Here is a 56,268-nt window from a genome sequence, read left to right on the forward strand (position 1 = left end):
CCGACTCAGGAGGTGCGTACATCACCCACCGTTTCCGAGTATATTACTCTTTAATGTTCAGTCTCTGGATAATAAAGTTGACGAGCTCAGGGCAATGATTTCTTTCCAGAGAGACATCAGGGATTGTAACATACTCTGTTTCACGGAAACATGGCTCTCTCGGGATATACTGTAGCCAGCAGCATACAACCCTGCATTCCACTGCTGGCTTGCTTCTGAAGTTAAGCAGGGTTGGTCCTGGTCAGTCCCTGGATGGGAGACCAGATGCTGCTGGAAGTGGTGTTGGAGGGCCAGTAGGAGGCACTCTTTCCTCTGGTCTAAAAAAGATCCCAATGCCCCAGGGCAGTGATTGGGGACATTGCCCTGTGTAGGGTGCTGTCTTTCGGATGGGATGTTAAACGGGTGTCCTGACTCTCTGAGATCATTATAGATCCCATGGCACTTATCGTAAGAGTAGGGGTGTTAACCCCGGTGTCCTGGCTAAATTCCCAATCCGGCCCTCAAACCATCCCATTCACCTAATAATCCCCAGTTTACAATTGGCTCATTCATCCCCCTCCTCTCCCCTGTAACTATTCCCCAGGTTGTTGCTGTAAATGAGTTCATCATGCAGACAGGAATAAATATCTCTCCTGGAAGAAAGGCGGGGGTGTATGTTTCATGATTAACTACTCATGGTGTGATTGTGATAACATCCTGGAAGTCAAGTCCTTTGTTCACCTGACCTAGAATACCTCATAATCAAATGCCTACCGTATTACCTCCCAAGAGAATTCTCTTTGGTTATAGTCACAGCCGTGTATATTCCCCCTCAAGCCGCTACCATGACTGCCCTCAAAGAACTTCACTGGACTTGATGCAAACTGGAAACCTACAAGGCCCTCCCCTGCCCTCCCTTTGGCAAATCTGATCACGACTCCATTTTTCTCCTCCCTTCCTAAAGGCAGAAACTCAAACAGGAAGTACCCGTGCTAAGGTCTATTCAATGCTGGTCTGACCAATCGGAATCCACACTTCAAGATTTCTTTTGATCACACGGACTGGGATATGTTCCAGGTAGCCTCCAAGCACAACATAGACGAATACACTGATACGGTGACTGAGTTTATCAGGAAGTGTGAGTGAGTTTATAAAGAAGTGCATTGGAGATGTTGTACCCACTGTGACTATTAACACCTATCCTAACCAGAAACTGTGGATAGATGGCAGCATTCACGCAGGCAAAACGTCAGTACAGAGATAAAGTGGAGTTGCAATTCAACAGCTCAGACAAGAGACGTATGTGGCAGGGTCTACAGACAATCACGGACTACAAAGGGAAGACCAGCCACGTAGTCTTGCTTCCGGACAGGCTAAACACCTTCTTCGCCCTCTTTGAGGATAACACAGTGTCACTGACACGGCCCGCTACCATGTACTGTGGGCTCTCCTTCTCCGTGGCCAACATGAGTAAGACATTTAAGCGTGTTAACCCTCGCAAGGCTGCCAGCCCAGACGACATCCCTAGTCATGTCCTCAGAGCATGCACAGACCAGCTGGCTAGAGTGTTTACGGACATATTCAATCTCTCCCTATCCCAGTCTGCTGTCCCCACATGCTTCAAGATGCCCGCCATTTCTTCCTGTACCCAAGAAAGCAAAGGCAACTGAACTAAATGACTATCGCCCCGTAGCACTCACTTCTGTCATCATGAAGTGCATTGAGAGACTAGTCAATGATCATATCACATCTACATTACCTGACACCCTAGACCCACTTCAATTTGCTTACCGCCCCAATAGATCCACAGCCGGTCAAACCGCCATCACACTGCACACTGCCCTATCCCATCAGGACAAGAGGAATACCTACAGTATAATGCTGTTCATTGACTATAGCTCAGCGTTCAACACCATAGTACCCTCCAAGCTCATCATTAAGCTCGGGGCCCTGGATCTGAACCCCGCCCTGTGCAACTGGGTCCTGGACTTCCAACCCAGGTGGTGAAGGTAGGAAACAACACCTCCGCTAATCCTCAACACTGGGGCCCCACAAGGATGCGTGCTCAGCCCCCTCCTGTACTCTCTGTTCACCCATGACTGCGTGGTCATGCACGCCTCCAACTCAATCATCAAGTTTGCAGACGACACAACAGTAGTAGGCCTGATAACCAACAATAACGAGACAGCCTACAGAGAGGAGGTGAGGGCCCTGGGAGAGTGGTGCCAGGTAAATAACCTCTCACCCAACATCAGCAAAACAAAGGAGCTGATCGTGGACTTCAGGAAACAGCAGAAGGAGCACCCCCCCATCCACATCGACGGGACCGCAGTGGAGAAGGTGTAAAGCATCAAGGTCCTCAGCATACACATCACTGACAAACTGAAATGGTCCAGCCACACAGACAGTGTGTTGAAGAAGGCGTAACAGCGCTGAGCGTAACCTCAGGAGGCTGAAGAAGTTTGGCTTGGCACCTAAAACCCTCACAAACTTTTACAGATGCACAATTGAGAGCATCCTGTCCAGCTGTATTGCCCGCAACCGCAAGGCTCTCCAGAGGGTGGTGCGGTCTGCACAACGCATCACCGGGGCCAAACTACCTGCCCTCCAGGACACATACAGCACCCGATGTCACAGGAAGGCCTAAAAGATCATCAAGGACAACAACCACCCGAGCCACTGCCTGTTCACCCTGCTATCATCCAGAAGGCGAGGTCAATACAGGTGCAACAAAGCTGGGACTGAGAGACTGAAAAACAGCTTCTATCTCAAGGCCATCAGACTGTTAAATAGATTCTATCCTATTCTACAGTATCTTAGTCTATGCTGCTCTGACATTGCTCGTCCAAATATTGATATATTCTTAATTCCATTCCTTTACTTTAGAATTGTGTGTATTGTTGTGAAATTGTTAGATATTACTTGTTAGATATGACTGCACTGTTGGAGCTAGAAACAAAAGCATTTCGCTACACTCGCAAAAACATCTGCTAAACACGTGTATGTGACAAATAAAATTTGATTTGGATGTTCCGGCTTGGTACATTTCAGATCAGAGGATGTGTACTTGCTCAGGAGAGAGGTGAGGGTGAGTTGTCAGTGGGCCTTTCTCCCACTCTGTCTCTCTCTCTCTATCTCTCTCCCTGTCTCTCCCTGTCTCTCTCTGTCTCTCTCTCTCTCTCTGTCTCTCCCTGTCTCCCTCTCTATCTCTCTCTCTCTCTCTCCCTGTCTCTCTCTCTCTATCTCTCTCTCTCTCCCTGTCTCTCTCCCTGTCTCTCTCTGTCTCTGTCTCCCTATCTCTCCCTGTCTCTCCCTCTCTCTCTCTCTCCCTGTCTCTCTATCTCTGTCTCTCTCTCTATCTCTGTCTCTCTCTCTCTCTCTCTCTCCCTGTCTCTCTCTCTCCTGTTGTCTGCCTGGTCTCTGAGCTCTGTTAGGTCTCCCTGCACTGCTCCACTGCTCCATTTTCCCATTGTGGGGAGGGAGTTCCAGGCCAGGGCCTGTCAACTGTGATTTCCCTGTACGAGCGTTGCATATACCCCCCGGGCGGAGGCGGATGAACGGACGGGGCGGCTGGGGCTTAACACCCTGTCAGATCTGGCTTCCCCCTCCAGTATGAAAGCAGGGCCTGGTTCTCTGGCCACTACAGGCCTAATTAGTCCTGACATTAATTAAACACAAGTGTACAGTAGCACATTCTAGTAGGAGCTACTGCAGTAGCAGAGGTGGACTACTGGCCCCGGCCTCTGGGCTGACAGGCAGGCAGGCCAAGCACAGCTCTGTGTTGTCTTGTTTGGTTGGCTGTCCACTGTTCTGTCTCCTGTGGTTGTCTGTTATTGGCTGCCATCTCTCTCTCTTTCTCTCCTTAGTCACAGAGTAAATGTTTAAGAAACTCTAAACTGACTGTAATGTGCACAAATATTTTCCCCACCGTTTAGCCCGCTGGGACTGTGGGGACCTTGGACTCTCTCTCTTTCTGTCTCTCTCCTGTCTCTCTCGCTCTAGGCTGAGGGAGCAGGGGTGAGAGGTCCAAGGGTGAGAGGGTGAGAGGTCCAGCGGTGAGAGGGTGAGAGGTCCAGGGGTGAGAGGGTGAGAGGTCCAGGGGTGAGGGTTGGGTGCAGGGTGAGGAGCAGTCAGCAGCAGTTTATGATTGATTGTCCATGAAAGCGAGAAGGAAAACAGTGGAAATGAAAATAAATGCTTTGATAATCTTTCCCATGTGTGAAAGAGAGAGAAATAGTCCTCAGAGAGAGAGAGAGAGGGATGAGGGAGAGAGAGAGATGAGGGAGAGAGAGAGAGAGATGAGGGAGAGAGAGATGAGAGAGATTAGAGAGAGAGAGGGAGAGGAAGAGAGAGAGAGATGAGAGATGAGAGAGAGAGAGAGAGAGATAGAGAGAGAGAGAGAGAGAGAGAGAGAGAGAGAGAGAGAGAGAGAGAGAGAGAGAGAGAGAGAGAGAGAGAGAGAGAGAGAGGGAGAGAGAGAGAGAAGGAGAGAGAGAGAGAGAGAGAGAGAGGAATAGAGAGGGAGAGATGAGAGAGAGAGGAAGAGAGGGAGAGAGAGAAATGTGAAGCGACAGGAGAGATATAAAGAAAGAGGGATGGAGACAGATCTATGTGTCAATGAGAAATAAAGTCCAAAGAACAATTTTCAAATTTGCAGTTTCCAATGTCAAATAGTTTTGTTTTTTTACATGTAGAGTTTAAATTTGACATTACATTTAGAGTTCACATGTTAACTCCACCTTGTCACTTGTGAAATGAAAATGTCACATTCACATGTGAAAATCGCATGTGCAGTTTCATATGTGAAAAACTTCCACTCTGGATTGTTTTTCACATGTGAACTTGCAATTCCACATTTGAAAATCAAATTTGCAGTTTCACATGTGAGGTTGAAATGATTCTCCTCGCACGTAAAAAGATGGTGTTAACATGTTGCAGTAGTAATGTTTCCATCGGTGGAATTATCTAAAAAGCACAAATACGGGACAAGGGAATGATTTTGCTGGACACTCGCAGAACAGTGGACAGACTGGTGTATGAAGGGCTATGGCAATGCCGGTTAAAAGGGCAATCCTTAGTTGCTACGTACATTTTGGGACTTATAAATTAATGATATGCCTCATGAGCTTAGTTGAACTGTCATACCCCATCAGAACCCAAAATATAAGCTTGTTTTACTACAATATTTGTAAACAAAGTAATTGTAAGCAACCACTATATTGCCTAAAAACATGGTTAAAACTATAATTTAGATAACATGGATGGTCTGTCCTTGCATCCATAGCATAGTCTGTGGGTTTGAGAGTGGTTTCATTTCTCCAGCCCCATCCCTCAGCCTTTTTACACAAACTGTGTCGGGTAAAACTCTTTGAAAATGTTTCAATTCTGGATTGTTGCTTTAAACACCTTTAATAGAGTCATCGTGTTATTACATGGTGCTGTGAGTTACTGTTGTCATTAATATCAAGAAAAAGTAGAGCACAAAATTCTTAATATTGCAAACAAACATAATGAAAGCATAACCTGTACCCAATAGTATAAGTTTTAATAAATGTCAACTTCACACAAAACCACATGTCTGACATATGAAAATGTCAACTTCACACATGACCAAAAACCACATGTCTGACATATGAAAATGTCAACTTCACACATGTCCAAAAACCACATGTCTGACATATGAAAATGTCAACTTCACACATGACCAAAAACCACATGTCTGACATATGAAAATGTCAACTTCACACATGACCAAAAACCACATGTCTGACATATGAAAATGTCAACTTCACACATGACCAAAAACCACATGTCTGACATATGAAAATGTCAACAACAAAAAAAACATTCACGAGGTTTGTTAACCATGTGAATTTGTTATTACATGTCATTTTATCATGTGCTTTTTTAGTACGGGAGGGGGACAGTGACAGCTATAATGACAAAGAGAGATTGTTGCCTGAAAGCCTGTTGCCAGATCAGGTGAAACGTCTCTGTCAGCACTGCTATGATATCATATAGGAACATTGAATCCATCACACTCAATGTAATCAACACTGTGTCCTGCTGTGTCGCTTTTGGTTTGGAAAATGTAACCTAATATTTTGAATTCTGTTTTATGGTTTACTCTGTACGAGGGGTTACTGTTGAAATACAACAGCAAAATCCATCCCGGCGTGGACACCTATGTGGACACCCATGTGGACACCCATGTGGACAGAGGGCTGTCAGTTTAACTCATTGGATGTGCTGTTGGCGAGTGGCACAGACATCTCTCTTTTTCCACAGTGAAAATGTCCAGTAATTGACGACCCGTCTAATATTTCGGCCCCTTAAGCGTGGTGGCCTACTGTGACCATAGTCACGTCTCAGGTTGGAACTCTCACCATCCCCATTCCTGAATTCTAAGGCACATACTGTATCTGAGTCTTGGGTACTCATGGAGTTTTTGAAATGAGTAGAGTACTGTATAGTCTATTAGATCAACTCTCACATGAACAGTGGGAAATGTGTTGTATTCAGCAAATCTCTCTCGCCCATCAACAAGCATTACGTTCTCATTTTTCATTGCTGTGTTACTCTCTTTTACTACATTTTTCTGCCTCTGAATTACATGACTAGTGAGAAAACTCCCCATAGAACAGAAAATAAAACCAATGTGGTCTTAACTCCTCAGATTACATGTAACTGGGAGTCGGGAAGCAAGTTCGGGGAGTGCATAATTTAATAAACAAATGAACAGACCAAGAAAAACAAACAACGCACAGACAGGAAACTGAAACAGAAACAATGATGCCTGGGAAATGAACCAAAGGGAGTGACATATATAGGGCAGGTAATCAAGGAGGTGATGGAGTCCAGGTGAGTCTGATGACACGCAAGTGCAGGTAACGATGGTCATAGGTGTGCGTCATAACGAGCAGCCTGGTGACCTAGAGGTCGGAGAGGGAACACGCGTGACATTACCAGTACAAATGACTACCATGCTGAGACAATTACACAACAGTTCTAATTTCCCAGCCTCCTCCCTTCCTTGCCAGTACAGTCCCACAGGCATCTAACAGGAAGAGGTTTAGAATAGTTTAATATGTTTGTAGTTGGATCTATTAAAGTTATGAGATAAATGTAAAGCAGAAAAAGGAAATGCAACAAGGACAAACAGATTAACTATCATAGACATGCATAACAACAAATGTTGATGGCTGTGACATTAGGGAACTAGGCCCTGACAAGGAGTCTAGGCTGTGACATTAGGGAACTAGGCCCTGACACAAGGAGTCTAGGCTGTGACATTAGGGAACTAGGCCCTGACACAAGGAGTCTAGGCTGCGACATTAGGGAACTAGGCCCTGACTCAAGGAGTCTAGGCTGTGACATTAGGGAACTAGGCCCTGACTCAAGGAGTCTAGGCTGTGACATTAGGGAACTAGGCCCTGACACAATGAGTCTAGGCTGTGACATTAGGGAACTAGGCCCTGACTCAAGGAGTCTAGGCTGTGACATTAGGGAACTAGGCCCTGACACAAGGAGTCTAGGCTGTGACATTAGGGAACTAGGTCCTGACACAAGGAGTCTAGGCTGTGACATTAGGGAACTAGGCCCTGACACAAGGAGTCTAGGCTGTGACATTAGGGAACTAGGCCCTGACACAAGGAGTCTAGGCTGTGACATTAGGGAACTAGGCCCTGACACAAGGAGTCTAGGCTGTGACATTAGGGAACTAGGCCCTGACTCAAGGAGTCTAGGCTGTGACATTAGGGAACTAGGCCCTGACACAAGGAGTCTAGGCTGTGACATTAGGGAACTAGGCCCTGACTCAAGGAGTCTAGGCTGTGACATTAGGGAACTAGGTCCTGACACAAGGATAGGCTGTGACATTAGGGAACTAGGCCCTGACACAAGGAGTCTAGGCTGTGACATTAGGGAACTAGGCCCTGACTCAAGGAGTCTAGGCTGTGACATTAGGGAACTAGGCCCTGACACAAGGAGTCTAGGCTGTGACATTAGGGAACTAGGCCCTGACACAAGGAGTCTAGGCTGTGACATTAGGGAACTAGGCCCTGACACAAGGAGTCTAGGCTGTGACATTAGGGAACTAGGCCCTGACACAAGGAGTCTAGGCTGTGACATTAGGGAACTAGGCCATGACTCAAGGAGTCTAGGCTGTGACATTAGGGAACTAGCCCCTGACACAAGGAGTCTAGGCTGTGACATTAGGGAACTAGGCCCTGACACAAGGAGTCTAGGCTGTGACATTAGGGAACTAGGCCCTGACACAAGGAGTCTAGGCTGTGACATTAGGGAACTAGGCCCTGACACAAGGAGTCTAGGCTGTGACATTAGGGAACTAGGCCCTGACTCAAGGAGTCTAGGCTGTGACATTAGGGAACTAGGCCCTGACACAAGGAGTCTAGGCTGTGACATTAGGGAACTAGGCCCTGACACAAGGAGTCTAGGCTGTGACATTAGGGAACTAGGCCCTGACACAAGGAGTCTTGTGAGAGTAGTTGGAACTTGTTGAAAGCTGTTTCCCTTCTGATTTTCGGTCTTATTGACTAAGAGCAACTACTGATGACGACAACTAGTGAGAATTATGAAATATAACAGCGTGCAGTGGTGTAAAGTATTTAAGTAAAAATACTTTAAAATACTACTTAAGTAGCTTTTTGCGGTATCTGTACTTTACAATATATATTTTTGACAACTTTTACTTCACTACATTCCTAAAGAAAATAATGTACTTTTTACTCCACACATTTTCCCTGACAACCAAATGTACTCATTACATTTCGAATGCTTAGCAGGACATTAAAATAGTCAAATTCACATCATTATCAAGAGAACATCCCTGGTCATCCCTACCGCCTCTGATCTGGTGGACTCACTAAACACAAATGCTTTGTTTGTAAATGATGTCTGAGTGTTGGAGTGTTCCCCTGGCTATCTGTAAATGATGTCTGAGTGTTGGAGTGTTCCCCTGGCTATCTGTAAATGATGTCTGAGTGTTGGAGTGTTCCCCTGGCGATCTGTAAATTATGTCTGAGTGTTGGAGTGTTCCCCTGGCGATCTGTAAATGATGTCTGAGTGTTGGAGTGTTCCCCTGGGAATCTGTAAATAATGTCTGAGTGTTGGAGTGTTCCCCTGGTGATCTGTAAATGATGTCTGAGTGTTGGAGTGTTCCCCTGACTGTCTGTAAATTATGTCTGAGTGTTGGAATGTGCCCCTGGCTATCTATAAATGATGTCTGAGTGTTGGAGTGTTCCCCTGGCTATCTGTAAATGATGTCTGAGTGTTGGAGTGTTCCCCTGGCGATCTGTAAATTATGTCTGAGTGTTGGAGTGTTCCCCTGGCGATCTGTAAATTATGTCTGAGTGTTGGAGTGTGCCCCTGGCTATCTGTAAATTATGTCTGAGTGTTGGAGTGTTCCCCTGGCTATCTGTAAATGATGTCTGAGTGTTGGAGTGTTCCCCTGGCGATCTGTAAATGATGTCTGAGTGTTGGAGTGTTCCCCTGGCGATCTGTAAATGATGTCTGAGTGTTGGAGTGTTCCCCTGGCGATCTGTAAATGATGTCTGAGTGTTGGAGTGTTCCCCTGGCGATCTGTAAATGATGTCTGAGTGTTGGAGTGTTCCCCTGGCTATCTGTAAATGATGTCTGAGTGTTGGAGTGTTCCCCTGACTATCTGTAAATGATGTCTGAGTGTTGGAGTGTGCCCCTGGCGATCTGTAAATGATGTCTGAGTGTTGGAGTGTTCCCCTGGCGATCTGTAAATGATGTCTGAGTGTTGGAGTGTTCCCCTGGCGATCTGTAAATGATGTCTGAGTGTTGGAGTGTGCCCCTGGCTATCTGTAAATGATGTCTGAGTGTTGGAGTGTTCCCCTGGCGATCTGTAAATTATGTCTGAGTGTTGGAGTGTTCCCCTGGCGATCTGTAAATTATGTCTGAGTGTTGGAGTGTTCCCCTGGCGATCTGTAAATGATGTCTGAGTGTTGGAGTGTTCCCCTGGCGATCTGTAAATGATGTCTGAGTGTTGGAGTGTTCCCCTGGCGATCTGTAAATTATGTCTGAGTGTTGGAGTGTTCCCCTGGCGATCTGTAAATGATGTCTGAGTGTTGGAGTGTTCCCCTGGCGATCTGTAAATTATGTCTGAGTGTTGGAGTGTTCCCCTGGCGATCTGTAAATGATGTCTGAGTGTTGGAGTGTTCCCCTGACTGTCTGTAAATTATGTCTGAGTGTTGGAGTGTTCCCCTGGCTAAGAAACAAGAAAATGGTGCCGTATGGTTTGCTTAATATAAGGAATTTGAAATTATTTAAACTTTTACTTTTGATACTTAAGTATATTTTAGTAGAGACATTTACTTTTGATACATAAGTATATTTAAAACCAAATACTTTTATACTTTTACTCAAGTTGTATTTTACTGGGTGACTTTCCCTTTTTCTTGAGTCATTTTCAATTAAGATTTGTTTACTTTTAATCAAGTTTGACAATTGGGTACTTTTTCCACCACTGACAGCTTGTGATGAGTGATCGGCTTTAAGATGGACTATGATATATCTACCCATTCAGCTTCCTCTCTGCATTCTCAATTACGCTTCTCTTCTTTCACTTTACTCCCCTCTTCATGCTTATAATGACTCTCTCTCTCTCCTCTCCTCTCTCTTTCCTGTCCTTAGTTTCTGTTTTGGCTATGGTCAAATGAAACGGAAGCCCCTGGCGTCTCAGAAGCTCTCTCTGGCTAATCCCCTTGACTAAGAGGACACATTTCGGTAAACAGAATTGGGTCACAAGACATAAAGAGGCAAATGTTCACCAATTACATCATAGCATTTCCTGTAAGAGAGTGAAAGAGAGAGAGGGGGTGGTGTGTGTGCTTGACAGTGGGGGTGTAGGGGAGAGGGAGTTGTTGTGCCCCTGCTCCCGTTTCTGTGGAGATTTCTTTGACGATTTCGTGAGAAAAAGACATGTTGGAACAGAATGAAGTATTTCACATGGTTCTCTCTTCACCCCCTCGCCCTCTTCCTCTTTCCCAATCCCCCCTCCACTATCTTCCCCTTTCTCTCTTTTCTCGTGTATCTCTCTCTCGTCTCTCTCCCCGATCCCTCTCCCTCATCTCTCCATTTCAAACTGATTAACAGGGTAACGTGTATCTCTCTCCCTCATCTCTCCATTTCAAACTGATTAACAGGGTAACGTGTATCTCTCTCTCTCCATTTCAAACTGATTAACAGGGTAACGTGTATCTCTCATCTCTCCATTTCAGACTGATTAACAGGGTAACGTGTATCTCTCATCTCTCCATTTCAAACTGATTAACAGGGTAACGTGTATCTCTCATCTCTCCATGTCAAACTGATTAAAAGGGTAACGTGTATCTCTCTCTCTCTCCATTTCAAACTGATTAACAGGGTAACGTGTATCTCTCATCTCTCCATTTCAAACTGATTAACAGGGTAACGTGTATCTCTCATCTCTCCTCTCTCCATTTCAAACTGATTAACAGGGTAACGTGTATCTCTCATCTCTCCATTTCAAACTGATTAACAGGGTAACGTGTATCTCTCATCTCTCCTCTCTCCATTTCAAACTGATTAACAGGGTAACGTGTATCTCTCATCTCTCCATTTCAAACTGATTAACAGGGTAACGTGTATCTCTCATCTCTCCATTTCAAACTGATTAACAGGGTAACGTGTATCTCTCTCTCTCTCCATTTCAAACTGATTAACAGGGTAACGTGTATCTCTCATCTCTCCATTTCAAACTGATTAACAGGGTAACGTGTATCTCTCATCTCTCCATTTCAAACTGATTAACAGGGTAACGTGTATCTCTCATCTCTCCATTTCAAACTGATTAACAGGGTAACATGTATCTCTCTCCCTCTCCATTTCAAACTGATTAACAGGGTAACGTGTATCTCTCATCTCTCCATTTCAAACTGATTAACAGGGTAACGTGTATCTCTCATCTCTCCATTTCAAACTGATTAACAGGGTAACGTGTATCTCTCATCTCTCCATTTCAAACTGATTAACAGGGTAACATGTATCTCTCTCCCTCTCCATTTCAAACTGATTAACAGGGTAACGTGTATCTCTCTCCCTCATCTCTCCATTTCAAACTGATTAACAGGGTAACGTGTATCTCTCTCTCTCCATTTCAAACTGATTAACAGGGTAACGTGTATCTCTCATCTCTCCTCTCTCCATTTCAAACTGATTAACAGGGTAACGTGTATCTCTCATCTCTCCATTTCAAACTGATTAACAGGGTAACGTGTATCTCTCATCTCTCCATTTCAAACTGATTAACAGGGTAACGTGTATCTCTCATCTCTCCATTTGAAACTGATTAACAGGGTAACATGTATCTCTCTCCCTCATCTCTCCATTTCAAACTGATTAACAGGGTAACGTGTATCTCTCTCCCTCTCCATTTCAAACTGATTAACAGGGTAACGTGTATCTCTCTCCCTCATCTCTCCATTTCAAACTGATTAACAGGGTAACATGTATCTCTCATCTCTCCATTTCAAACTGATTAACAGGGTAACATGTATCTCTCTCCCTCTCCATTTCAAACTGATTAACAGGGTAACGTGTATCTCTCTCCCTCATCTCTCCATTTCAAACTGATTAACAGGGTAACGTGTATCTCTCGTCTCTCCATTTCAAACTGATTAACAGGGTAACGTGTATCCATCTCCCTCATCTAACAGGGTAACATGTATCTCTCTCCCTCTCCATTTCAAACTGATTAACAGGGTAACGTGTATCTCTCTCCCTCATCTCTCCATTTCAAACTGATTAACAGGGTAACGTGTATCTCTCTCATCTCTCCATGTCAAACTGATTAACAGGGTAACGTGTATCTCTCTCCCTCATCTCTCCATTTCAAACTGATTAACAGGGTAACGTGTATCTCTCATCTCTCCTCTCTCCATTTCAAACTGATTAACAGGGTACGTGTATCTCTCATCTCTCCATTTCAAACTGATTAACAGGGTACGTGTATCTCTCATCTCTCCATTTCAAACTGATTAACAGGGTACGTGTATCTCTCATCTCTCCATTTCAAACTGATTAACAGGGTTACGTGTATCTCTCTCTCTCTCCATTTCAAACTGATTAACAGGGTAACGTGTATCTCTCTCTCTCCATTTCAAACTGATTAACAGGGTAACGTGTATCTCTCATCTCTCCATTTCAAACTGATTAACAGGGTAACGTGTATCTCTCATCTCTCCATTTCAAACTGATTAACAGGGTAACGTGTATCTCTCTCTCTCCATTTCAAACTGATTAACAGGGTAACGTGTATCTCTCATCTCTCCATTTCAAACTGATTAACAGGGTAAAGTGTATCTCTCATCTCTCCATTTCAAACTGATTAACAGGGTAACGTGTATCTCTCATCTCTCCATTTCAAACTGATTAACAGGGTAAAGTGTATCTCTCTCTCTCCATTTCAAACTGATTAACAGGGTAACGTGTATCTTTCATCTCTCCATTTCAAACTGATTAACAGGGTAACGTGTATCTTTCATCTCTCCATTTCAAACTGATTAACAGGGTAACGTGTATCTCTCATCTCTCCATTTCAAACTGATTAACAAGGTAACGTGTATCTCTGATCTCTCCATTTCAAACTGATTAACAGGGTAACGTGTATCTTTCATCTCTCCATTTCAAACTGATTAACAGGGTAACGTGTATCTTTCATCTCTCCATTTCAAACTGATTAACAGGGTAACGTGTATCTCTCATCTCTCCATTTCAAACTGATTAACAAGGTAACGTGTATCTTTCATCTCTCCATTTCAAACTGATTAACAGGGTAACGTGTATCTCTCTCTCTCCATTTCAAACTGATTAACAGGGTAACGTGTATCTCTCATCTCTCCATTTCAAACTGATTAACAGGGTAACGTGTATCTCTCATCTCTCCATTTCAAACTGATTAACAGGGTAACGTGTATCTCTCTCTCTCCATTTCAAACTGATTAACAGGGTAACGTGTATCTCTCTCTCTCCATTTCAAACTGATTAACAGGGTAACGTGTATCTCTCTCCCTCATCTCTCCATTTCAAACTGATTAACAGGGTAACGTGTATCTCTCTCCCTCATCTCTCCATTTCAAACTGATTAACAGGGTAACGTGTATCTCTCATCTCTCCATTTCAAACTGATTAACAGGGTAACGTGTATCTCTCTCCCTCATCTCTCCATTTCAGACTGATTAACAGGGTAACGTGTATCTCTCCTCTCTCCATTTCAAACTGATTAACAGGGTAACGTGTATCTCTCATCTCTCCATTTCAAACTGATTAACAGGGTAACGTGTATCTCTCATCTCTCCATTTCAAACTGATTAACAGGGTAACGTGTATCTCTCATCTCTCCATTTCAAACTGATTAACAGGGTAACGTGTATCTCTCATCTCTCCATTTCAAACTGATTAACAGGGTAACGTGTATCTCTCATCTCTCCATTTCAAACTGATTAACAGGGTAACGTGTATCTCTCATCTCTCCTCTCTCCATTTCAAACTGATTAACAGGGTAACGTGTATCTCTCTCATCTCTCCATTTCAAACTGATTAACAGGGTAACGTGTATCTCTCATCTCTCCATTTCAAACTGATTAACAGGGTAACGTGTATCTCTCATCTCTCCATTTCAAACTGATTAACAGGGTAACGTGTATCTCTCTCCCTCATCTCTCCATTTCAAACTGATTAACAGGGTAACATGTATCTCTCATCTCTCCATTTCAAACTGATTAACAGGGTAACGTGTATCTCTCTCCCTCTCCATTTCAAACTGATTAACAGGGTAACGTGTATCTCTCTCCCTCATCTCTCCATTTCAAACTGATTAACAGGGTAACGTGTATCTCTCCCTCATCTCTCCATTTCAAACTGATTAACAGGGTAACATGTATCTCTCTCCCTCTCCATTTCAAACTGATTAACAGGGTAACGTGTATCTCTCTCTCTCCATTTCAAACTGATTAACAGGGTAACATGTATCTCTCTCCCTCTCCATTTCAAACTGATTAACAGGGTAACGTGTATCTCTCTCCCTCTCCATTTCAAACTGATTAACAGGGTAACATGTATCTCTCTCCCTCTCCATTTCAAACTGATTAACAGGGTAACATGTATCTCTCTCCCTCTCCATTTCAAACTGATTAACAGGGTAACATGTATCTCTCTCCCTCATCTCTCCATTTCAAACTGATTAACAGGGTAACATGTATCTCTCTCCCTCATCTCTCCATTTCAAACTGATTAACAGGGTAACGTGTATCTCTCTCCCTCATCTCTCCATTTCAAACTGATTAACAGGGTAACATGTATCTCTCTCCCTCTCCATTTCAAACTGATTAACAGGGTAACATGTATCTCTCATCTCTCCATTTCAAACTGATTAACAGTGTAACATGTATCTCTCTCCCTCTCCATTTCAAACTGATTAACAGGGTACGTGTATCTCTCATCTCTCCATTTCAAACTGATTAACAGGGTAACGTGTATCTCTCATCTCTCCATTTCAAACTGATTAACAGGGTAACGTGTATCTCTCATCTCTCCATTTCAAACTGATTAACAGGGTAACGTGTATCTCTCATCTCTCCATTTCAAACTGATTAACAGGGTAACGTGTATCTCTCATCTCTCCATTTCAAACTGATTAACAGGGTAACGTGTATCTCTCATCTCTCCATTTCAAACTGATTAACAGGGTAACGTGTATCTCTCATCTCTCCATTTCAAACTGATTAACAGGGTAACGTGTATCTCTCATCTCTCCTCTCTCCATTTCAAACTGATTAACAGGGTAACGTGTATCTCTCATCTCTCCATTTCAAACTGATTAACAGGGTAACGTGTATCTCTCTCTCTCCATTTCAAACTGATTAACAGGGTAACGTGTATCTCTCATCTCTCCATTTCAAACTGATTAACAGGGTAACATGTATCTCTCTCCCTCTCCATTTCAAACTGATTAACAGGGTAACGTGTATCTCTCATCTCTCCATTTCAAACTGATTAACAGGGTAACGTGTATCTCTCATCTCTCCATTTCAAACTGATTAACAGGGTAACGTGTATCTCTCATCTCTCCATTTCAAACTGATTAACAGGGTAACGTGTATCTCTCTCCCTCTCCATTTCAAACTGATTAACAGGGTAACGTGTATCTCTCATCTCTCCATTTCAAACTGATTAACAGGGTAACATGTATCTCTCCCTCTCCATTTCAAACTGATTAACAGGGTAACGTGTATCTCTCTCTCTCCATTTCAAACTGATTAACAGGGTAACGTGTATCTCTCATCTCTCCATTTCAAACTGATTAACAGGGTAATGTGTATCTCTCATCTCTCCATTTCAAACTGATTAACAGGGTAACGTGTATCTCTCTCTCTCCATTTCAAACTGATTAACAGGGTAACGTGTATCTCTCATCTCTCCATTTCAGACTGATTAACAGGGTAACGTGTATCTCTCATCTCTCCATTTCAAACTGATTAACAGGGTAACGTGTATCTCTCATCTCTCCATTTCAAACTGATTAACAGGGTAACGTGTATCTCTCATCTCTCCATTTCAAACTGATTAACAGGGTAATGTGTATCTCTCATCTCTCCATTTCAAACTGATTAACAGGGTAACGTGTATCTCTCTCCCTCATCTCTCCATTTCAAACTGATTAACAGGGTAACGTGTATCTCTCCCTCATCTCTCCATTTCAAACTGATTAACAGGGTAACGTGTATCTCTCATCTCTCCATTTCAAACTGATTAACAGGGTAACGTGTATCTCTCATCTCTCCATTTCAAACTGATTAACAGGGTAACGTGTATCTCTCTCTCTCCATTTCAAACTGATTAACAGGGTAACATGTATCTCTCTCCCTCTCCATTTCAAACTGATTAACAGGGTAACGTGTATCTCTCTCATCTCTCCATTTGAAACTGATTAACAGGGTAACGTGTATCCATCTCCCTCATCTCTCCATTTCAAACTGATTAACAGGGTAACGTGTATCTCTCTCCCTCATCTCTCCATTTCAAACTGATTAACAGGGTAACGTGTATCTCTCTCATCTCTCCATTTCAAACTGATTAACAGGGTAACGTGTATCTCTCTCCCTCATCTCTCCATTTCAAACTGATTAACAGGGTAACGTGTATCTCTCTCCCACATCTCACCATTTCAAACTGATTAACAGGGTAACGTGATCTCTCATCTCTCCATTTCAAACTGATTAACAGGGCAACGTGTATCTCTCTCCCTCATCTCTCCATTTCAAACTGATTAACAGGGTAACGTGTATCTCTCATCTCTCCATTTCAAACTGATTAACAGGGTAACGTGTATCTCTCATCTCTCCCTTTCAAACTGATTAACAGGGCAACTTGTTTCTCTCTCTCCTGGCTGGAGGAGATTCCACAGGAAGCCATGATGTGACCCAGCAGTGGGCCATGAGCCTGTTCTGGCCTGACCTGTTCTGGCCATGAGCCTGTTCTGGCCTGACCTTTTCTGGCCTGACCTGTTCTGGCCATGAGCCTGTTCTGGCCTGACCTGTTCTGGCCTGACCTTTTCTGGCCTAGCCTGTTCTGGCCTGACCTATTCTGGCCATGAGCCTGTTCTGGCCTGACCTGTTCTGGCCATGAGCCTGTTCTGGCCTGACCTGTTCTGGCCATGAGCCTGTTCTGGCCTGACCTGTTCTGGCCTGACCTGTTCTGGCCATGAGCCTGTTCTGGCCTGACCTGTTCTGGCCTGACCTGTTCTGGCCTGACCTGTTCTGGCCATGAGCCTGTTCTGGCCATGAGCCTGTTCTGGCCTGACCTGTTCTGGCCTGACCTGTTCTGGCCATGAGCCTGTTCTGGCCTGACCTGTTCTGGCCATGAGCCTGTTCTGGCCATGAGCCTGTTCTGCCCTGACCTGTTCTGGCCTGACCTGTTCTGGCCTGACCTGTTCTGGCCATGAGCCTGTTCTGGCCTGACCTGTTCTGGCCATGAGCCTGTTCTGGCCATGAGCCTGTTCTGCCCTGACCTGTTCTGGCCATGAGCCTGTTCTGGCCTGACCTGTTCTGGCCATGAGCCTGTTCTGGCTTGACCTGTTCTGGCCTGACCTGTTCTGGCCATGAGCCTGTTCTGGCCTGACCTGTTCTGGCCTGGTTGAACCTCCTCCTCCAACTTGTTGGAGGAACACTGTGACCCGTCGCACAGACAGGAGATTAGTTTCCAGGCCTGAATCTGGGGCTGGTCTGCTCCAAGCCAGGAGACTGCATTAGGCCATGTCTGGGAGGATGTCAGCTGACACATGGACCCTGTATCTGTCACTGTCGTTAGCCACCAGTCCTGAAGAGTGAGCAACGTGACATGGTGCTATCTGGAGGATCTTGACACTGATGTAAGTTCAAAATGTCTTCCCCACACACACACGTTTCAGTAGCAGCTGGTTTTGATAATGATAATAAAGTGGTTGTAAAGATGACATAAATATGACATGCTAATGGCAATGTCAAGCTGCTCTGTGCATACATAAGTCATCAGAGAGAGGTGGATCTGACGTTTTGTTTTTCCTTATCAATCATACAAGGCTCACTCCAATCCACCAGCTGGGAAAACTAAGCACACACTGTTCAAAATAATTGTATAAGTTTGTTCTTTTTTCTTAGTGAACCCACCAGCTGTAGAACTATAAATCAAGAGTTTAAAAACACCAATTATTATTTTTCTGCAAAGGATGACTGTTGAACTGTTGAACATAGCCAGTAACTGTAAATTAAAATGTTGACCAAAAATAGAACAGTGCGGCATGAATATTGACTATGGCTTTACCACTTGACTGGTTAATAGACCTCCCCTGTGTGACCTATGACCACCCCTACTCTCAGTGGTCAGCTAGGGGCAGGGGGTTGAGGGTGGGCCGGTGGGGGTGGTGAGGGATCAGAATAGATCAAAATGAGGTTACCAAGAGAGAGAGAGAGACCAAGTCACTAGGCAACACCCTGACGACGCGCTGGGGCTAATACATGCCATTTTTTTAGGGGGCATGACACGGCCCGAGAGTAGGGTCCCTCTCCCTCCCAGTGGGCCCCATCAGAAGCACACCTGCATCGGGAGTGGGGGTCTCAGCACAAAGACAGCCTGGAACATAGAGCAGCTCCACTACAGAGCCCCTAAGAGGAGAAGATACAGCAACAGACAGCGAAAAGGAAGAAAGTTCTAGCTTTGAAACCTGACCCCTGACCCCTCCACACACACACACGCGGTGTAGTGCATTGTTGCTGCGGCCTTACTACAGCACCATAGTCATAACAGCTGTCTCGTGTTGTATTCCTCTCTAAGTGTGTGTGTGTAGGTGTGTGTTCTTAGATCATGTTTCCCCGGCCACAACGTTCAGGCCTCTCTGTAGTGGCTTCAGTCTCACCACACAGGCCCGGGGACATGGTTTGCCTGTTGTCATGACACTGGGACTTGGTGCAGAGTGAATGCTGGGAACTGGTTTGCATCTCGGGACTCAGCAAACACAGCGGGGCAGAGACCCGTGACCACCAGAGGAAGTCCACCCAACCCCCCCACCCACATACATACATACACGTCAGATATTAACTGAAGGAATACAATTTGACATTTGAATCATTTAGCAGATGGTCTTATCCAGAACAACTTAGAGTTGGTGCATTCATCTTAAAGTACATTTTCCACAATAAATCAGCATGGGCAAGTCTGATAATACCTTTTTACTGTATCAGTGAGACTAGCCTATATAATGTACATCTCAAGCCTGAGGTGTGGTAAAGAGGGTATCAAGTATGTATTATGTCCTCAATGATGATAATACATCCTCATTTCCTATCTACAGGTAATATCTTCAGCTTCCTGTCTGTCCACAGAGATCACTGTGATTCATAATGTACTTCCCCCTCACAGACACTGACGTGATCAATTCCAGATGTAGCTGGCATGTTTTATTAGCGGCTGGACGGCAGACAATAGGTCATTACCTCGGACTCTTCTCTTCTCTCTCAAACAGCTGGACGGCAGACAATAGGTCATTACCTCAGACTCTTCTCTTCTCTCTCAAACAGCTGGACAGCAGACAATAGGTCATTACCTCAGACTCTTCTCTTCTCTCTCAAACAGCTGGACAGCAGACAATAGGTCTTTACCTCAGACTCTTCTCTTCTCTCTCAAACAGCTGAACGGCAGACAATAGGTCAATACCTCAGACTCTTTTCTCTCTCAAACAGCTGGACGGCAGACAATAGGTCTTAACCTCAGACTCTTCTCTTTTCTCTCTCAAACAGCTGGACGGCAGACAATAGGTCATTACCTCAGACTATTCTCTTCTCTCTCAAACAGCTGGACGGTAGACAATAGGTCATTACCTCAGACTCTTCTCTTCTCTCTCAAACAGCTGAACGGTAGACAATAGGTCATTACCTCAGACTCTTCTCTTCTCTCTCAAACAGCTGGACGGCAGACAATAGGTCATTACCTCGGACTCTTCTCTGCTCTCTCAAACAGCTGGACGGCAGACAATAGGTCATTACCTCAGACTCTTCTCTTCTCTCTCAAACAGCTGGACGGCAGACAATAGGTCATTACCTCAGACTCTTCTCTTCTCTCTCAAACAGCTGGACAGCAGACAATAGGTCTTTACCTCAGACTCTTCTCTTCTCTCTCAAACAGCTGGACAGCAGACAATAGGTCTTTACCTCAGACTCTTCTCTTCTCTCTCAAACAGCTGGACGGCAGACAATAGGTCATTACCTCAGACTCTTCTCTTCTCTCTCAAACAGCTGGACAGCAGACAATAGGTCTTTACCTCAGACTCTTCTCTTCTCTCTCAAACAGCTGGACGGCAGACAATAGGTCTTTACCTCAGACTCTTCTCTTCTCTCTCAAACAGCTGGACGGCAGACAATAGGTCATTACCTCAGACTCTTCTCTCTCAAACAGCTGGACAGCAGACAATAGGTCATTACCTCAGACTCTTCTCTTCTCTCTCAAACAGCTGGACGGCAGACAATAGGTCATTACCTCAAGACTTCTCTTCTCTCTCAGTATCCCCTAGCTACCAGACTGTCTCCACTCAGTAGCCCCTCACCACCAGATTGACTGGAAGGGGGTGTTTGACTGTATAATCAGAATCACTTTTAGTCAACAAGGACATTTACATATACCCAGAATTAGATTTGGCGAAATGGTGCTGCTACAGTCAATAGAATCAACAAAGAATATAGACAATAAACAGAACACACAATAGATACTCATCGTTATCACCCTTAGTAACAGCAGAACTAGCAGCAGTCAACTGATGTGACAAGAGTCACAAAGACCGGTTACACAACAACTTCATATTAGTTTCCTTCTAATCTGAACTATTAGGAGTCCTGGGCAACATTCCTAGAGTTTCTCTCAAATGTTAACAGTGTAATGAATCTATCTAGAGGATGGGAGTGTGACTAACACAATGAAACAGAAGGATGAATCTGGGCTCCTGCAGAGACATTTCCTCCTCTGTCTCCTCTTCTGTACTCTTATCTCACGGCTCAGTTGTAGAGTGAACCACTACACCCCCTTGTGGCATCTTTTTAATCTACAACCACTTATAAATTCCTACAACCCTTGAGACAATTTATCCTTTAACACTTTGCTTTAGGAGGGGCATCACAGTAATTCCTTCACACCTCACTATCCAAGACACCAGATGTGTGGTTTCATAAATTCTCTCTAAGGTTGTTTGTCTGTCTGCATGTCTGTTTATCAGTCTGTCTGGGCGGCAGGCATGGGGCCAGTAACCAAAAGGCTGGTGGTTTTGAATCCCGAGCCATAATGTGAAAAATCCGTTGTGTCCTTGACCGTCGTGTCGTCAAACAGGGAGTATAGAAGGGTGCTAAGCACACATCCATGTGGGATGGAGGGGTCAGCGTGGTGGAGGTGTTGTTGCCTACTCTCACCACCAGGGGTCGGCCCATCAGGAATTCCCCCGTCCAGCGGTGTAGTGAACAGACTGAGGCGCTTGCAAGCACAGCTGCAGCTGGAGTTTTTTTTTTAGAAGCAACACTACAGCGCCTTTGGAAAGTATTCAGACCCCTTGACTTTTTCCACATTTTGTTAAGTTACACCCTTCTTTCTAAAATTGAAGTCCTCTTCAATCTACACACAAAACCCCATGACAAAGTGAACACAATACCCCATGACAAAGTGAACACAAAACCCCATGACAAAGTGAACACAATACCCAATGACAAAGTGAACACAAAACCCCATCACAAAGTGAACACAATACCCAATGACAAAGTGAAAACAGCTTCTGACATTTTAGCAAATGTATATTAAAAACACCTTTTTTTTTACATAAGTATTCAGAACCTTTTCTATGAGACTCAAAATTGAGCTCAGGTGCTTAACATACTGCTTGATTAGTTGGGCTCAAGCTTGCTGTACAACATTAAAACCCATTCAGTCGGTCTACAAACTGCCTGATAGGAAGCCCAATAGCCATCATCACTGTTACATCCTCAGAAAGAATGAGCTCCTGAGTTGGAAAAATCTTGTGCAATACACCAACGCATGTCTTGTATTCAAGATCCTAAATGGCCAGTCTCCTCACCTTCCACTCAGTACTTTTGTTAAACAGAAAACCCAAACATATGGCAGCAGATCCACAAGGTCTGCCATGAGAGGTGACTGTACAGTTCCCTTAAGGAAAAGCACCTTAAGTCAATCTGCTTTCTCTGTGAGAGCTTCCCATAATGTGTGTCTGATGGCAGTGTATTCCAGACATAACTGCACCACCTATCACACCTTCACAAAAAACACGAAGACATGGCTGAAGGCCAATCAGATGTGAACATAATCCCTAGTTGTGTATTGCTGCTTTCCATGTTGTCTGTAGCTCATGAGGTGTGGAAACGCTCTTGCTTTTATGGATTTTGTCTTGTTGCTTTTTGTGCTATGTTGCTCGTCTGTATGCTACATCTTGCTTGTCCTATGTTGCTCTGCGTGTGCTCACTGATCGTGTGTATTGTTATTGTAATTGTTTTTAATAACCTGCCCAGGGACTGCGGTTGAAAATTAGTCGGCTGGCTAAAACCGTCACTTTACTTAAACGTTGATTAATGTGCACTGTCCCTGTAAAAATAAAAACTCAAACTCAGGTGCATCCTGTTTCCATCGATCAGCCTTGAGATGTTTCAACAACATGATTGTACATGATTTGGAACGGCACACACCTGTCTATATAAAGGTCCCACAGTTGACAGTGCATGTCAGAGTAAAAACCAAGCCATGAGGTCAAAGGAATTGTCCGTAGAGCTTCGAGACAGGATTGTGTCAAGGCACAGCAAACAGAAATCGGGGCCATGGTCAGGGAGGTGACAAAGAGCCCGATGGTCACACAGAGCTCCTCTGTGGAGAGATGGGAGAACCTTCCAGAAGGACAACTATCTCTGCAGCACTCCACCAATCAGGCCTTTATGGTAGAGTGGCCAGACAGAAGCCACTCCTCAGTAAAAAAGCACAACAGCCCACTTGGAGTTTGCCAAAAGGCAAACCATGAGAAACAAGATTCTCTGGCCTGATGAAACCCAGATTGAACTATTTGGCCTGACTGCCAAGCATCACATCTGGAGGAAACCTGGCACCATCCCTACAGTGAAGCATGGTGGTGACAGCATCATGCTGTGGGGATGTTTTTCAGCGGTAGGGAATGGGAGACTAGTCAGGATTGAGGCAAAGATGAACAGAGCAAAGTACAGAGATCCTTGATGAAAACCTGCTCTGGAGTGCTCAAGAACTAAGACGGAGGCGAAGGTTCACCTTCCAAGACAACGCAGGAATAGCTTCGGACAAGTCTCTGTCCTTGAGTGGCCCAGCCAGAGCCCGGACTTGAACCCGATTAAACATCTCGAGAGACCTGAAAATAGCTGTGCAGCAACGCTCCCCATCCGACCTGACAGAACTTGATGTGCAGAGAAGGTAAGCTTGTAGTGTCATACCCAAGACTCGATGCTGCAACCACTGCCAAAGGTCCTTCAACAAAGTACTGAGTAAAGGGTCTGAATACTTATGTAAATGTGACATCAGTTATTTATAAAATTAGCAAACATTTCTTTTAAAAAATGTCATTATGGGGCATTATGTAGATATATTTTTTTAAAATAAGTCTGTAACCTAAAATGTAGAAAAAGTCAACCCTCCTACAGCCCAGAATGCACTTAACTGTAGAATTTATTCTAAATAACCAGAAAAACCCATGTGTGGGTGTCTACTTCAGTACAAAACTAAAGACCTACACATTGGTTATGCTTCTCTACGGTGATATACACCAACATTTATTGAAAATAAAAATAGATATCAGCTCATAAACAAAGGCTCATAATAAACTTTGAATTACACAAGTAGAATAGGAGAAAAAAAAAGTATATTTATTGGAAACGATAGCAGGGTTACTGAACTTCACCAGGCAGAGCATGATCTTCACCTAAACACATTACTACAGAATTGCTCAATCTTAAATCCCTAACATGAAAAAGCCCCCCCCCCCCCCCCCCTTCTATCTGGGCCTGAAACACACTGCTCCATTCTGCAAAAGGACAGAACTTATACATAATCAAAGCCGCACAATCCCAACCTAAAGCAAGAGGAATCATTTGATCCCCTGGGTCTCCTCTCTCCTAGGAGATATGGTTCTGTCGACACGGTCTCCGTCTGCAGGTACCTCTCAGTCACTGCACAGGACATAACCCACTTCTATACTAATACATTATTTCCATACAACAGACTCATCTGATTAGATATGACTGAGTATGGCGGAGTATGACTCTCAGAAATCTCATTGTGTCATAGCAAATGTCCATACAAATATCAAAATGTGATATCATGATTGCACAGTTTAGTTACTTCCTGAAATAAGCTGATCTGAATTCTAAGCTATTATTACCGTTACACTGGTCAACAAGTCAGGCGGCATGTAATTACATGCACTACCAAATTGGCACAATTATACCTTGAGAATGGTAGGTATTTAGGCCTACTTCCAGGCCAGAGGACAGTAGCAAAGGTGAAGTTCCTTCTAAAGCATGTGTATGACAATCGTAGACTCATCTCCAGCCTCCTTCACATCGTCCAATGATGTTTCATTCTCGATGAGGAAGGGATTCCTATAGCAAACCAAGACTGGACAGAAACCAAACTAAACCACCGTTATCTGAGACTCCGAGAGCAATTTCTAAAATGTTCAGCTTCCTGTGATCTCAGATTTACCCAAAAAGAAAATAGTAAAGCATATGAGTTTAAAATACTGGCGAATCAAATGAAATAGAAACAAGAAATATCATATGAGAATGCAAAAGGGAAAGGAATACAAAACAAGGAAAACATAGGCACCAAAAAGCTGTTTTACAAAACACTTAAACTACAACATTTCCCAATGTTATAACAGATATTTAATACAAATGATCCACTTCCATGTACAGCACAGAACTCCTGGGAAACATGAACACCCTTCTAGGATGTGTATAGAGAGGAGGGCTGCTGTGAACGTGGTGCCAGAGAGTGATGGACGACCTTGTAGGACCTTTGTCGTCATTTGTCTTTTTTCTCAACCTGTGTAGTCTCTTCTTTAGCAGCAGCAGCAGCATCTTCAGCAGACACTTCCTCATACCTGTCAGAGGGGCAGAAAATAAAAAATGTTTTTACAGACACTTCCTCATACCTGTCAGAGGGGTGGAAAATAAAACATGTTTTTACAGAGACCAGGAAAGACAGGATGAACAAAACGTTGATTTCACTAAGGCACAATGCACGGCACAATTTATTCCAAATTAACATGCTACGTGCTGATACCAAAAAACAACCAATGGGAGAGGAGTGATGATTCCAATGCTGGCCCGGGACTCCGACAAATAGATAAGACACGTCTTAGCGGCAGCCCTTGAGATGACTTAAGGGGTATCTGAATCAGACTCAACCAAAGAAACGCACAATACTTGAGAAGATAAAAAGGGTTGGGTTTAAATGTCTGGACCAGACAGGGCCTGGTTAACTAAAAGGGTTGGGTATAAATGTCTGGACCAGACAGGGCCTGGTTAACTAAAAAGGGTTGGGTTTAAATGTCTGGACCAGACAGGGCCTGGTTAACTAAAAAGGGTTGGGTTTAAATGTCTGGACCAGACAGGGCCTGGTTTACTAAAAGGGTTGGGTTTAAATGTCTGGACCAGACAGGGCCTGGTTAACTAAAAGGGTTGGGTTTAAATGTCTGGACCAGACAGGGCCTGGTTTACTAAAAGGAGACAGAGGGAGACTGAAAGCCAGGGTTGATGACAGGGGTGGCAGGACAGGAGAGTGGGAAAGGGAGACGTGGGGAGTACCTGCCTGGGAGAGAGGTGGTGGGTGCTCTGCCCAGCCAGACTGAACACAGAGGAGAAGTAAACAGAGAATGAGTGAATATAAAGTTTGTCTAGTCCGAGACACAAGCAGTGAGAGACAGGAACCAGTCAAAAGTACACTGACAAGGCAGGTTGTCAGTTGGTACGAAGCCTTGGCACTGTCACCTTTGACACCCAGGTCTCTTAGCCTCTATCCACATATTGTGCCACCCCAAGGTCACATGTTACCATGGTGATTATCAAGCAAGGACACATTGCTGGCGGGAGAGGTTTGGGGAATGTTTCTTCTCCTTCACCAGCCCAGTCCCAGCACAGGTGGTTGCCCCAGCTGAGTGTCTAAGCACTATTATTTTGGCTAGCAGGCAGCAGTCACCCCTCCACAGCCACAGGGCTGAGAGTAGGGGCTAGCAGGTAGCATTTACCCCTCCACAGCCACAGGACAGAGTAGGGACTAGCGAGCAGCAGTCACCCCTCCACAGCCACAGGACTGAGAGTAGGGGCTAGCAGGCAGCAGTCACCCCTCCACAGCCACAGGGCTGAGAGTAGGGGCTAGCAGGCAGCAGTCACCCCTCCACAGCCACAGGGCTGAGAGTAGGGGCTAGCGAGCAGCAGTCACCCCTCCACAGCCACAGGACTGAGAGTAGGGGCTAGCAGGGAGCAGTCACCCCTCCACAGCCACAGGGCTGAGAGTAGGGGCTAGCAGGCAGCAGTCACCCCTCCACAGCCACAGGGTTGAGAGTAGGGGCTAGCAGGTAGCAGTCACCCCTCCACAGCCACAGGGTTGAGAGTAGGGGCTAGCAGGCAGCAGTCACCCCTCCACAGCCACAGGGATGAGAGTAGGGGCTAGCAGGCAGCAGTCACCCCTCCACAGCCACAGGGCTGAGAGTAGGGGCTAGCAGGCAGCAGTCACCCCTCCACAGCCACAGGGTTCAGAGTAGGGGCTAGCAGGCAGCAGTCACCCCTCCACAGCCACAGGGATAAGAGTAGGGGCTAACAGGCCAAGGCCCTGAACCAGTAGGAGCATTTACATAAACACACAATACTCCAAGCAGCACTGGGTGAGAAGAATGATATCAAATCAAATTGTATTTGTCACATGCGCCGAATACCACAGGTGTAGACCTTACAGTGTACTGCTTACTTACAAGCCCTTAACCAAAAAGGCTTTAAGAAATGAAAAAATAAAAGTGTGCAGTAAGAAATTTAAAATAAAATATATCGTTGTAATCATGTAAATGATCTTTGAGTCTGGAGGAACAGTTGTATGATGAGTGAAGATAGTATCTCCGTCTCCATGCTAAATGATCTTGGAGAGACAGATCATTTGTCAAGCTAAGAGACAGGCAACCAATAGCGCCATCTGGTGCTGCATGGTGAATGACTTGATTTGAAACAGACTAAATGTTCACTAGCACTGGTGATGAGGCTGACGCGTGAGCTTGGCTGGTTAAAGAAATGCCAGGATGGAAACAGGGAAGGTGCTATTACCTGAACATCTCAGTCAGTTCTCCTTTCAACAGAGCTACAACCACTGGGAATCCAATACAGACTGGGACCAGGTACAGCAAGGCAGGCTGGGAAGGAAGAGAGAGACAAGACAACCAGTTGGTACCAGCCAAGTCGACATAAAGGTGACCCTTTGACCTGCATGTCATTAGTGTGACCTGGGAATCAGTGCCTCTCACCTGGGCGTGTTTGAAGGTATGCATGACCCAGATGGTCAGGCCCAGGCCAAAGATGTAGGCCAGGAAGCTGGTGTGGAAGTAGGTCCTGGTGTTCTTCTTCAGACTGGAGGGAGCAGAGACAGAACATTACACATGACAGGTAGGGAGAGGGAGGATATGGGCCATGATAGAAAAGAGTTAGAGCTCACCTGACATCAAAGCGGAGAAGTAAAGCAATGAAGATACCTGAAAAATAACATGTTATATTAACATTAACAGAGTGGTCAGAGCTATCAGAATAAAATAAGGTGTACTGGAGGTGGATCTAATACTGAAGAACTACCATTACCTAGTGGATGTGACAAGCCAATTTGTATGTAAAATTAGACGCTACTATTGAGGGAAGAGAATGTTTACTTGCCTGGAATGACAATATCTCCCAGGCCCAGCATTGCAAATTGACTGGCGCCCAGACCCTTCTCCAGCAGGTCCTGGGGAAACACCACTGAGATGGACAGAAGAGAAGGGGGAGAGAGAGGAAGAAATCGCTGTCACCGTGTCGTCAGATGTGATCTGATTAGAGACCAATAGAGCACACACACAGTACCTGGCATGAGTATTAAAATGGCGCTGAATGTACAGCAGATGTTTTAAGGGCTCCTGACCAATTCGACCATTTTGTCTGCTTTTCCCCGCTGATTTTAGCTTTATTTGGACCTAATGTTTCAGCCAGTGTTGCCTCACAAAAAAAGAGCTTCTGGACTTCACCAACTTTGAATTTGGATGAAGATTTCTACTTCAACGAGTCGAAGGCACAGGACATACGGTTCACCCCGGACCAGGCTCTAATCCCGACACTCGGAAGAGAAAGAAGGCAATATAAAGGCAGATGTAAGCACAAGAGAGGTGGTGTGCATGTCTGTTAACAGCTGGTGCGCAATCGCTAATATTAAGGATGCCTCAAGGTTCTGCCGTCCCGAGTTAGAATACCTCATGATAAGCTGTAGACCATACTAAGACCATACTATTTACCAAGAGAGTTATCTATATATTTTCATAGCCGTCTATTAACCGCCACAAATAGATGCGGTCACTGAGAGCACACTCAAGAAAACGCTCATCCAGAGGCGGCGCTCCTAGAGGCCAGTACGGTAATTTAATGCAAAACAACTGAAATCCGTCTGACCTAAATTCTACCAGCAAAAAATGACTCTCGATCACCTTTGCTTCACACAGAGACGCATACAAAGCTCTCCCTCGATTTGGCCAATCTGATCATAACTCCATCCTCCTGATTCCTGCATACAAACAAAATCTTAAACAGGAAGTACCAGTGATGCGCCCAATACGGAAGTGTTCCAAAGAAACGGATGCTAAGATACAGGACTGTTTCCCTAACACAGACTAGAATATTATTCTAAGGACTCATCCGATGGCATTGAGTTTACCACATCAGTCACCGGCTTCTTTAGTCTGTCGACGACATCATCCCCACAGTGACCGTACATACAGATTACCTCGTACCCCTGCACATTAACTTGGGACTGGTACCCCTTGTATATATACAGCCAAGTTATCGCTACTCATCGTGTATCTATTATTACACGTAACATTTTTTTCTGTTACTTCCCTTCTCTCTGCATTGCTGGGAAGGGCCCGTAAGTAAGCATTTCACTTAGTCCACACCTTTGGTTTGATAGATGCAGCTTTTCACAGGCAGTCTAACTAAAAGTGAAGTGTATGGCTTCAGACATTTACATAACATCCGTTAAAGTTAAACATTAAATACTGTCTATAAAATACTGACTGCAATGACTTTACAAAAAATAAAAAAATAAAGTCCCTTTACTCACACTTAATGGGTGCCTCGAACGACTTGGCCACAGTAACCATGACATTGGTGCCAAATACCTACAGGGATAACGGTTGTGTTTATTCAAGTGAGTCAATACACCCAGCTTAACGCTTTGACAGGCCCGAGAGGTTTACTACAAAGCAGAATCAATGAGTTAGCCATCTACCTTGTTTCAACATTTGGATATCTATCAATCGAAATATTTAAGATAAACTTGAAATTGGCATGGTCTAATTGACTCAACCAAAAACACATACCAAAGTTCAGCTTTCTTAATGACCCTGAACATCAATAGTTGTTTATCAAAGTAGCTGGATAACTCATTGATCCTGCTTTGTAGTAAACCCCGCTGGGCTATAACCTGGTAGTACAGTATTGGGGTGATGTGGTAGACTTACCCAGAAGACATCATAAACAAACAGCCCCCCCAGCAGGATGCAGCCAGTACTGATGTTGTTCAGGTGCAGAAGCTCCACCCCATTCAGGGCGAACGCCAGGCCAAAGAGGTTGTTGGCAATCCAGTGCTGGGAAGAACCAAAGAACACATGTTCAAAGAAGAACCAAAGAACACATGTTCAAAGAAGAACCAAAGAACACATGTTCAAAGAAGAACCAAAGAACACATGTTCAAAGAAGAACCAAAGAACACATGTTCAAAGAAGAACCAAAGAACACATGTTCAAAGAAGAACCAAAGAACACATGTTCAAAGAAGAACATGTTCAAAGAACAACCAAAGAACACATGTTCAAAGAAGAACCAAAGAACACATGTTCAAAGAAGAACCAAAGAACACATGTTCAAAGAAGAATATACACAACACCCACACAGACAGAAGACTAGGAACCATATGTGAAATGTATGCACACATGACTAGGTCGCTTTGGATACAATAGTTTGCTAAATGGCATATAGAAATAATATACGAAGACAAACTCAGATGAACACAACCACAAGAGTATTAAACTGGAGGGAATTTTCTAGGACTAACTATAGGCTTACACCATTACCCTCAAAAAGGCTAAAAACACACACATCCTTAATATACTGTCATTTTAACTGACCTTCTTGAGGATGTACCAGACCCCAACCACAGTGCTGATGACCAGACAGATCATGTCCTTGGTGTCAAACTCATAGTTGACAATCTCTGTTGGAGGGAGGGTAATCAGTGACATATTAAAACACACGTGCTTTTACAGTGTATTAACCATATTACTGCTTCTAGCGCTCATTCCGTTTCCGCCTCACCTTCTTTGGTCTCTCCCGAGCCCTGAGTGAAGAGCAGCTGGTACTGCTTGATGGGAATGTTAGCAGGGAAGATCCTGTTCATGAAGGGACTAATGGACAGATGGGGGGGGCAGAAATGATGTTGAGACTTTCAGGCTATATCCAATGTCATAAAGTGAAAGGAGAAGCTAATAAAGTGATGAAACAAAGCTCTCACCTCATTGTATGAGACAGTGCCAAAATCCCCAGGACAAAGAAATACATTGACAGCAGCAAGTTGATGTACTCTTGAGAGAAAACCTATGATTGAAACAAAACCAATTTAGGACTACTCCACTTACACAGCACTAGTCTCGCTCACTTTAAAATCAGAGAGCTGAAAAAGGGAACACAGTAAAAGGGAAAAAGGGAGTACAGTAAAGCAGAGGTACAGCGTATGTGGGAGATTGTTGGAGTGAATAGCAGTAGATTACTACACTGTAATACTGCAGGAAATGATTCAGGACAAAAACAAGTGATGCAGGGAGGAGGGGGGGGGGGGGGGGTGATGATGCTCACTTTGAAGAAAAGATAGAGGCCGAAAAGGGTGCAGCTGGCAATGATGGGGAACCGTGCAGCATCTCTGCCTGTGATGGTCTCTGGCATGTCTGAGGAGTTCTGAGGAGAGAGAAACAAAGGTTGATTTGAGTGGACAAGCATAAGCAGCAGGCTTCCTAAGTTCCTTCAAAACACACTAAATAATCAATATGCAAAGGGTTTTTTGGGGGGGACACTTTTTTTGGGGTCGCCTATGTCCAATGTGTAGAAAAGCCGTAACTTAGCTTTAAAAACAGCTAAATGGTGTCTCTGCGGCGGCCAACAGGAGGGCCTACCACCCATGAGCCCCATTTTGAATCCGGAAAAAAATGCACATTGCTAAAGTTCCACTTCAAAAGAGAAAGCACTAGAATTGATTGTTTAAAGAGACCATCTTTGTTTCATCACATCACAGACTAATTCATCACAAAATAAGTAGTTAGGTGACTGACAAACTCAGGCAGGTCATATGTTCGTGTCCCACTAGAGATAGGCCTAACTGAATGAAATGAGCAAATCTGCACAGGGAATATAATTAAAGCAAGGAACAAGACAGGACTGCAACGGGCGAGCGATTAATCCCATCCAACTCTAAAGACCTCATCTCCAGTAAAATACTAGAGGCCTTTAACTTATCACCATCTGTGCCAGTTTCTTCTTGAGCACAGTCATTGACCCTTATCAGCGTACACCCACCCCGTTCAGTGGGATTCTGGTCCAGGGGCCTTAACCTGTACACCAAACAGACCCACATGCTCATTGATTATGGGCAAAGCAGGACAATGAGGCCCACACCTTGACACTCGGTGCCTAATAACCAGAATGATTTCACACACACAGATGGGAAACATACACGCATAGCGACACTGTCATGACGCATCTTCCAGATTGCCACGAACAATGTGTCAGAATAATAAAAATATCTGACTGTTCTGATCATCAGTTCTAATACTCACTCTGTACTCATAATCGCAACCATTTTCTCCAGCAACCTAAGGACGAAATAAGTGCACAGAAAGTCATTAGCGGAGTATATTTAAAGGGTATAGTAAGTAATCTATAGTAAGCGCAAGGCGAGATTCTGGATGAGGCAGCAACCAACCACAATTCAACACCACACATGAAACGCTCTTTAGCAGAGTGCAAGTTAGTTAACCACACCACCAGAAAAGTAGCTAGTTTAGTTTCACGCCACTCAAGAAGCCTGTCCTCTCTAATCGGTCATGTCATCAGACAACCAGGTCGTGCATCATCGGTTTCCGTCCACCCACCGACTGAAAGACCAGAAGTGATGGCAGTAAGGACACGTGTAGTTAAGAGAATCAAACTAGGATTAGCATATTCCTACTATACATTGAGCACAGGGGCCTTAGAGAATTTTTTAAAAGACTAGCTAGAATTTAACTTTGAAACAATGTTAGCAGACTTCATGTTATCTAAACCTATCCCGATTATACACACGCCAAAACAAAATGCTCTGAACCTTGTACACATCTCAATCACCTGCTACAAGACTTGTCAGTAACACCCTCCTGGCTGAAATGATTCGAAAACATCTCGCGAACTAGCTCAATGTCATGATAAAAAAAAATATATTGGCTACTATCAACAATAAACTAATCTAGTTAGCTAGGTGAGTAAACTACCAGGCAAATAAGATGAACATATGGTGCACTGATAGCCCCAGTCAAGGCATGCCAGTCATTCACTGTAGTTACCTAGCCATGATTAGATAACTGGCTGGCTAGTTACATCATACTGGTCTGGATACACAAACACTGATTGTGGAATGTGAGTGACAGCTGGCTAGTGTTTCACGATACGTGTGCACTGGACAGACTGACAGGGGAATGAGGATCATTGCCTCTGTTTATGGCCCAACAGTTAGCTAACAGTGGGAACCTAGCTAGCTGAGTAAACTACCTAGGTACTTACTTGTAAAATTGCATTCATGTTAACATTACCTTGCTTTTGCCGCAGCTGACGGACCGCAGTGCACCGAAGAAGATGGGCAACAGGGCCATGAACACAAGGCTGCCATATGCCAGTGCTGTTCCCTCCGGTGTCGCCACAAACTTGGCCACTGTCGCGTTGACAGCGTCGGTACCATTTGAGTCGGTTACATTCAGTCCGTCCAGAGCGGGAGGTGAAGTTTCGCTAGGTAAGACCGATCCTTGATTAACATCGGCCATGTTTGCAAGTTGTCCACCAACCCAACGGAGTCGTGTACGCTATTTGCCTGCTATCAAGACAGCTCGTTTCTACTAATGTTGGATTCTCCTTTGCTAAGGCCACGTTTCCTAACTCTGGCAATCGACAAGCCTCTTCCTTGTTTGTTCACTTGTCAATATCGTTTCAAACCCGTACTTACTGCCGCCCAGTGGTCTGGGTGGTTTGTTTGGGTAGACAGATCCTCAAACAACAAAATGTAGCCTACTTTGTTTTAAAATCAATTTCGTTTTATTCAAATACTGGTGTACAATACATGCATTGAACATTTACAGTGACAATGTAAAAACCACATCACATAATAGAATGTTTTAAAAACCTAACTGAATTTGAAATATTACAACCATTAATTTACAAAATAGATGTTACTAAATGCAGAAGTGGTGGCTTCTGGAATCTGTAGCCTTCCATTCAAGATATTATACGTCAAATAACTGAAACCGCATTTCAGAGCAGAGCAAAATTGGGATCAGCAATCCAACACCAGAGCAAATCCATAGATATGTCCCTCAACTCCTTTCAATTCATTATGCCATCAATTTGTGTTGTGATAAATGTTGCTGTCTCTAAAATGTCTGCAATCTCATGGGGACCAGTCAGACAGAATCACTGTTTATTAGAGCAGTGGTTCTCAAACCTCTCCTCAGGGACAGTTCCATGCCAGCACACCCGATTAAACGTAGCAACTAATCATCAACATCTTAATTAGATGAATCAGGTGAGCAAGTTCAGGGCTACAGCAAAATAGTGAAGCATCTAGGGGTACCTGGGGATAGGTTTGACAAAACCTTGCATGAGTGAACCAGCTGCTCATTGAAGTTGTAGATGTCCATACTATTGAATTAGAATGAATTATACATTTCTATGATCCATACTCTGGAGAAGACCATCAGTCCTCCTCACACCATACTGGTTGAAGGTAAGATGTGCAGGGCGGAGGTGATGACAGAGAGAGCAATTAGCAGGAGAGGCTGAACCGGAGCTTGAAGCTGCCCTGACGATTTAGTCTTCAGCTCCACCTCAATAGGGAAGTGGTCACTCACTTCCAGAACCTGAAATTTGGAGATCAGTTTATTCTGTGTCATGACATCTACGACACAGGAAACAGACATAAAACAGGTGACTTTAGCATGTCTGGGATGTTACATCTTCTCCTGGGGCTTTGTTGAAGATGGATAGGAGTTTGAAAGGCTAAATGAAAACGTTGTTTGTAAAGAGGAAAAGGAAGTATTACCCTTTCCTTTGAGAGTTTATACTCATTGGCAATGTTGAAGACCTGAGCTGAATAAGGTTTGATGGCCTTCAGGAAGCGCTCTCCGTGTACCACAATCCTAAGAAAAAAAAAGTGTCAAATAGAGCTGAAGAGTAATATGTTATTGGATCCATCAATACAGATTGCTTATAAATCAAAATGCCTTCATTTCAAAGAATATCATTTCAGTGTAGCTCATTTTCAAATTTCCACCCACCTGTCATAGGCACAGCTGGCAGTATCCCCAACAGTGGTGTCCACCTGGTCCCTGATCAACCAGAAAAATCCAGGTATTGAGAAAAGTCGGATGTTCGCCTTGTCCTGCCGGGTCATGTGCCCACAACCAGCATTGAAGGCTCCAAGGAACATCACGTTCTATGGTACAGAGTGGCATTACATTGGTGAGAGGAGTATGTTCCAAAAGTTAGATATTCAGAATCATGTAGCATGACAGATAACTAACTGCATTCAGCTTACCGACACACACTATGAAAAATAAGAACCAAACAAACACCAGCAGGTAGTTGTCATGCCTCACCTCAGTATTCCACTTCTTTTTGATTTCCTCAAAAACATCGTAGAGCTTGTCAATCTCCTTGATTGCATCAGAGGCCATAGTGTGCAGCGGGATCAGAGCAAAGTCTCCAATCACTGTTCAGAGGAAGATCATTGGAAGTTATCCAAACAGTACACAATGAATTTCAAATTCTCATGAACTTAACTAACCTGTTTCCTTGGCTTGAAATCTAACAACAAAGGGGTCTCTGGAGAATGTAGCCGCATTCCCCCCCTTTCTGTCAACGTACTGGTACTGATCTGTCAACTCTACGGTTTCATCCCTGTGGAGAGGCAGTTAGTTATAGCACCATTCGTTTAGGCTTAAAGTCAAGCAGGGTGACAAAGTTTAACTAGCATGTAGGGCCGAGAGTCAAAAGGTTAGGACAGGGGAGGCGGCATATTTAGGATCTCAAATGAATGCAAGTTTACGTCACGAGAGTAGCATTTATAAATGAAGAGCTGTAATAGATGTAAAAGAAAGCTTCCCTTACCTGTACAGATAGACATATTGCTCCTGGTCCTGAGGTGTTCGCCCCAGAACTCCACTGGAAACATATTTATAGTGATAGGCATCATATCTAAGAAGAAATTAACAAAAAAAGGGTTGGTCCATAAATTAAGTGAAAAGACTTAAATTATTTTCTTTATAATCAAAATTTATTTAAAGTGCATTTAACAAAAGCCGCAATACACTTTTATAGGAAACAATCAAGGAATACAAAACAATGTATATATGCATCACTGAACGGTGCATGAGGAAAATCCCTCAAATTAAAATCCGGACCTCTAAGCCAGTTCCACTGCTTTCCCCCCTCCCCCCATCAGGGACTGTTTTAGACCTGGGACACCAGGTGGGTGCAACTAGTCATCAGGAAGAACAGAAAACCCATCAGGCTCCGGACCTCGTAGACCTCGAATATGCCTAAGGTAGAGTACTTGTTACAGTCATAAATAGAATTCAATGGATTCTCTTTCTATGGTAACAGTATCTAGATGCAACTGTACCTGTTGAGTGCTTCCACCAAAGCTTTAGTGGCATTGTCCTGTGTGTCTTTAACCTCCTGAAGGAGACAGATGTCACAGCGAGACACAATCTGTGGACAATCAACCAACCGGATTAGAACAAGAATGTCTAACAAATCACAGAAAGATACCTGGATGATTATAATAAAGTAATTGAGACTGATTTACCCAACAGTATGGAACTATAGTTAAAATGTTTGAGTTTAGTTCCTTCCTGGACCAGTCGTCATGAATAGCAACTGTATGATTGTGAAAAGACGAGGCAGTGTCTCACCCTGGTCAGAGTGTGCATCACCCTGAAGTTGGCTGATTTGGCATCGTCGAAGTTCTGGACATTGAAGGCACAGATCTTGAAGCTTGAACATGGCCCAAAAATACCAACGAGAAGGAGGAGGAGAGGAGAGTGGCAAGTCATGACTGAGCTGCTTGCTGTGAATGGAAAAGACATGTGAGATTACTGGTCATACATTGTTACTTTTGTTTTTACTACACTGAACAATACATATACACAGTGCAGTCGGAAAGTATTCAGACTCCTTCCCTTTTTCCACATTGTTACAGCCCTATTCTAGAATTGATTTCATTTATTTTCTTCAATCTACACAAAATATCCCATAATGACAAAGCAAAAACTGGTTAGACATTTTTGCAAATGTATTTTAAAAAAAAATTTTTTTTTTTTTAAAGTACCTTACATAAGTATTCAGACCCTTTGCTATGAGACTCAATTGAGCTCCGGTGCATCCTGTTTCCATTGATCATCCTTGAGATGTTTCTACAACTTGATTGGATTCCAACCTGTGGTAAATTCAATTGATTGGACATGATTTGGAAAGGCACACCTGTCTATATAAAAGGTCCCACAGTTGACAGTGCATGTCAGAGCAAAAAAACAAGCCATGGAGGTCGAAGGAATTGTCCACAGAGCTCCGAGACAGGATTGTGTCGAGGCACAGATCTGGGAAAGGGTACCAAAACATTTCTGCAGCATTGAAGATCCCCAAGAACACAGTGGCCTCCATCATTCTTAAATGGAAGAAGTTTGGAACCACCAAGACTCTTCCTAGAGCTGGACGCCCGGTCAAACTGAACAATCTGGGGAGAAGGCCTTGGTCAGGGAGGTGACCAAGAACCCAATGGTCACTGACAGAGCTTCTCTGTGGAGATGGGAGAACCTTCCAGGATGACAAACATCTCTGCAGCACTCCAATCAAGCCTATTTAGTAGAGTGGCCAGACGGAAGCCGCTCAGTGAAAGGCACATGACAGCCTGCTTGGAGTTTTCCAAAAGGCACCGAAAGACTCTCAGACCATAAGAAACAAGATTCTCGGTGCCACGTCTGGAGGAAACCTGGCACCATCCCTACTGTGAAGCATGGTGATGGCAGCATCGTGCTGTGGAGATGTTTTTCAGCGGCAGGGACTGGGAGACTAGTCAGGATCGAGGGAAAGATTAAGTACAGAGAGATCCTTGATGAAAACCTGCTCCAGAATGCTCAGGACCTCAGACTGGGGCCAAGGTTCACTCTCCAACAGGTCAACGACCCTAAGCACACAGCCAAGACAACACAGGAATGGCTTCGGGACAAGTCTCTGAAAGTCCTTGAGTGGCCCAGCCAGAGCCCGGACTTGAGCCCGATCGAACATCTCGAGACCTGAAAATAGCTGTGTAGCGACACCCCACATCCAAACTGACAGAGCATGAGAGGATCTGGAGAAAAGAATGAGAGAAACTCCCCAAATACAGGTGTGCCAAGCTTGTAGCGTCTTACCCAAGAAGACTCAATGGTGTAATTGCTTCCAAAGGTGTTTCAACAAAGTACTGAGTAAAAGGGCCTGAATACTTTTACATCAGTTTATTTTTGTTAAATTTGATATCTTTTCTAAACCTGTTTTTGCTTAGTCATTATGGGGTAGTGTGTGTAGATTGATGGGGGAAACAATTTAATCAATTTTAGCACAAGGCTGTAACGTAACAAAATGTGGAAAACGTCAAGGGGTATGAATACTTTCCGAATGCACTGTACATGCGCACACACGCGTATGTGGACACCCCTTCAAATTAGTGGATTCAGCCATACCCGTTGCTGACCATTGTATAACATTTAGCACACAGCCATGCAAACTCCATAGACAAACATTGGCAGTAGAATGGCCTTCCTGAAAAGCTCAGTGACCTCCAACGTGGCATTTCTGCCCTGCTATAGCTGCCCCGGTCAATTGTAAGTGATATTGTGAAGTGGAAAAGTCTAGGAGAAACAGCTCAGCCGTGAAGTGGTAGGCCACACAAGCTCACAGAACGAGACCGCCAAGTGCTGAAGCATGTAGTTCGGAAAAATCTGGCCTCTGTTGCAACACTCACTACGTAGTTCCAAACTGCCTCTGGAAGCAACGTCAGCACAATAACTGTTCGTCGGGAGATTCATGAAATAGGTTTCCATCACCATGCCAAGCGTCAGCTGGAGTGGTGTAAAGCTCGCCAACATAGGACTCATTCTCTGAAGTGATGAATCACTAGTCACCATCTGGCAGATGAATCTGGGTTTGGCAGATACCAGGAGAACGCTACCTGCCCGAATGCATAATGCCAACTGTAACATTTGGTGGAGGAGGAATAATGGTCTGGGGCTGGTTGTCATGGTTTGGGCTAGGCCCCTTATTTCCAGTGAAGGGAAATCTTCACAAAAACAGCATACAATGTCATTCTACACAATTCTGTGCTTCAAACTTTGTGACAACAGTTTGAGGAAGGCCCTTTCCTGCTTCAGCACGACAATGCCCCCGTGCACAAAGCGAGGTCCATACAGAAATGGTTCATCCAGATCGGTGTGGAAGAACTTAACTGGCCTGCACAGAGCCCTGACCTCAAACCCATCGAAACACCTTTGTGATTAGGACTGCGAGCCAGTCCTAATCGCCCAACATCAGTGCCAGACCTCACTAACGCTCATGGCTGAATGGAAGCAAGTCCCCGCAGCAATGTTTCAACATCTAATGGAAAGAAAGCCTTCCCAGAAGAATGGAGGCTGTTATAGCAGCAAAGGGGGAACCAACTCCATATTAATGCCCATGATTTTGGAATTAGATGTTCGATGAGCAGGTGTCCATATCTTTGGTCATATTGTGTATAAACGCAACAATTTCAAAGATTTTACAGAGTTAGTTCATAAGGAAAATAAATTTGGCCCTAATCTATGGATTTCACATGACTGGGAATACAGGTTTGCATCAGTTGGTCAAATACCTTAAAAGAAAAAAAAAGTAGGGGCGTGGATCAGAAAACCAGTCAGTAAAGATATGACCACCATGTGTCTACCATGTGTCTAATGCAGCGCTACACATCTCTTTCGCATTGAGTTGATCAGGCTGTTGATTGTGGCCTGTGGAATGTTGTCCCACTCCTCTTCAATGGCTTGGTGAAGTTGCTGGAAATTGGCTAGAACATGCTGTTGTACACATCGATCCAGAGCATCCCAAACATGCTCAATGGGTGACATGTCTGAGTATTCAGGCCATGGAAGAACTGGGACATGTTCAGCTTCCAGGAATTGTGTACAGATCGTTGCAACATGGGCCTGTGCATTATCATGCTGCAACATGAGGTGATGACGGCGGATGAATGGCACGACAACGGGCCTCAGGATTGCATCACGGTATCGCTGTGCATTCAAAATGCCAAAAGATAAAATGCAGTTTCTGCCAAATTCTCTGAAACGACATTGGTAGCAGCTTATGGTAGAGAAATTAACATTCAATCCTCTGGCAACAGCTCGTGGACATTCCTGCAGTGAGCATGCCAATTGCGCGCTCCCTCAACTTGAGACATCTGTGGCATTGTGTTGTGTGACAACTACAAAATTGGCCTTTTATTGTTCAACACATGGTGCACCTTTGTAATGATCATGCCGTTTAATTAGCTTCTTGATATGCCACACCTGTCAGGTGGATGGATTATCTTGGCAAAGGAGAAATGCTCACTAACAAGGATATAAACTTTGTGCACATGGAACATTTCTGAGATCTTATTTCAGCTCATGAAACCAACACTTTACATTGAGTTTATATTTTTGTTCAGTATATTTATGTAAAAGTACTTAAATAGTATCTGTACTATTTATATTTGACAACTTTTACTTCACTACATTCTTAAAGAAAATGTACTTTTTACACTATACATTTTCTGACACCCAAAAGTACTGACACCCAAAAGGAAAATGGTCAAATTGGCACACTTATCAAGAGAACATCCCTGGTCATCCCTACTGCCTCTGAGTGTTGGAGTGTACCCCTGGCTAGCCGTAAATAAAACATATTAAGCAAACCAGACACCATTATCTTAAGACATTTTAAATGATTTACACTTACTTTTGATACTTAAGTATGTAATTGCTCAAATGTATATTAAGTATATTCAACACCAAAACACTGACTTATTCAAGTAGTATTTTACTGGGTGACTTTCACTTGTCATTTTCTATTAAGGTATCTTTATACTTTTACTCAAATATGGTAATTGGGTACATTTTCCCACCACTGGGCCTTGTCAGACATGATTGTAGTTCTACAGTCGAAGTTGCGAGAGCGCCACTACCCTTAGTAATTCGCTTTCTCCCGAGCACCGACTGAAGTGATGCGCTCTCTCTCTCTATCCCTCCACTTTTGGAGGACCTGAGCCCTAGGACCATGCCTCAGGACTACCTGGCCTGATGACTCCTGGCTGTATCCAGTCCACCTGGTCGTGCTGCTGATCGTTTCAACTGTTCTGCCTGCGGCTATGGAACCCTGACCTGCCACCTCGTCTTGGACTCTCCCATGAAAAGCCAACTGATATTTACTCTCAAAGTGCTGACCTGTTGCACCCTCTACAACCACTGTGATTATTATTTGACCCTGTTGGTGATCTATGAACATCTTGAAGAACAATCTGGCCTTAAATGGCCATATACTCTTATATTCTCTACCCGGCACAGCCAAAAGAGGACTGGCCACCCCTCAGAGCCTGGTTCCTCTCTAGGGCGTTATTCCCTAGGTTCTGGCCTTTCTAGGGAGGTTTTCCTAGCCACTGTGCGTCTACATCTGCATTGCTTGCTGTTTGGGGTTTTAGGCTGAGATTCTGTATAAGCACCAACATTTTATTTATAAAAAAATAATAATTCCAGCCCCCGTCCCCACAGGAGGCATTTTGCCTTCTGGTAGGCAGTCATTGTAAATAAGAATTTGTTCTAAACTGACTTGCCTAGTTAAAGGATGAATTTAAAAAATCTGTTGATGTTAAAAAGGCTTCTTAATTACACTTGATATTGAATTCCAGCGTTTTCTAGTGTTAAAATACTCCTTTCGAAACCCCCACTTATCCATGTGGTTACTTTCAAAACACCCACTTTTCCTCAGATGCACCGAGATGACATATCAGTAGGGGCAGCACAGAGACCATGAGGGATGACGTCGTAGCTGGACCCTATTGAAAAGCGAGGTGACACACCTGTGTTAGCGTGACATGTAAACTCAGCAAAAAAAGAAACGTCCTCACTGTCATCTGCGTTTATTTTCAGCAAACTTAACATGTGTAAATATTTGTATGACACTAACCAGATTCAGGAACTGAGACAAACTGAACAAGTTCCACAGACATGCGTCTAACAGAAATGGAATAATGTGTCCCTGAACAAAAGGGGGGGTCAAAATAAAAAGTCAGTATCTGGTGTGGCCACCAGCTGCATTAAGTACTGCAGTGCATCTCCTCCTCATGAACTGCACCAGATTTGCCAATTCTTGCTGTGAGATGTTACCCCACTCTTCCACCAAGGCACCTGCAAGTTCCCGGACATTTCTGGGGGGGGGGAGGACCCTAGCCCTCACCCTCCAATCCAACACGTCCCAGACATGCTCAATGGGATTGAGATCCGGGCTCTTCGCTGGCCATGGCAGAATACTGACATTCCTGTCTTGCAGGAAATCACGCACAGAACGAGCAGTATGGCTGGTGGCATTGTCATGCTGGAGGGTCATGTCAGGATGAGCCTGCAGGAAGGGTACCACATGAGGGAGGAGGATGTCTTTCCTGTAATGCATAGCGTTGAGATTGCCTGCAATGACAAGCTCAGTCCGATGATGCTGTGACACACCGCCCCAGACCATGACGGACCCTCCTCCTCCAAATCGATCCAGAGTACAGGCCTCAGTGTACCGCTCAGTCCTTCAACAATAAAGGCAAATCTGACCATCACCCCTGGTGAGACAAAACCGCAACTTGTCAGTGTAGGGCACTTCACAGTACGGACATTGCAATTTATTGCCCTGGCCACATATGCAGTCCTCATGCCTCCTTGCAGCATGCCTAAGGCACGTTCACGCAGATGAGCAGGGACCCTGGGCATCTTTCTTTTGGTGTTTTTCAGAGTCAGTAGAACGTCCTCTTTAGTGTCCTAAGTTTTCATAACTGACCTTAATTGCCTACCATCTGTAAGCTGTTAGTGTCTTAACGACAACGAGGGGCATGTCCATTAATTGTTTTTGATGCTTCATTGAACAAGCATGGGAAACAGTGTTTAAACCCTTTACAATGAAGATCTGTGAAGTTATTTTGATTTTTACGAATGATCTAAGGCAGGGTCCTGAAAAGGGGACGTTTCTTTTTTTGCTGAGTTTAGTTGTGGAAGTGTGGTTTCGGATGGAGGCACCCATAGCTATACGGATCTGTGCAAAACTGCTATAGTAAGTCTACCTTTTATTTGAAGGATTTTTTCCACTCGCTTATGAAAGGTAAGGGCCATATGTTTCGAAAGCCATATTTAAAGCGATAATTAACATTTCTAAAACTTTAAAACACAGCGTAGGGATTGTAGTTCACATGAGCAAGTCATGGGCTAATCGCTGACAACTGTACTAAGAAAGCCCCAGCCCAGACAAAAATTGGTTTTATATTGGATATTCAGTTTGTCAATAGCTATTGAACAAAGTATGCCATAACTATGAAAAGTGTATATTCTGAATCAGGGTTGGATGGAGATAAATACACGTTTACACATAAGATTTCAGATTTCAATAGCTCTTACACAAAACGGTCCATGACTATGAAAATGTTGTATTTTGAATCAGTCGAGGATGGACAAATCCACAGCTTCTTTTTATTATTTTTTTGTATAAAATACAGTTCTATTTTCAAAAGCTCTAACACCAGGGTTTCCCCAAACTCGGTCCTTGGGACCCTATGGGGTGCACATTTTAGTTTTTTGCCCTAGCACTACACAGCTAATTCAGAAACAATTAATAATCAAACTTTTACAATACAAATCAGTTGTGTAATGTTAAGGCCAAAACATGCACCCTTTGGGGTCCTGGGGACAGAGTTTGGGAAATTATGCCTTACACAAAGCATGCCATGACTATGAAAATTATATATTCTGAATCAGGGGAGGGACAAAAATAAATGTTCATAAGAAGAGCTATTGAATATTGAAAGCCCTCCCCCAAAAAGAGGAGAATCTAAATCAGTCATGGAACGCTTTGTGTAAGAGCTATTGGCCAACAGTCATGTCATGATTGGTTCAATAGCTATTGACAAGAGAAACCCAAATATCCAATATAAAACTCATTTTACCTTGGTACCTCTCCAAGGCCTAGTTTCCCATAGCAATGGCATTTAGGCTTACCAATGCTCTGCCATTTCCTGGTTGCTAAAATTCTAACTTCGCCTAATTTCAGTTTTTACAAAACAAACAATGTAGAGTGTAGAGAATCATTGGACCAACTAAACCGAAGAAAAATATTGTATTTCCAACTGGTGTACAAAACTGAAAGTTAAAGACGCAAACAAAACTTAAGAAGCATAGAAGCACAATACTGATGACGGAGCAGCTCCTAGACAGTAGCGGTGCGTGGGTAAAATCAATGGGGGAGCACACCCCCAAAAAAGCCATATTACAACCTGTGTTGTGATTGAACAGGTTATAATTGCATTATTTGCTCTTTCATATGCCTTTCGACCGTGATATATAGGCCAAGACAATAAGAAGACAGTGGCAGAATAAATTCAACCACACCTTTGTTTCATCACAAAACCAGATAGTAACCTCTGTCTGGTGAAGTCCACAAAGCATATTGCATGTAACAGACAGTTACATGACCTACAGCATGGTCAAGCATGTTAATGTTTTCAACATTTTCGGACCACTAAACTATTGATTTAGAACCACAGAGTTAACGCAAGTTGTAAAGAAAACAGGAGCTGCCTCCACTATTCCAGCACACTTTCATCATCAAATCACCTATGCTTAGTCTAATAATGACAACTAAAAGAAACCAAAAACAATTTAGTCCAATCAAAGTAAGCTAAATATGATGTGGCTGTCCATGGTTATGGTGTGTGTGTGTGTGTGTGTGTGTGTGTGTGCGTGTGTGTGTGCGTGTGTGTGTGTGTGCGTGTGTGTGTGCGCGTGTGTGTGTGCGTGTGTGTGTGCGTGTGTGTGTGTGTGTGTGTGTGTGTGCGTGTGTGTGCGTGTGTGTGTAGTGGTGGATAAAGTACCCAAATGTCATACTTGAGTAATTTAAGTAAAGTTGTCTTAATAGAAAATGACTCAAGTCAATATACCTAAGTATCAAAAGTAAATTAATTGCTAAAATATAATTAAGTATCAATCACTTCAAATTCCTTATATAAAGCAAACCAGACATATAGCCAGGGGCAAGCTCCAACCCTCAGACATAATTTAGAAATGCAGCATGTGTTTAGTGAGTCCACCAGATAAGAGGCAGTAGGGATGACCAGGGATGTTCTCTTGATAAGTCTGAATTAGACCATTTCCCTGTCCTGCTAAGCATTCAAAATGTAAAAAGTACTTTTAGGTGTTAGGGAAAATGTACATATTTTTCTTCAGGAATGTAGTGAAGTAAAAGTATAAAGTTGTCAAATAAGTAGAAGTACAAATACCAAAAAAGTAGTACTTTCAAATATTTTTTACTGAAGTACTTTACATCTGTGTGTTTGTGCAAGTAAAAAAAAACATGTTGACTCAACCTACTTGTAGAGAAACGCCAATGTCATCCTCTTTCATGTTGATGAAATGGTCTATCACTGTCATACACTTCTTTTCGTTGTCCTAGGCTACCTGGCTAAAATGCTTGCTCGCTAGCCTAACTTCCATAGTTACTAGTTAACATTAGCCTTCTACATCTAGCTACGTATTGAGCTAACATCCTCTCAGGCCAGGGACACAACAAACAATGTATGAATTAATGGTTGGATCAGAATAGCCGTTATAATCATTGGCCAGTACAGAGAATTAAGTAAAACCACAGATTTTGCTTAATTCTAGCTAGATAGCGAGCTAGCCACCGTAGGACAACTAGATGCAACAATTAAAGTTGTTCCTGTCAATGACATATGCTCAATGCGATTTGATAGGATAGACGCCAAATCCAAGCCGTCTTCCTTAGACTTTTTTTTGGGGGGGTGTCAGGACAATGCACACTTGAGCTTGCTCAGTTTAGCTCAAAGCTGATTAGCTAATTTATACTTTTTTTGTCAAGTGAAGCAAAATGCTCGCTGGCTTCCCTTGCATTCAATGCTACGTGGGGCAACAATGTCATACTCTTTGACCACAGAGAGACAGGGGCACAGTTTCTCTCACAGATGTTTTCTCCTGTGAGATGCAGTCAGCATATTGCGAATTGAAGGAAAGTTATTAAACAGACGAAATATACATAAAATATATGGGGAGGGGGGTCTGGCTTTCCCTTGGCCTCCATGAATATACCCCACTGCTCCTATAAAGATATTGCCTATGGCTGCACATATTTGGCACATCATTGCGCAAGTTAGGCTACACATGTAATATTTTGAGAAATTACAGACAGTAGCATACAAGTATCAAAATACAACTCAATTGATTTAACATTAAATATATTTCAATATGATAGGCCTGTAGACTACCGTAGACTCAACCCACCTGTTGTGTTCCTTTCATGTTAACTCATTCTGTGTTCCCGGTCCAAAATGACCGCCCCATTATAGCTGATTTATAAATCCATAATAATACATATCACCTAATGTTGTGTTAGATCGTTTTAATCAACTTAAGTTCTTGTGAACATTACAAGTTTTAAACTTCTATTTGCTATTTATGGCCTGTAGGCCTCACTGACCTGAGCTCATACAACTCATTTGAGTTTTTAAAAAAAAGCATAATTTATTATTTTGACTATAAACAAATACTCAGATGACAGTGCTAATTATCACAGACTACTTTGTGTCAAAGTTTAACAAGGACTCTCCTCCTCACCAGTGTCATGATCAAAGATATGATCAAGAGCCTCACATACAGTTTATCGTTTGGTCATTGTGGTGCCACAGAATGAATTGTGAACAAGGCCTCAAAAAAACTTTATATACCAGAGCTGCGAGAAAAGTTCTATGTAATATTGTTTCAATAATATGATTATTTGTGAGAATGCCAACAGCTGTGGTTTCCGTGGGGGTTTTCCATGGAAGCCAAGAAGGGGAGTAAGGTGTGTGTGCTCAAACACACATGCCTCTGGGAGAGGAAGTGTGTCCATCTGATGAATGGGCATGTGCCTGAACTCAATTTTATACACTAATTGTAGTCTTCCCCATTCATTTCTAATGACCGGTCAAGGGAACACCAAGGGTGTACAAACGTTAAATAAAACATCCAAAATGTAATGAAAATCATCTAAATGTATTTTGTATGTTCATATGCCCTGTGTGGACAAAGTCATGGAACCGTATGACAATAAGATTAAATGAACTACATTTTTCAGAGAGAACTTGTAAATCGGTCCAATTCGACCGGAAACAGAGCAGGAGGGTTAATGCAGTCATTTCGGTTTTAATTTTTAGCATATTCTGACGCGGGAGGGTAAAAATCAATCTGACGAACTTTGCTGTTCTACGAGTCGTCTGAGACAGGCGTTATGTGCGACGTTAATAGCGATTGTTTTTTTGAAACAGCTCTAAGATTTAAAGATGCTCCAACGAAGGATCTAACGTGTGTGGTTAAAGTTAGATATAAGTCTGAGAATTCAACATTTGTCTATAAAACATTCACACCAGCAGAAAAGTGATTAGATACAGAGACTCAAAAGAAGCAGACAAAACTCGGCGGCAGGTAGAGCGTTGGCCCTGTAACCGAAAGGATGCTGGATCGAATCCCTGAGCTGACAAGGTAAAAATCTGTCGTTCTGCCCCTGAACGATGCAGTTAACCCACTGTTCCCCGGTAGGCCGTCATTGTAAGTAAGAATTTTTTCTTATCTGACTTGCGTAGTTAATTATTATATATTTTTTTAAAGCAATTTCCTCCATGATAGTTTGTAGGCAACAACAAAAGCATTGAAGCAGAATTACATTTAGAAGCTTTTGGTGAGCAAGGTGAAGATACAATATTTGAACAGAAACAGTGAATATCATTAGTCTACCTTGTTTGAAGAGAATTTGATGAATTCCAGGTACACGGTGTTGAATTAGACTAATCTTTAAACACCTTGACAAAAGTCCCGTCTGGCTGCCGCTGGGTGTAGGGCAAGTATCCGTTTTCACCACACCTTTAACACATCTTCCTGTCAGGTGATGTCCCGATCCGCTTCCTTTTTTTGTTCTTGTAAACTGGAATCTACCAGTTACACGGTCTGACTAAATGCACTGCAAAAATATGGAAAGTTAACACTCAAACCAGAATGTTGAATACAATTCTATTTGAACGTACTCTACCGGTTGTCTGTGCGGTTGGTCCTTATGTGCATCGAAATTATAGAAAATATATCTGAAGGAAAGTATTATTTAGCTGAATTTTTTGAGCGCCGGTGGGTGTATGGTTTTGTCAATTTATATTTTCAATCTCCTGATGTATTCGCATGTGATGGACACTATGTAAATAATCGCCTAATGTAATAGGAGATTGCCGGCAAAAAAATGCTCGCTTGCAATTTTACTGCACATCGCCCGCTAATATATAATAGCTAATCTGTGGTTCGGTTGGCAATTGTTTATATATTGTGCAAGTGTTTACTTTGCATACATCAGTAGATTGAAAATACAAAACCAGAAATACAATCCGACAGAACCATATACACACCAGCGTTCTAAAAGTCTGGTTAATAACACTTTCCTGTGGATATTGTGTCTCAAATTTCCACCCACATAAGGATGAAATCAGTGGACAACAGGTCAAATTCAAATTACGTTTATTCAACAGTCCGACTTGTAAAGGGACTGTTTGGAATTTGTGCCCCTATATGTTAGAGAAGAGCGAGGAAGGAGACTTCCACAGGGGGGAAAAACAGTGCGCAAACTACACAGATCTGAGTCAGTCATGGCCACTTCTCAAATATCTTTAAATAAAAAATATAAACATGTCATTCTTACGTGACAGCTTTACAAATTCTCAAATAATACTTCTTACATAAACACATATTTTCATGTGGGCGATCAATTAATTTGGGACTTTTAGCCTAATTTACAATAAACACCAATAAAACATATTTGAGAAGTGTGACACCAATCCACCAGACTGTCTAGTAAATCTCCAAAATTATTAAATTGTTCTATTGAGAAAATTAGAAATTTTCTCCCCAGTGGAAAGCAATCTGAAAATGTAATAGTCTTATCAGTGCTTTGTAGAAGGCACACATCTGTAGAATAAACATATTTCAAGCAGTTAATGAATCAATATTTATCAAGCATCTCACCCAAACATTCAACTGTCTGCAATGTTATGTTTGCAAGTGTGATTATGGTACAGCTGATGCGTCTGTCTCTCTGCACATTCCTCTGCCCAGGCATTGCTGACACAGGAGGAAAGCTTGGCATGGGCCCTCAAATCCTGAAAAGGTTCTACAACTGTACCATTGTAAGCATATTGACTGGCTGCATCACTGCTTAGCACCGCCCTCGATCGCACAGAGGGTTGTACGGCCCCCCCGCCATCCAGGACCTCTATATCAGGCGGTGTGAAAAATTGTCAGACCCCAACCACCCAAGCCATAGACCATTTTCTCTGCTGCCGCACAGCAAGAGGCACTGGTGCATCAAGTCTGACAACAACAGGCTCCTGAACAGCATCTATTCCCAAGCAATATAATAAATAGCTAACAAAGTAGTTACCTTGTATCTTTATTTACCTTTTTCTCTATGCACACTCACAGGGCCTTACACACTTACACTGTCACTCCAACACACACACAAACACCCACTCCATCATCTGCTCACTCACACATAATATGCACAAACATTTATAATGACTCTACACACCCACTCACATGCAAGTTGCTGCTACTCTGTTTATCTTATATGCTGTTGCCTAGTCCCCTTGCCCCTATACATATCTACCTCCATCACTTAACATGTAAATATGGTATTGGAAATTACTTTTGAAATATTTCCTGTATATAGTATGCTTACTTACTTGGTGTATTTGTTATTCCTCGTGTTTTTTTCCAGTGATTATTGAATTGTTGCATTTTGAGTTTGCAAGAAAGGCATTTCACTGTACTTGTGCATGTGACATTAAATGAAACATTCCTGACCGTACAACTCCTGGAAAGTTATTTTATGTATTACCTAACCATGCATGTCATATGTTCTAGCAATCAGCTGATGATGCGCCACGCCACCATTGGTTGATGCATGCAACGTCTGAGCAGGGGATGCGACCTCTGATAGATCATGAAATAGAACATCTTTGGATCCACCCTGATTGATTGATTGAATTTATTTGACAATTTGTAAAATCCATACATAAGGGCGCTCCAGCTGGTGATGCCTCCACATTCAATATTCAATTTAAGAAAATCATCAAGGATAACACAATAAAGCTTAACAGCTTATTTCAGCTTTTCTCTGTATGTATCATTGATGTCGCTCTTGCTGCTGGTGATTCTCTGATCCACCTCTTACGCAGACGACACCATTCTGTATACATCTGGCCCTTCTTTGGACACTGTGCTGACACCTCCAAACGAGCTTCAACGCCATACAACACTCCTTCCGTGGCCTCCAACTGCTTTTAAATGCTGGTAAAACTAAGTGCATGCTCTTCAACCGATTGCTGCCAACACCCTTCTGCCCGACTAGCATCACTACTCTGGACGGTTCTGACCTAGAATATGTGGACAACTACAAATACCTAGGTGTCTGATTAGACTGTAAACTCTCCTTCCAGACTCACATTAAGCATCTCCAATCCAAAATTAAATCTAGAATCGGCTTCCTGTTTCGCAACAAAGCATCCTTCACTCATGCTGCCAAACGTACCCTCGTAAAACTGACTATCCTACTGATCCTTGACTTCGGCGATGTCATTTACAAAATAGCCCCCAACACTATACTCAGCAAATTGGATGCAGTCTATCACAGTGCCATCCGTTTTGTCACCAAAGCCCCATATACCACCCACCACTGCGACCTGTATGCTCTCGTTGGCTGGTCCTCGCTACATATTCGTCGCCAAACCCACTGGCTCCAGGTCATCTATAAGTCTCTGCTAGGTCAAGCTCAGCCTTATCTCAGCTCACTGGTCACCATAACAACACCCACCCGTAGCACGCGCTCCAGCAGGTATATTTCACTGGTCATCCCCAAAGCCAACACTTCCTTTGGCCGCCTTTCCTTCCAGCTCTCTGCTGCCAATGACTGGAACGAATTGAAAAAGTGACTGAAGCTGGAGTCTTATATCTCCCTCACTAACTATAAGCATCAGCTGTCTGAGCAGCTTACCGATCACTGTACCTGTAAATAAATAGCACACCCGACTACCTCATCCCCATAGTATTACTTACCCTCTTGCTCTTTTGCACCCCAGTATCTCTACTTGCACATCAATCACTCCAGTATTAATGCTAAATTGTAATTATTTTCACCTCTACGGCCTATTTATTGTCAACCTCCCTACTCTTCTACATTTGCACACACTGTACATAGATTTTTCTATTTTTATTTTCTTTTGTGTTATTGACTATACGTTTGTTTATGTGTAACTCTGTGTTGTGGTTTTTGTCGCACTTCTTTGCTTTATCTTGGCCAGGTCGCAGTTGTAAATGAGAACTTGTTCTCAACTGGCCTACCTGGTTAAATGAAGGTGAAAATATATATTTATATTTTTTAATCCATTGTGGTCCTTTTGAAGAGGGAAAGGGGATGATGAGGCTTCGCTCCAGACCCAAGCATTCCGAGTCTTTGCAGTGAGCATTCTCATTTGGCTCTTAGTTGAAAATGCTTAAAAATCAATCTAGAACCATGAAAAAAATGATGCAAATAACCAATGTCAAGCCCGAAATGTTCGTGAAATGCGAGTTCAAACATTTTTTTTTTCCTGGCCAAATTATGAGATGGTCTGCCCCAGCAAAATAGTTTAGTTTTATTATGCACTGAAATAGTTTTATTATGCACTGAAATAGTTTTATTATGCACTGAAATAGTTTTATTATGCACTGAAATAGTTTTATTATGCACTGAAAAATTCAACATGTAACAGATTGACGCTCTCTCTGCACTATTTATTCTTTCTGCAGTGAGGATTCATCCTCTTCAGATAATTATTTTGTAACGTATCTGTTTTTAGCTCAAAGCAGTAGTGGCAGCAGAGTTACTTTTGAGGAAAGGAGAAACTCAATTACAATCGTATTAAAGCCCATTGTGTACAGTACGTTGCCCATACGTCGTCAATGGGCCACGCGGTGAGCTCTCCTTCAGAGAGAGAATTTGAGTCAATTGGGCGCAAGCTCAAAAACCCAACATTAGCATTAATTTCGTCAACATGAAGTACAACATTACATATTTTCCGAGGTGTTAGATAATTAATTTTTTCTCATTACTATCATATAGCTTTGGAATTGTTAGGGTTCGTTCCTTATGTCCTTCTTTGTCAATCATTGGTTCATTGGTGAAATTAGCATTATGACAATATATTTAATTAAATCATTCAAAAACCTTTATTAATGCAATTGCAGACAGAAGTTGACAAACAGGAACATAGCACCATGTTTCTGAGTAAGTTCTGCCCCCACCAAAAGGTCTCCAGTGGTTTTATTAAACCCTAAGTCGCGACCTGGTGACGTCACTACCTATATCATCATCCTCTACTCCTGGGACCAAAACCATGCCTACAAAGCTGTATAAACAGGGCCTTTGTTGTTAGCTAAACACTTAGCAGTAAATGTCCCCTTCCCCCAAAGTTGACCTATTGTGGAATGTTTACCTAGTCTTATCTCCTTCACTCCCCTGCAGAGTTCTGTCTAAGGGCCTCTTTATAATGAGGCAGAAAAAGAGAGAACTAAAATACAAATGTAGAACAATACTAAACTTCTACAATGACTATATCTATTGTTAATCAGTAGTCTAAAACCCTATAAATGTAAGGAGGGAGGGGTCTTTTAACCCCTCCCCTTCTATTAATATAACATAAGCATAATCAATTATTCTACTACACCAAACATTTGTACAGCCCCAATCATGACCCCTAGGTAAATCCTAACAGAATCGTGACATTACATACTTTATAGGGAAATAATAAGGTTTCTCGATGTATACCCTGATTTTTTTTTTTAAAAGGTATTGTGTGGTGATTAGCTTAGCAACTGCGTGACGCTGCATGACAAGCCCGTAACCAACAATGCAGTTAAGAAAAAGAGTTAAGAAAATATTTACTAATTAAACTAAAGTAAAAAATGGAGTAACAATGAAATAGCAATAACAAGGCTATATACAGGAGGTACCATTACCGAGTTAATGTGCGGGGGAACGGGTTAGTCAAGGTAATTTAGGTAATATGTACAGTTGAAGTCGGAAGTTTACATACACCTTAGGCAATTACATTTAAACTCAGTTTATCACAATTCCTGACATTTAATCCTAGTAAAAATTCCCTGCCTTAGGTCAGTTAGGATCACCACTTTATTTTAAGAATGTGAAATGTCAGAATAATGGTCGAGAGAATGATTTATTTCAGCTTTTATTTTGTTCATTACATTCCCAGTGGGTCAGAAGTTTACATACAGTCAATTATTATTTGGTAGCATTGCCTTTAAATTGTTTAACTTTGGTCAAATGTTTCGGGTAGCCTTCAACAAGCTTCCCACAATAAGTTGGGTGAATTTTGGCCCATTCCTCCTGACAGAGCTGGTGTAACTGAGTCAGGTTTGTAGGCTTCCTTGCTCGCACACACTTTTTCAGTTCTGCCCACACATTTTCTATAGGATTGAGGTCAGGGCTTTGTGATGGCCACTCCAATACCTTGACTTTGTTGTCCTTAAGCCATTTTGCCACAACTTTGGAAGTATGCTTGGGGTCATTGTCCACTTGGAAGAACCATTTGCGACCAAGCTTTAACTTCCTGACTGATGTCTTGAGATGTTGCTTCAATATATCCACATAATTTTACTTCCTCATGATGCCATTTATTTTGTGAAGTGCACCAGTCCCTCCTGCAGCAAAACACCCCCACAACATGATGCTGCCACCCTCGTGCTTTACGGTTGGGATGGTGTTCTTCGGCTTGCAATCCTCCCCCTTTTTCCTCCAAACATAACAATGGTCATCATAGCCAAACAGTTCTATTTTTGTTTCATCAGACCAGAGGACATTTCTCCAAAAAGTTTGATCTTTGTCCCCATGTGCAGTTGCAAACCGTAGTCTGGCTTTTTTATGGCGGTTTTGGAGCAGTGGCTTCTTCCTTGCTGAGCGGCCTTTCAGGTTATATCAATATAGGACTCGTTTTACTGTGGATATAGATACTTTTGTACCTGTTTCCTCCAGCATCTTCACAAGGTTCTTTGCTGTTGTTCTGGGATTGATTTGCACTTTTCGCACCAAAGTACATTCATCTCTTGGAGACAGAATGCGTCTCCTTCCTGAGCGGTATGACGACTGTGTGGTGTTTATACTTGCGTACTATTGTTTGTACAGATGAACGTGGTACCTTCAGGCATTTGGAATTTGCTCCCAAGGATGAACCAGACTTGTGGAGGTCTACAATTTAATTTCTGAGGTCTTGGCTGATTTCTTTTGATTTTCCCATGATGTCAAGCAAAGAGGCACTGAGTTTGATGGTAGGCCTTGAAATACATCCACAGGTACACCTCCAATTTACTCAAACTATGTAAATTAGCCTATCAGAAGCTTCTAAAGCCATTACATAATTTTCTGGAATTTTCCAAGGTGGGAAAGGGCAGTGTGGAGTGCAATTGAGATTGCGTCATCTATGGATCTGTTGGGGCGGTATGCGAATTGGAGTGGATCTATGGTTTCTGGGATGATGGTGTTGATGTAAGCCATGACCAGCCTTTCAAAGCACTTCATGGCTACAGACGTGAGTGATACGGGTCGGTAGTCATTTAGGCAGGTTACCTTGGGGTCCTTGGGCACAGGGACTATGGTGGTCTGCTTGTAACATGTAGGTATTACAGACTGGGTCAGGGAGAGGTTCAACCTCCCCATGTTCAACCTGCAGATCGATGTACCTCACAGAGTGGAGTCTGACATTTGCAACGGCACCATGCAATGCACTCTGGACTGAAGTGTCAGACAAATAGGAGAAATGTGTTTAGACCCTCTGTGTAACGCGAACGTCTAGCAACTCAAAGGTTGTTAGTTTGATCTCATTATAGACAACCTTAACATTTTAGCTAATTAGCAACTTTTCAACTACTTACTACTTTTTAGCTACGTTGCAACTACTTAGCTTAGAATGTTAGCTAACCCTCCCCTTAACCCTAACCATCAACCTTTTAGCTAACCATTCTCCTAACCTTAACCCTTTAACCGAACTCCTCAACTTAACCCTGAGCACACGCATACATTCAATGTATGACGCAACAGTACACCCATCATAAATACTTTTAATAAAAATTAACCATCAGTTTTAAAACTGAAAATGTAAAATTGTTTGTGTAAAATTAATAGTGAAATACGACTCACAGCAGATCGCTTTCCACACACCCACTCCTTTCTACACGACCCCTGTCATGTAAAAATCTTCACTTTCCTTTCCACACGCCCACTACTTTTCTTTCAACACACGCTCTCTGTTGGCCACTGTGCTTCCACTCATCACCATATTTGGTAGTGAGCGGAAACGTCAACTGGATATTTCACATTTATACATCTGGCTCATTGTTCCATCTGTGGTTATACGTTCCTCCATTTATTGTCCAATATGATTCCTATCTCCTCCTTTCTCCAATGTCTCTGGTAAAAGAATGCAAATCAGGGAGCCAAATGAACATCTCTTTCACCGATACAATTTGGCTCCTGACGTTCACCAAAAACATCTGTTCAAAATGATCAGTTTGTTCACAAACGACCCATCCCTAGACCCAACCACCAGACAGAAGACATACTGTCCTGGGTGGGGGGGTTAAGGAAGAAAGTGGAGCATATTATGAATAAACATGGAGTGGGGGATTGATTACACAGGTCATGCGAAAGATCTGGTGAAGGGGAAGATGATGGACAAGGAAAAAAAAGGA

The 56,268-nt window shown here is 43.1% G+C and overlaps 2 protein-coding genes across 3 annotated transcripts; both read right to left on the bottom strand.

Annotated features, from left to right (window-relative positions):
- Nucleotides 1-24,318: 24,318 nt before the first annotated feature.
- LOC120061465 (minor histocompatibility antigen H13-like) lies at nt 24,319-34,053 on the bottom strand. Its single transcript, XM_039011294.1, has 12 exons — nt 33,694-34,053; nt 31,712-31,810; nt 31,371-31,453; nt 31,175-31,263; nt 30,988-31,073; nt 30,323-30,448; nt 29,923-29,980; nt 28,491-28,574; nt 28,279-28,315; nt 28,091-28,193; nt 27,894-27,979; nt 24,319-25,681 (listed from the first exon to the last, which is right to left on the bottom strand). The coding sequence occupies exons 1-12, from the start codon at nt 33,919-33,921 to the stop codon at nt 25,603-25,605; spliced, it is 1,158 nt and encodes a 385-aa protein (XP_038867222.1). The 5' UTR covers nt 33,922-34,053; the 3' UTR covers nt 24,319-25,602.
- A 119-nt stretch (nt 34,054-34,172) lies between these two features.
- On the bottom strand, nt 34,173-55,792 carry LOC120061466 (deoxyribonuclease gamma-like). Of its 2 annotated transcripts, XM_039011295.1 has the most exons (10): nt 55,718-55,790; nt 48,226-48,448; nt 37,066-37,220; nt 36,774-36,862; nt 36,260-36,346; nt 35,937-36,049; nt 35,749-35,861; nt 35,428-35,585; nt 35,193-35,289; nt 34,173-35,010 (listed from the first exon to the last, which is right to left on the bottom strand). In XM_039011295.1, the coding sequence occupies exons 3-10, from the start codon at nt 37,204-37,206 to the stop codon at nt 34,858-34,860; spliced, it is 951 nt and encodes a 316-aa protein (XP_038867223.1). In that variant the 5' UTR covers nt 37,207-37,220; nt 48,226-48,448; nt 55,718-55,790; the 3' UTR covers nt 34,173-34,857. The 2 variants fall into 2 exon arrangements, with proteins under 2 accessions (XP_038867223.1, XP_038867224.1); XM_039011296.1 differs by lacking the exon at nt 48,226-48,448 and having other exon boundaries at nt 55,718-55,792.
- Between the last annotated feature and the right edge of the window lie 476 nt (nt 55,793-56,268).

This window comes from Salvelinus namaycush, chromosome 16 (assembly GCF_016432855.1).
Source record: "Salvelinus namaycush isolate Seneca chromosome 16, SaNama_1.0, whole genome shotgun sequence".
Classification (NCBI taxonomy): Eukaryota; Metazoa; Chordata; class Actinopteri; order Salmoniformes; family Salmonidae; genus Salvelinus; species Salvelinus namaycush.

What these genes read in the sequence shown, in the direction of transcription:
- LOC120061465 (XM_039011294.1), bottom strand. Translation starts at nt 33,921, where the DNA reads ATGGCCGATGTTAATCAAGGATCGGTCTTACCTAGCGAAACTTCACCT. An exon ending in GCACTGTCTCATACAATGAG is followed by an intron (nt 31,264 to 31,370) that starts GTGAGAGCTTTG and finishes TCTGTCCATTAG; the next exon opens with TCCCTTCATGAACAGGATCT. An exon ending in TTGTTTATGATGTCTTCTGG is followed by an intron (nt 29,981 to 30,322) that starts GTAAGTCTACCA and finishes TTATCCCTGTAG; the next exon opens with GTATTTGGCACCAATGTCAT.
- LOC120061466 (XM_039011296.1), bottom strand. Translation starts at nt 37,206, where the DNA reads ATGACTTGCCACTCTCCTCTCCTCCTCCTTCTCGTTGGTATTTTTGGG. An exon ending in TGATGCACACTCTGACCAGG is followed by an intron (nt 36,863 to 37,065) that starts GTGAGACACTGC and finishes GATTGTCCACAG; the next exon opens with ATTGTGTCTCGCTGTGACAT. An exon ending in AAAAGAAGTGGAATACTGAG is followed by an intron (nt 35,586 to 35,748) that starts GTGAGGCATGAC and finishes TCTGTACCATAG; the next exon opens with AACGTGATGTTCCTTGGAGC.